Source organism: Aulostomus chinensis, chromosome 1, assembly GCF_037954235.1.
Source record: "Aulostomus chinensis isolate RoL2024-O1b breed Wild chromosome 1, RoL_Achi_v1.0, whole genome shotgun sequence".
Lineage (NCBI taxonomy): Eukaryota > Metazoa > Chordata > Actinopteri > Syngnathiformes > Aulostomidae > Aulostomus > Aulostomus chinensis.
This window is the reverse complement of record NC_141320.1, coordinates 25,863,313-25,935,401: the sequence shown is the minus strand read 5'-3', so window position 1 is coordinate 25,935,401 and position 72,089 is coordinate 25,863,313. Positions and strand designations below refer to the sequence as shown.

The following is a 72,089-nucleotide window of genomic DNA, read 5'->3' as shown; positions in this document are numbered from 1 at the left end:
CTCTCATATGTCCAGCCAGAGAAGAGCAAACAGACTCTCCCCTACGTCCAGCCAGAGGAGAGCAAGCAGACTCTCCCCTACGTCCAGCCAGAGAAGAGCAAACAGACTCTCCCCTACGTCCAGCCAGAGAAGAGCAAACAGACTCTCCCCTACGTCCAGCCAGAGAAGAGCAAACAGACTCTCCCATACGTCCAGCCAGACGAGAGCAAGCAGACTCTCCCCTACGTCCAGCCAGAGAAGAGCAAACAGACTCTCCCCTACGTCCAGCCAGAGAAGAGCAAGCAGACTTTCCCCTACGTCCAGCCAGAGGAGAGCAAGCAGACTCTTCCCTACGTCCAGCCAGAGAAGAGAAAACAGACTCTCCCCTACGTCCAGCCAGAGAAGAGCAAACAGACTCTCCCCTACGTCCAGCCAGAGAAGAGCAAACAGACTCTCCCATACGTCCAGCCAGACGAGAGCAAGCAGACTCTCCCCTACGTCCAGCCAGAGAAGAGCAAACAGACTCTCCCCTACGTCCAGCCAGAGAAGAGCAAGCAGACTCTCCCCTACGTCCAGCCAGAGGAGAGCAAGCAGACTCTCCCCTACGTCCAGCCAGAGAAGAGCAAACAGACTCTCCCCTACGTCCAGCCAGAGGAGAGCAAGCAGACTCTCCCCTACAGCACTGACAGCTTTCAAACTGTACAGCGAGTTAAGAAAAATACTCTCTTTCAACCTTTTTATTAACTGTCCTCATAAACTTGTCTTTTAATAAACTTTCTATTCTTCTGTTAACTTTAAGTTCACTGTTAAGTAACTGGATGGATGACAACAACAGAGATGCCTGTTTCTGAGTTGAGTCATTTGGAGGTTGATCTCATGGTAGATAAAACTGCAGGCTCACTGCTGCAGAAACTTGCTTTTTCCTTTGTTTGGTGACGCATTTCCTTTGTTTGGCAGGAGGCAGGGTGAAGGGAAGTAGACCCAAATGAAGAGGAGGGTAAGGAGGGTGAACAAAAGAGGTTTGTTAAAGAGACTGGAGACTGGAGACTTGGCTGAAGATGAGAGACTGGAGGTGAGAGACCAGGAAAACCTGGAGGCTAGAGACTAGCAGCTCGTGACTGGAGACTTGGAGCTCGTGACTGGCGGCTGTCACAATGCTTGACGTAGACTTCGACATCCCAACACAGCAGTACAATAAACACCACCACACTAACGACTCCATCGGTCCTTCAAAAAGATCATTCAACAACAGAGAACAACTTTGTGGTAGAATTCAACACTTGGCAACTAAAGAAAGAGGCAGAATCGTCTTAAAATGCATAAGAAGGTCCTCAGTAAAGCCAGAGCCGCTTCAGTAAACACAGAAACTGCTGCTAAACCAGATATTTCTTGAGACCACTTTCATCAAATTAACAGTCCAGAACTTCATTCAATGATGACCTCATCAAAACCTTCATCCTGTCTCTTAGATTGTTTCCTACTAGGCTGCCTAAGGAAGTCTTCCCTCAGTGAGCACCTCTTTATTCAATCTGATTCCTCTGTCTGTAGTAACACGATATGAACCACAGTCCTTGAAGGTAGCTGTCATTAAACCACTGCTTCAGAAGCCTCCTCTAGAACCTAGCACTCTCAGCACCGGGACTCCAGCCGCTGAGTCTCCTTCTCCCAGCTGCAGCAGGAAGTCTTCAGCGGCGGCGAGGATCCGCTCCTGGACCGACACCCGCAGCAGCTGTGCGGTGCACATGTTGAGGTTCTACCGGCGCCACTCAGCCTTCAGGAGACGAAGACCGAGGCCTTCCGCTTCTTTTCTTCTTCTTCTTCTTCAAAACGAGCAGAGTCCAAGCTCTGTTCTCTGTGCCACTCCAGACTCGCTAACCTGGTAGCAGCGGTAGTGATGAGTGGAGTGATCCAGGATTTCGTTTTGAAAAACGCGTATTGATGACGTATTTAGTGACGTCCAAAGCCTCGCCAACCGGCAGTGACCACGTGACTGATTCAAGACCTGGTTCTCCGGCTTGGCATGAGATTCTAAACCAGGAAAGCCTGATTTATGCTTCTGCGTCGCGTCGACGCAAACCCCAACAAAATCCTGCCTCCGTGTCGCGTCGACGTGTGGTGACGTTAACGTCGAGGACTGTAATTGGTCCGCTCAGAACGTCATTTCCGGTTCAGTCGCAGCACAACAACACCACCATTTTCAAAGTTTCTGTGGTGAAAGCTTCAAGAAAAAATGGACCAAGCTGAAGAAAGGATTATTGGCGGCACTACAAAGACTGACAAATGGCCAACAATTGTTGTCTGTGACCGGAAGAAAACCAAGGAATCCGACAAGAGCCCCGTAAACAACACAAAGACAAAGCCACACCCCCTAGCGGCTTGGCGGTGAATTGCAGAGCAACGCGTTCCCTCAACGCAGAATAAACCAGGCTTTCCAGTCGCACCTGTTTTACGCCCCCGTGCCAGATAAGGACCCCCATCGGGCTGTGCCACTCTGGAGGGAGCGCGTCTCACAGTCAGTCAGCGGAACCATGCGGATCCGGGCCGGAGCTGTGGGAAGGAGCGCCAATTGTATCGGGTTGTTGTTTTCTGGACTGCAGCAGAACAGGAGCAGCCGGGACTGGAATGTAGAAGTAGGTTATCTTGAAGTTGACTAAGTTATGGTGAACGATATTGTGGTTCAACACTTTAATGAGCTTTAAGGCAAACACATTTCATGAGGAAACAACGCCGGAATTGGACGGATTTCAGCGGCACACAACAACGTATCCGATACACCTCATTGGAAACCTGGTGGTCTAAGACTAAGAAACACCAGTCACCATGAAGAAAGGAACTTTTAGCTGAGTACTCATGTTCTTTTCTGCAGGTTGAATGTCGCATTTGTTGGACAGAAGCGTCTCATCTCAACAAAAGCACCTCTTCAGTGCTGAGGCATGATGGGGCCAGGCATGAGAATGAAGTCCCAGATCCACCAGGATGAACTCAGGTATACAGCCACTCTCCAACTGACTCACAGTTGCTTCATTGAGCATTAATTCCTCTTCATTTCTTCTCTCCTTCATCTTTAACCATCCAGCTTCCAGGAAGCAGATGCTGGATGAGGCTCTGCTGAATTTCATCCTGAAGGACTGCCAGCCCCTCAGCACTGTTGAGAGGGAAGGGTTCAGGAAACTGGTTCAGGTCCTTGAGCCTCATATGTTTGCCAACCAGAAAGGTTTGTGTGGAAATGATCTAAAGCAGTAGTTGATATCTCCAGTTTATTTCATCTCTAATTTCAATGTATTGATTTACTCTGGGTGTCATTTTCAGACCATCAAACAAACGGTGACCAAAAAGTACCAGGAGGAACGGGAAGGAGTGAAAAAGGAAGTCCAGCTGCCATGTGGACATCTGTGGACAGGGAGGCTCCCTTGGCTCTGACCTGTCTCTACATTCGTGAGAATGAATGTGTTGGGAGTGCAAGACTTTCCACAAAGTCACCCTGCTGACAGTTTGGCCCCAGTCCAAAGAGGCATGATGGAGGACTGGGCCATCACCAACAAAGTGAAGTGTCTTGTGAGTGACGCAGCACCAAACATGACAGCATCCACTAGACAGCTCCAAATTCACCACTCAGTCTGCACTGCACATCGTCTGAATCTAGGAGTCAGAAAATCCTGTGATCAGATCCCCACTTCCATCATCAGACACAAAGCCAGGAACACTGTCACATCCTTCAGATCAGCACTACAGCCAAGGAGAAGCTGGCTCAGGTGCAGCAACAGATGGGAGGGCCAACCCTGAAACTCATCAGTGAGGTGCCAACACGCTGGAACAGCACACACAGCTGTCAGGGCTGCATGATGAGAGGGAACCAGTGTGGGAACCTCTGGCCTCTCTAAGACAGATTTGACTCCACTGACAGCTGAGGAGTTCACCACCATAGGAGAAGCACTTCTAGTAAACAGAGGTCATTCTAGTAGCCTGGTCCCTCTGTGGTTGAGCTATAATTTTAGGAAATATGGTCATTATTCAATAGTGACATCTCTCTGCTGAATAATGTAGAACTGAACGGATCCACTGGACCTTCTTTTTACAAACAGCAGCATGCAGCAGCTGTCCTGAGTGGAAAACTGCACATTTCTGTTGGTGAGAGTTAATCAAGTGATGGACTTTGTCTCTCAACAGAAGCTGTGTGGAAAAACCCTGCAGCTACGAGCGCTTCAGATTCTGAGAGTGATTCTTACGCCATTGGCTGGTTTAACCTGGCGTCTGACCGTGGAGGTGGCCGAGAGGACCGTGACATGGCTGCACAGGTAAATCAACTAAAGCAGTGTTAGTCTTTGGCAGCAGGCCAGGCCGACAAATGCTAATGTCTCTGACTGACTGACTGACTGATGAAGTTGGACCATTGGTCAGCAACAATGATGCATGACCACAAATAGTGGCCTGGGTCTTGATGAAGCTCACAAGACTGTTAGCATCATTTTGAGGTTTTTTTTTATTTTTTTTAAACTTTATTTTTCATTTTGCATATAACAGTAGAAAAAACATTCAGAAGAACAAAACAAAAAAAAGAAAGGGGAACAACAAAAGGGGGAGGTGGGGGGGGACACTACTTTTTCTTAACTAAATACCATTTTTTAAATCGTTGTTGATGGATCCCTTCTTTAGTCCTCAGACAATATGTCAGTCTTTCCATGGAACATAATTGATACACAATATCCATCCATAGTGACTGCCCAGGAGGGTCACTTTTCAGCCAGTTCTTTGTGATGGCTTTTTTAGCCGCAAGTGTCAGAATTTTCAACAAGTAAATGTCCTCTTTTCCTACCATACCCTCTGGTATCAGTCCCAGATAAACAACTCGGGGGTCACAAGGAATTCCATAGCCCAAGATTTCCTCCACGTTTTGAAGGACCATTTCCAAAAATGTTTTTATTATCACACATGACCAAAAGATGTGTAGATGACTGGCACTCTGATGTCCGCATTGTCTCCACCAGTTTTGCTATTTGCCCACTTGTTTAGATTTGATGTGAGGTGTAATAAAGAAGCGAATTAAATTTTTCCATCCGAATTCCCTCCATCGTTTAGAGCTGGTTGAAGTGTGTTGGGTCCTGCACATAGACTGCCAGTCACTCACAGACAATTCAGAATACAATTCTAACTCCCACTTCATTTTTATATGTAGTGTGTTATTTCCATTTAGTTCCTGCAGACCTTGGTACAATTTAGAGACAATTCTTGAAGGTAATTGTTTATATGCACCTGTAAAAACCCCTATAAACTTGTTTCCTTCTATTGAAATTCCTTTCTTAATCTCTGAGTCAAAAAAATTTCTTAATTGTAAATATCGGAAAAGGTCTCCGTTATCTAGATCAAACTCCTTCTGAAGTTTTCCAAAGGGTTTGAGATGTTGTCCCTCTACAATGGTACACATAGCTGTCATTCCTTTGTTTTCCCACCTTCCAAAGGTCCTATCAAGTTCTGCAGGTTTAAATGTATGACTTTGAAATGGCCATATTAGAAGTTTACTATCGTCTGTCAGGTTGTATTTTCTAACCACCTCATACCATATTCTAAATGTTTCTTTCAGTATTGAATTTTCTTCTCTGAAATGTATGTGTTCTTTTCCACCTAGCCTGGCTTGGGGAGGGGCTTGACCCAGTTTCATCTCAATGTCCTTCCATCTAGCTTGATAATGAGGGGAGCACCAATGAACAATATACCTCAATTGGGCCGCGTAATAATACTCTTTTAATTTCGGCAGCGCTAGTCCCCCATTTTCCTTGTCTATTTGGAGGGTCCTCAGTTTTATCCTCGGCCTAGCTCCTGCCCAAATAAACCTGGATATCAGTTTATCCCAAACTTCGAATTGTGAATGTGGTACTCGAACTGGGAGAGATGGGAAAAGATACAGCAACCTTGGTAATACGTTCATTTTTACCACTTCAATCCTTGAACTGAAATCCAGTATTAATGGAGACCATTTTGTCATGTCCCTCTGTATTTTATCATTCATTACCTTGTAGTTAGTATTATAAATAGTATCGACTTCCTGAGTAATGATTACTCCCAGATATTTTATTGATTTTGCGTCCCATCCTAATTTATACTGCTTTCTTATGGCTTTATTTGGTTTGTAATTTAAAGAGAGGACCTGTGTCTTGGTGATATTCAGTTTATACCCTGACATTAGCCCATAGTCCTCCATGATTTTTAGAAGTTTGGGAAATGTTGTATTTGGGTTTTGGAGGTATGCGATAATGTCATCCGCAAAAAGCCCTATCCTGTGTTCGTCTCCTGATATGGAGATTCCTGTGAGCTCTTCGTCCTGTCTAATGGTTTGGGCAAGCGGCTCTATGAAAATTGCGAAGAGGGCGGGGCTAGCGCAACATTCTTGGCGGGTGCCTCTAAACAGCTTAAAGCTGTCTGTCAGGTGGCCATTAATCTTTATTCTGGCAGACGGGTTGCAATACAGGGACTGTAAACACCTAATAAATTGTACATGAAACCCCATTCTCTCTAGCACTTTATATAGAAAAAGCCAATTGACCCGGTCAAATGCTTTCTCCGCGTCAAGACTGATAAGAGCAGCATTCAAATTATGTTTGTTGGCATGTTCTATGATATGAAGCGTTCGTCTGATATTATCATGTGTTTGTCGACCCCTTATAAATCCTGTCTGATCCTCGTGTATCAAGTCAGGTCGGAAACATTCCAGTCTTTTGGTTAAGATAGATGTGAACAGTTTATAGTCCACATTCAAAATAGAGATCGGACGAAAGGATTCGCAATGTTCTTTATTTTTACCTTCTTTAGGAATAACTGATATAAGGGCATCCCTCCATGATGGTGGAGCCACTGCTTTTTCAAGTGTCCAATTAAATGATTCTAACATTACTGGGGCTAGTTCTTCTTTAAGCATCTTATACCACTCACTCGGAAAGCCGTCACTCCCCGGACTCTTTTTAGCCTTCAACCTACCTATGGCTTTATCTAAATCATCTTTTGTGATTGGTGCAATTAAGTTCTCATTCTGAACCCTCCCTATAGAGGGGAGGTCCAGTGATGCTAAGAATTGTCCTATAGTGTCTTCATTGGTCATCTCAGGTTGTGAGTAGAGAGTCTCATAGTAACCTTTGAAGATCTTATCAATTTCTTCTGGTTCATATGTTATATTGTTTGTTAAGGGGTCTCTGATCTTGTGTATTGAAATTGTAATTTGTTGTATCCTGAGACGCCTTGCCAACAATCTTGTCGCCCTTGGGCCTGATTCATAGAAAGTTTGTTTAGTAAATCTCAATTTCTTTTCTAGTTCGTCGGTGACAATACCTTCTATTTGTTTTTTAATCTCTTTGATTTGAGATGTTGAGTCCTTGTTCTTGTCTCTATGTTGTTGTTTCTCCAGTTTCCTCAGTTCTTTCTCTAGTTCGTCATATTTTGCCCTCTGTTTTTTTAAAAATGCTGTTCTTGAGATTAGCTTCCCTCTCATTATCGCTTTGACCGTGTCCCATAAGATAGTTGGATCAACCTGGCCATTCTTTTTATCAGTTATACATTGACCAATTTCTTTCTTGATTTCATCTACCACGTTTTTATTATTTAAAATTCATGTATTTAGTCTCCAAAGTGTGTTTTTTGGCCTGTTACTTAATTGAATGTTTAAGTAAACTATATGATGATCCGATACATCGGCTGTTCCTGTTGAGCACTCTTTTACTCTATGCCTATCTATGATATTCATTAGAAAAAAGTCCAATCTGGAGTGCACTTGATGAGTAGCTGAATAATGAGTGTACTCTTTATTTTGGGCATGTAAATTTCTCCAGACATCAAATAAGCCTGACTCTTTTATCAGGATTCTCAGGTCTTTTGATCTTTGAGTTCTACACCTGTTTGTGCTAGTTGTGTCTAAATAGTAATTCTGAATTGTGTTCCAATCACCGGCACAAACTAGGATTCCCTCGCTTTCTGAGATTATAGTCTCAATCAGTAATTTAAAGAATTTTCTATCGCTCTCCGGTGGGGCGTACACATTTACAAATGTGACCAAAATATTATCTATCCTGCCTTTAACTATTATGTATCTACCTTCTCTATCTCTTTTTTCGTTGATCGGGTTGAAATTAAGTGAGTTAGAAATTAATATGGCCACCCCTCTCTTTCAACTATTTCTACATGAACTAAAATGCGAATTTAGATAGCCAAATTTTTTAAATTTTTCGTGTTCTTGTTGTGTCATATGTGTCTCCTGTAGAAATGCGACTTGTGTCTTATCTCTTCTTATTTTCGCAAGCACCCGACTCCTCTTGACCGGATTACTCAAACCATTCACATTTAAAGAAGCAAATTTTAAGTCATATGACATTGTCATACATGTTCCAAGCACAGAGTTTGTTAGTAGTGTCAACCTCCCAAAACAAAACTTTAACATGAACAGTAACAGTTGAACAAAAATATGAACAGACCTCCAGGCTACGAGGAGGATGTCTTACCTCCTCATCTCTGACTCCGTTGGCGAGTCGAGGGTAAAGCCTCTCACTAAAAGAGGGCCCTAAGGATAGGGTGGCTGGACAGTCTAAATTAACTAACCTCACCATCCTAAAAGTCCAACGTATCCTCTCTTATATGGAGCCGCTACTCACAGACATTCAGTAATGAACGTTATGAGGCAAAGATGCAAATCTATCAGTCATTCTGAACACTGTCATCCTAACAGTCTATATTGTATCTTTATATTTTCCTTTTCCATGAGGCTTCTCCTCCTCTAGTTACCTCCTCTCTGACCGGTGCGCTCACTTTGGAAACTCTGTAGTTTGTCTCGCGCTCTTTGGGCCACATCTGATCCTCCCTTGCGCTGGTCCACCGCCTTTTGCCAGGATCCCAACTTCTCGCGCAACCGTGCTCCCAGTCGGCTGTCTCCCTCGGTCGGCTCCGGCAGCCCTGCTGCTAGTCTGCGTCTCTTCAACTCCAGCCAAGCCTCCTGTGCGCTGCTATAGGTCCGGACTCCCGTATCCCCGTGGATCTTCATACTTGTGTATGGAGTTTGAAAACGGATCCCTCCCGCTTTTAGTGCCTTCTTTATCCCGTTATATTCTTTGCGCCTCTTGACGATCTCTGCCGCGTAGTCGTGGTCGAAGTAAAGGATCCTGTTGTTCAGCTCTATTTTTCCCGTCTTACTGTTCTTCCATGCTTCTTTCAGCACCAACTCCTTAGTTGTGAATTCCTGGAAGTTGATGATAATAGGTCTCGGGAGTTTATCGGGAGGGGGCTTCTGCGCCAGGGACCGGTGCGCGCGTTGTATTTTCAGGTTCAGCTCCTCCGGTATAGGCAGCTTGCTTCTCAGGAGTGACTCAATAAACTCTGGTACTGAGTTTTCTCCCTCTTCTCCTTCCGCCACACCAAAGATACGTATGTTGTTTCGTCTGGATCGAGACTCAAGATCAGTTAGTTTAGACTGCAAAGCCCTTTGCTGGTTCAGGCAGGAGCACAGCGCCGCTGTCGCCTCCTCCGCCCATCCCTCCACCTGCTCAATACGGGACTCCGCTTCTCCGACTCGGTGAGACACAGTCTGAATTTCGGCCACAAGGTTGTCGAGTTTGCCGTTGATTTCCTGACCCCAGTGATTGAATTCTTGTCTCAGGCAGTCGTTGTCCCCCTTGAGTTTAGTTTTTAACTCGTTAATGGCCTTGACGATTTCTGCGGACTCCGTGCTCGTCCCAGGGCTGCCGTCAGGGCTAGCTTGATCTGCTATATTGTTGTTAGCTTTAGTCGTCTCGTCACATCCAGCCGGTCTTTCGAGTTTATTTTCGTTGGTTTTTTGGCCTCTAGTTTTCCTTCTCCCGCTCATCTATCTTTTCCTCCAGCTTGTGTTAAGTTTTCGAGTTAGTTTGCGGGTAATTTGCGAAAAGTCTGGGAGAGTGACTCCTCGTGCGTCTCACCTCTCCATCAGCTAAACCGGAACTCCCCTCATTACATTACTTTCTGCATCATTTTAAGGTTAGTAGCAAGTCTCACTCCATCACTGCAGCATCATTTCTTAGGTTAGTAGCGACATACATTACATTACTTCAGCATCATTTTGAAAGTAGTAGAAACTCTCACGACATCGCTGTAGCATCATTTCTTAGGTTAGTAGCAACTCTCAGCACATCACTGTCAGCATCATTTTGATGTTTTTAGCAACTTCTCTCTCTCTCTCTCTCTCTCTCTCTCTCTTCTCTCTTTAGCAACTTCTCTCTCATTTCATCTCATTTTTCTTTCTCATTTTTAGCAACTCTCACTACATGACTATAGCATTATTTTTAGGTTTTAAGCAACTCTCTCTACATCACTGGAGAATCATTTCTGAGGTTCGTAGCAACTCTAACTACATGACTGCAGTATCATTTTTAGGTTTTAATAACTCTCACTACATTGCCGTCAGCATCATTTTAGCATAGTAGCAACTCTTACCACATCATGGTAGCTTCATTTTAAGGTAAGCAGAAACTGTCACTATATTACTGTCAGCATCATTTTGAGGTTAGTAGCAACTCTCACCACATCACTGTAGCATCTTTTTGAGGTCCGTAGCAAGTCTCACGACATCATTGTAAGCATCATTTTGAGGTTTGTCGCAACTCTCACAACATCACTGGAGCATAATTTCTTAGGTTAGTAGCAGCTCTCATTTCATAACTTTACCATCATTTTGAGGTTCGTAGAAACTCTCACGGCATCACTGTAAGCATCATTTTGAGGTTAGTAGCAACTCTCACTACATTACCGTCAGCATCATTTTAGCATAGTAGCAACTCTTACCACATCACTGTAGCATCATTTGTTAGGTGAGAAGAAACTTTCATTACATCACTTTAACATCATTTTGAGATTAGTAGCAACTCTCACTACATCACTGTAGCATCATTTCTTAGGTTAGTGGCGACATTCATGACATCACTAAGCATCATTTTTAAATTAGTAGCAACTCTCATTACATCACTTTAACATCATTTTGAGATGAGTAGCAACTCTCAGTACATCACTGTAGCATCATTTTTAGGTTAGTAGCAACTCTTACAACATCACTGTAGCTTCTTTTTAAGTTAAGCAGAAACTCTCACTACATTACTGTCAGCATCATTTTGAGGTTCGTAGCAACTCCCACCACATCACTGTAGCATCATTTTTTAGGTTTTAATAACTCTCACTACATTACTGTAGCATCATTTCTTAGGTTAGTAGCGACATTCATTACATCACTTTGGCATCATTTTGAAATTAGTAGCAACTCTCATTACATCACTTTAGCATCATTTTGAAATTAGTAGCAATTCTCACTACATGACTGTAGCATCATTTTTAGGTTTTAATAACTCTCACTACATGACCGTCAGCATCATTTTAGCATAGTAGCAACTCTTACCACATCACTGTACCATCATTTCTTAGGTTAGTAGCAACTCTCATTACATCACTTTAGCATCATTTTGAGGTTCGTAGCAACTCTCACGACATCACTGTAAGCATCATTTCTTAGGTTAGTAGCGACATTCATTATATCACTTTAGCATCATTTTGAAATTAGTAGCAACTCTCATTACATCACTTTCGCATCATTTTGAGATGAGTAGCAATTCTCACTACATCACTGTAGCCTTATTTTGAGGTAAGCAGAAACTCTCAGTACATTACTGTCAGCATCATTTTGAGGTTAGTAGCAACTCTCACTCCATGACTGTAGCATCATTTTTAGGTTAGTAGCAACTCTCATTACATCACTTTAGCATCATTTTGATGTTCTTAGCAACTCTCACGACATCATTGTAAGCATCATTTTTAGGTTAGTCGCAACTCTCACTACATTACTGTAGCATCATTTCTTAGGTTAGTAGCAAGTCTCACTACATCACTGTAGCATCATTTTGAGGTACGTAGCAACTCTCACTACATGACTGTAGCATCATTTCTTAGGTTAGTAGCAACTCTCATTACATCACTTTAGCATCATTTTGATGTTCTTAGCAACTCTCACGACATCATTGTAAGCATCATTTTTAGGTTAGTCGCAACTCTCACTACATTACTTTCATCATCATTTTGAGGTTTTTAGCAACTCTCACAACATCACTGGAGCATCATTTTGAGGGTCGTAGCAACTCTCATTACATCACTGAAGCATCATTTTGAGGTTTTTAGCAACTCTCACAACATCAATGTCAGCATCATTTTGAGGTTAGTAGTAACTCTTACTACATTACTTTCATCATCATTTTGAGGTTTTTAGCAACTCTCACAACATCACTGGAGCATCATTTTGAGGGTCGTAGCAACTCTCATTACATCACTTTAGCATCATTTTGAGATGAGTAGCAACTCTCACTACATCTCTGTAGCCTTATTTTGAGTTAAGCAGAAACTCTCAGTTCATTCCTGTCAGCATCATTTTGAGGTTAGTAGCAACTCTCACTACATGACTAGCATCATTTTGAGGTTAGTAGCAACTCTCATTCCATCACTTTAGCATAATTTTGAGATGAGTAGCAACTCTCATTACATCAATTTAGCATCATTTTGATTTGAGTAGCAACTCTCACTACATCTCTGTAGCCTTATTTTGAGGTGAGCAGAAACTCTCAGTACATTCCTGTCAGCATCATTTTGAGGTTAGTAGCAACTCTCACTACATGACTAGCATCATTTTGAGGTTCGTAGCAACTCTCACTACATCACTGTAGCATCGTTTTGGGGATAGTAGCAACTCTCACTTACATCACTGTCAGCATCATTTTGAGATTAGTAGAAACTATCACTACATTACTGTAGCATCAGTTTGAGGTTTTAAGCAACTCACTACATCACTTTCGCATCATTTTGAGGTTTTTAGCAACTCTCATTACATTACTGTAGCATCATTTCTTCGGTTAGTTGCAACTCTCACTCCATCACTGTAGCATCATTTTGAGGATAGTAGAAACTATCACTACATTACTGTAGCATCAGTTTGAGGTTTAAAGCAACTCTCATTACATCACTTTAGCATCATTTTGAGGTTCGTAGCAACTCTCACGACATCACTGTAAGCATCATTTCTTAGGTTAGTAGCGACATTCATTATATCACTTTAGCATCATTTTGAAATTAGTAGCAACTCTCATTACATCACTTTAGCATCATTTTGAGCCTTATCTGTAGCCTTATTTTGAGTTAAGCAGAAACTCTCAGTTCATTCCTGTCAGCATCATTTTGAGGTTTTTAGCAACTCTCATTACATTACTGTAGCATCATTTCTTAGGTTAGTCGCAACTCTCGCTACATCACTGTAGCATCATTTCTTAGGTTAGTCGCAACTCTCGCTACATCACTGTAGCATCATTTTGAGGATAGTAGCAACCCTCACTATGTGACTGTAGCATCATTTTGAGGTTTTTAGCAACTCTCACAACATCACTGTCAGCATCATTTCTTTGTTTAGTAGTGACTCTTACTACATTACTTTCATCATCATTTTGAGGTTTTTAGCAACTCTCACAACATCACAGTAGCATCATTTCTTAGATAAGTAGCAACTGTCATTACATCACTGGAGCATCATTTTGAGATTAGTAGAAACTCTCACTCCATCAGTGTAGCATCATTTTGAGATTAGAAGCAACTCTCACTACATCACTGTCAGAATCATTTTTAGGTGCGTAGCAACTCTCACTACGTGACTGAAGCATCATTTTGAGGTTTTTAGCAACTCTCACCACATCACTGTAGCATCATTTCTTAGGTTAGTAGCAACTCTCATTACATCACTTTAGCATCATTTTGAGATTCGGAGAAACTTTCTCTACATTACTGTGGCATCAGTTTTAGGTTTTTAGCAACTCTCACCACATCACTAGAGCATCAGTTTGAGGTATTAAGCAACTCTCACTACATTACTGAAGCATCGTTTCTTGCGTTAGTCGCAACTCTCATGACATCACTTTAGCATCATTTTGACATCAGTAGCACCTCTCACTACATCACTGTAGCATCATTTTGAGGTTAGTAGCAACTCTCACAACATTACTGTCAGCATTATTTTGAGGTTAATAGCAACTCTCACGACATCACTGTAGCATCATTTTGAGATTAGTAGTAACTCTCACTACATTACTGTTCGCATCATTTTGACGTTTTTAGCAACTCTCACTTCATTATTGTAGCATCATTTTGAGGTTCGTAGCATCTCTCACCACATCACTGTAGCATCATTTCTTAGGTTTGAAGCAACTCTCATTACATCACTTTAGCATATTTTGAAATTCTTAACAACTCTCATTACATCACTTTAGCATATTTTGAAATTCTTAACAACTCTCATTACATCACTGTAGCATCATTTTGAGATGATTAGCAACTCTCATCACATCACTGAAGCATCATTTCTTACGTTAGTCGCAACTCTCATGACATCACTTTAGCATCATTTTGAGGTTTTTAGCAACTCTTACCACATCACTGTAGCATCATTACTTAGGTTAGTAGCAACTCTCATGACATCACTTTAGCATCATTTTGAGATTAGTAGCAACTCTCATGACATCACTGTAGCATCATTTCTTAGGTTAGTAGCAACTCTTACTACATTACTTTCATCATCATTTTGAGGTTTTTAGCAACTCTCACTCCATTTTTGTCAGCATCATTTTGAGATTAGTAGAAACTCACTACATTACTATTGCATCAGTTTGAGGTTTGTAGCAACTCTCACCACATCACTTCAGCATCATTTTGAGGTTTTTAGCAACTCTCACTACATCACTGTAGCATCATTTTGAGATTCGGAGAAACTTTCACTACATCACTGTAGCATCATTTTGAGCAAAGTTGCAACTCTCACCACATCACTAGAGCATCATTTCTTAGGTTAGTACCAATTCTTATGACATCACTGTTGCATCATTTTGAGGATAGCAGCAACTCTCATGACATCACTTTAGCATCAGTTTGAAGTTTTAAGCAACTCTCACTACATTATTTTAGCATCATTTTTAGGTAAGTAGCAACTTTCAACAAATTAGTGTCAGCATCATTTGCCTGTCAAAATGCTATTGGCTGAGAGCCAGTACCATCCCACGGGAAGTGACATCATCTGTCTCACACATAAAAATTTCAGTGCGGAGAAGATTCCTTCTCTTTGGTGGTTTTCTTCTCTTTGGTGGTTTTCTTCTCTTTGGTGGTTTCCAGCATCTTCAGAAGGTTCAACCTCTCCAGTGGTCTTCAACCTCTCCGGTTCTCCACTTGGACCTCAAGTGGGCAGTGCAGTGATGACAGAGCCCCCAGAAGGACACCTCTCTCCCTCCTGTCACAGCGTCCAGAGAAGCCACCGTCGAGCCACGCAATCCGCGTGAACTGGTCCCTGGTGAAAGAAAGCTCATCCCAGCTTCTTCACCTTCCCACCAGTAACTCCAGCAGACCCTGCAGGCTGCCCCGCCACCGCTCTGCTGCCCTCCAAATCGAGCCGAACCGCGCTCCGAAACATGGAAACTGAATACCTTACCGCTCCACCGGGTCAAGTAAGGATTCCTTTCACTCGGCAGAGGAATAGCTTAGTGTGTTGTATAATGTCTATGAATGCTCTGTTTATGTGACGAAGTCCTGTAATTAGCAGAAATTACATAGCATTATATATTATTTATTGATGTTAGTTATTAATAACTGTGACATCTCAAGAAGGTGTTACCTGTTATTAATACTGCACAAGTGTGTTAACACACACATTTTTGGGTTTACCTTTGTCCTCTCTCTCTCTCTCGCTCTCTCTCGCTAAGCACTCCGCTTAGTTATTAACATTCCGTAAGTTCTACCTCCACTGTGCTAACTAGCGGCTAGCTAGCCTCAGCTAACTAGCCTAGCTGTTAGCCTAGCTGTTAGCCCTGCTGCGACGCTCAGTGGTTGCTAGGCAACCAGACTCCCCCCTCCCCTTCCTTACTCCCTCACTCACACGTTTACACACACACACACACAAACACACACACACACACACACACACACACACACACATATTATCACTTGTATCTTTAGTTTAGATAACAGTTGTACCAACGTGTTGCTGATTGATTGGTACACGGTGATAATAAATATATTTTTATTACATGAGAGGAGTCGTAGTGTCTTTTGTCTACGAACTTGTGGTCACGTGTCTCAGCAATAGCCAGTGCTCCAACATCAGAGCTGTCCCTTGGTAGTTAATGTTACAGAATATTGACTGATTAGTAGATAAACTCTGTTAGAGACTGATAACTGTTACAACTTCGGTCATATTTTAGTTTCCCTGAACTCATCAGGGTGGTGCCCCGAATAATTAATATTTAATATTAATTAGTAATTTATTTAATAATCGATAATTATATTCATAATTATCGATTATCATTGTTTTTGACCAATTCGCTCTTCAGCGCACAACATATGGTTCATATTAACATGCAATGCAGTGCAAATACATTGTTTCACAATGTAGATTTATAAAGCAGCAACTTCAAACACACAGACTGTATCCATTCCAACACTGTGGTACACGATGGTGTACAACATGGACATACAGAATGACCACGAAAGCCAACATGTTATGTTTCTCTCAATAACAGTTCTAACAGTTAACCACATTTAGTGCAAACAGTAATCACACTGATATATTTCTCTAGTGTTGGGAGGACCAACATAAATAAACATTGAACAAAAACAAACAAACACCTGAGCAGTGCAGTGGTCTGGTCTCTCTAAACTCACCAGAGCTTGCTATCTAATAGCATTTTACAACACTGGTACTTTTTTTTTTCCTTCATCAAACCATTAACATGAGCCTGAGCAGTGCACTGGTCTCTACAACTGTGTTAATAACATCATCGTTTTCCAGGGACATGTGTGGAACTGGACAACGATGATGTGGAACTGGGTCTTCGTAATCTTTACTGGCACTGCTGGCCTGCTGAGAGGCTGCAGCCATCTGCGGTGAAGCTAAGACAAAAGTTTCTCACATGAGTGCCAAACTTTTAAGAAGAGACAACTTTTGACTGTCAGTGAGTGGCTGACGTTTGCCAAAAAAATGATATAATAACAGTGCAGCGTAACATTAGCGTTAGCACTTAACAGCTACTGGCTAGACTAGCCAGTAGCCAAACACAGTCACAGATAGCCAAAGTTTGTCAGGCTGCACGGTTATAGCTGCTTGTACAGCCTGAGCTAACATTAACGTTAGCTTAGCTAAGTTAACGCAGGATAAGTTTACTATTTACCTGTCCCCTCTTGTTGGACACGCTTGGGGAAGAACGTGTCGAGTTTTGGAAATTTGGCTGCTTTTCTTTTCCGGAGTCTCTCTTTTTTGGCTCCTCCTTTCTCCTTCCTCTTACTGGGCAACATTCTTCATGGCTTCTGACTGCAAGGCGGCCGCTGAGTGGTGGTACTACAACTAGATGGGTCTGTTTCTCATTTTAACACAAAAACAAACAAACCGCTGTTTCTGTGTTTTTACCAGAAATATATATTTTTAAATGCCTGCTCACACCGGCCCATCCGGCCGCCGGGAGCACCGGCCGTTCAGGAAAACTCCCGGTCCTCCAGATGGCCACTCCGAGCCTGAGTGTCTCCCTCAGACGGCATGGGCCCGCTGACCAGCCACTGCCCTCCGTGATGATGGGTCACCTGTCAGGATGAGGCATTGTGCATCAGTGGAGTTCGCCGTCAAGACGCTGCCAAGTGGCCTGTCATCAACCTCCAGTTGTGGAGACTCCACAGGCTAAAGATGGGAGGGAGAAGAAGAAGTGAGAACCACCCCTCAGTGTAGCACAGCACAGAGGGATTGAAGCACAAGTAGCACTGAGACCACAGGTGGTGGAGAGTTTAAGAAAGAGAAACCAGAGCTGAGCAGCAGTAGAAATCAAGGTGGGTCCTTCCATCAAACTGATCCTGTGCAGCTGTCACCACTGCCTGTGGGAATGGATTTGTTCATGCTGACACTTAGCAGTTGTGTTTGATTGATGTGACTCTCTCACCACTGCTGCTGGTGCTACCACATTCTGTCCTGATGACTGTTGTTTCTGTCTGTTTAAAGCTCTGCTCACAGTTGAACCTGTTGACTCTCCAGTCCTTTTAGCATTGGGACAAGTTCAAAGATTGAAGTACACTGATAAACCTCAGTTAAAGTTCTTCAGTGCTGTTCACTTAAAATTCAAAAGTGCTCTCATGACTCAAAACATTGTGGTGCTATGAGGTTTTTACATTTCTGAGTTATCAGAGCTTCATATTTTAACTAGTTCTTGACTGCTTGGTCTTCCTGTAGGCGATAAGCAGGTTTGGTCCATTCTGTCACTGCAACATCAAAGACCAAATTCTGAGATCAAAAAGTTAAAAAAATCATCTGAATTCAAAGTATTTTGAAGTCAAGTTTTGGAAGTCGACCATGAACTGGGTTCTCCTTTCAGACAAGGATCAGGGTGAATATTTGTTGCCATGATGTCCTCCTTAAACAGTGGTGGTAAAAGTACTCAACTCCAGTGCTCGAGTCAAAGTATTGATACTCAGAGTCAAATCTTACTCAACGACAACAAAAAGTTGCTCGGCCAAAATTTTACTCCAGTTAAAGTAACCAGGAACTTTTTTTTCAAAAATACTTCAGTATTCAAAAGTACAAAGTACCGATGTCAGTACATTGCTGTAGTTTTTTTCAGTGCTTTTTCAGACTCTGAAACCATCCAATGATGAAGTCCGACATGTAGAACAACTCTAGTCCACTTTAGTCCTCTGGAGTCCTCCTCTAGTAGGACGCATCACCAACAAGGATGAGTCTGAATCCAGAGAGGAGGTGGAACACCTGGTGCAGTGGAGCAGAGCAGACAACCTCTGCATCAGCGTCCAGAAGACCAAGGAGATGGAGGTGGACTTTCAGAGGGTCAGGCACCCTCCCTCCCTGCACATCAGTGGCACAGCTGTGGAAGTGGTCTCCAGCTCCAGGTACCTGGGTGTGCACATATCCAGTGACCTCACCTGGAGTGCCAACACCTCCCATCTGGTCTGGAAGGCCCAGCAGCGTCTCTACTTCCTCAGGGAGCTGTGGAGAGCTGGACTGGAGAGCTCCGTCCTGAGGAACTTCTACCGCTGTGTGGTGGAGAGCGTCCTGTGCACCTGCATCACCGTGTGGCACGGAGCCACACGGCTGCTGAAAGATAGGCTCTGCAGAGGGGGGTCAAGGCTGCACAGAGAACTCTGGGGAGCAGTCCTCCCTCCATCTGGGACCTCTACACCTCACGATGCAAAGTGAGGGCCCTCCGCATCATGGAGGACTCCACCCATCCCGCCCACAGTCTGCTGCGTCCTCTCCCCTCTGGAAGGTGGTTGAGGAGCATCCAGAGCCGGACCACCAGGCTCAGGAACAGTTTCTTCCCTGCAGCTGTCAGACTGCTGAACTGGAGCCCTGCTCTGTAGTCTCCACCCTCTCCCATCCACAGAGCAACAACTGGTCCCTCATCCTCTAAGTGCAGTGTCCCTCAACTTGAGACTTGGACATAGACTCTCTTGCCTTCTCTTGCCTTGTACATATACATTCTTTATATATATATATTATATATATATATATAATATATATATATATTATATATATAATATATATATATATTATATATATATATATATAATATATATATATATTATATATATATTATATATATATATATATATATATATATATATATATGTAGATAGATAGATAGATAGATAGATAGATATAGATATATATATAGTATAAATCCTTCTTTAAATATCTTTTCTGTCTGTAAATCCTTATTTCTGTCCTCCACTCTTTATTATGCTATCTCTTGCTACCCCAGGACCAGAGTTCAATTTTCGTACCACCAACATGGAAATGTGAGTGGTTTGACAATCAAGATCCTTGAATCCTTGAATCCAAACGTCTACAGAAATATAAAAACTGCAGCATCAAAAACGATAAGGAGAGTGATTTTCATTTCAATGTTTTATTCAAAAGTCCCACAAAAGAAAGGAGTTTACTGTTCAGTCCACAAACAAACTCCAACTCTGCTTTCAAGAACTCATCAACCTGTTGAAGCTCTGGTCTCCATGGCAACAAAGCACACGCCTTCATAAAAGCTATGAACCACTCAGGAGCCAGCCTGCATTTGTGTGTGGAAAGAGATAGAAACCCCAAAAGATGGTGCAAATTAGTCTCTCTCCTCAGCTTCAGTGTTCAGACACAGCAGTGTGTGTGTGTGTGTGTGTGTGTGTGTGTATGAGCAACAGCTGAACACAGGAGAGGAAACCCTAACACTGATCATTGAATGTACAGCCACACTTCAACTCAATGAATGCTCTGCACAGAAGAATCCAGCTTCATTCCTGGATCAACAAGCCTTCTTCCAGCGAGTCAAACTCAATAAAAAAGCAAACAAATCCAAGCAAAGGACAAGGAACTCCAGCATTTTCCCTATAAAAATACTCTCCTTAAACCTTTTTATTAACTGTCCTCATAAACTTGTCTTTTAATAAACTTTCTATTCTTCTGTTAACTTTAAGTTCACTGTTAAGTAACTGGATGGATGACAGCAACAGAGATGCCTGTTTCTGAGTTGAGTCATTTGGAGGTTGATCTCATGGTGGATAAAACTGCAGGCTCACTGCTGCAGAAGCTTGCTTTTTCCTTTGTTTGGTGACGCATTTCCTTTGTTTGGGTGAAGGGAAGTAGACCCAAATGAAGAGGAGGGGAAGGAGGGTGCACAAAAGAGGTTTGTTAAAGAGACTGGAGACTGGAGACTTGGCTTAAGATGAGAGACTGGAGAGACTGGAGACTGGAGACTTGAGACCAGAAACTGGAGGCTTGAGACTTGAGACTGAAGATATTGGAGATACTGGAGACTGGAGACTTGGAGCTCGTGACTGGCGGCTGTCACAATGCTTGACGTAGACTTCGACATCACAACACAGCAGTACAATAAACACCACCACACTAACGACTCCATCGGTCCTTCAAAAAGAAGAACATTAACAACAGAGAACAGCTCTGTGGTAGAATTCAACACTTGGCAACTAAAGCCAGAGGAACAACAACCAGAAAGAATGTGGTGCTCCTCTCAGCAGGATGGATCACATTTAGCCTGGCAGAAAGAGCCTCCTATTATTCATCACTAACAGAGGAACAGAAAACAGTCCAGGTTTCTTTCCAGCACTGAGCTAAACTGACAGAGTCCTGACTCTTTAGACCTTGGACTCCTTCAGCTCTCAGCAGAGACGACTTTAGGAGCTTCTTTGATGACAACATAGGAACTATTAGGATCAAATTAATCAGCTCCTGTCCTCAAGAGATTCTAATTTACCTGTAAACTCAGTCAACACAGAAACTGCTGTTGAACCAGATGTTTCTTTAGACCACTTTTATCAAATTAACAGTCCAGAACTTCATTCAATGATGGCCTCATCAAAACCTTCACCCTGTCTCTTAGATTGTTTCCTACTAGGCTGCCTAAGGAAGTCTTCCCTCAGTGAGCACCTCTTTATTCAATCTGATTCCTCTGTCTGTAGTAACAGGACATGAACCACAGTCCTTGAAGGTAGCTGTCATTAAACCACAGCTTCAGAAGCCTCCTCTAGACCCTGAGGTTCCAGCCAACTATGGACTGATAGCTAACCTCCCCTCCTCTCTAAAATCCTGGAGAAAGCAGTTGTGTTGCAGCAGGTATCTGGAGGGTGGGGGGCTGTTCATTCAGCCCTACCTGCACCTCGCTCTTTTGTCATGCTTCACAGCCACAGCATGGCAAAGTGTTTTCTCCCCAGTATGGGTTCTCATGTGTCTTTCAAGACTTCCCTTAACTGAGAATTGTTTGCCACAAACTGAGCAGGAGAATGGATTCTCCCCAGTGTGTGTTCTCATGTGTCTTTTCAGACTTCCCTTTTCTGAAAACCTTCTGCCGCAAACTGAGCAAGGAAATGGTTTCTCCCCAGTGTGCGTTCTCATGTGTCTGTCCAGACAAACCTTAACTGAGAATTTTTTGACACAAACTGAGCAGGGGAATGGTTTTTCCCCAGTGTGTCTTCTCATGTGTGATTCTAGATTTGCCTTATTTGACAATCTTGTGTCACAAACTGAGCAGGGGAATGGTTTGTCCCCAGTGTGTGTTCTCATGTGTCTTTTCAGACTTCCCTTTTCTGAAAACCTTCTGCCACAAACTGAGCAGGGAAACGGTTTCTCCCCAGTGTGAGTTCTCATGTGTCTGTCCAGACAAACCTTAACAGAGAATTTTTTGCCACAAACTGAGCAGGGGAATGGTTTCTCCCCAGTGTGTCTTCTCATGTGTGATTCTAGATTTGCCTTATGTGAGAATCTTGTGCCACATACAAAGCAGGGGAATGGTTTCTCCCCAGTGTGTGTTCTCATGTGTTTCTTCAGACATCCCTTTTCTGAAAACCTTTTGCCACAAATGGAGCAGGGAAACGGTTTCTCCCCAGTGTGTGTTCTCATGTGTGTGTTCAGACAAACCTTCGCTGAGAATTTTTTGCCACAAACTGAGCAGGGGAATGGTTTCTCCCCAGTGTGTCTTCTCATGTGTGATTCTAGATTTGCCTTATTTGAGAATCTTGTGTCACAAACTGAGCAGGTGAATGGTTTGTCCCCAGTGTGTGTTCTCAAGTGTGTTTTCAGACTTCCCTTTACTGAAAAACTTTTGCCACAAACTGAGCATGGGAATGGTTTCTCCCCATTGTGTGTTCTCATGTGTGTATCCAAACCACTCCTGCATCTAAAACCTTTACTGCATGTTGAGCACCTAAAGGGACGCTCATCCTCACTGACTTCTGTCTGAGATTCAGAAGGACCAAAGGTCACGTTCCTGATGATCTCTGATTCTCTTTCAGTCTTTAGTTTTTGTTCTTTTGAACTGCAATGAGTCACTTCCTGTCCTGGGCTCAAATTCTGAAGCAAATTCCTCCTTGAGCCAAAGGGTTCCTTGTGCTTAGAGGTGGCCGTGTTATCAGGTCTGACCCAATCATCCTTACTCACTTCAGTCTCAGCTTCAGAAGAGTCTGACATCTGGTCTTCAGTCTGGGGTTGTACAAGTGGATCTGGATCTACCTTGCTGGCTGGTTCTGGTTCTGGTCCTCCACACTCTTCTCCATCAGCTTCTGTTTTCAGAGGATGAATTGGGCTGCTGCTCAGAGACTCTTCTTTCAAGTTCTCCTCAGTTAGACTCTGATGAAGCTGTGGGAACTGAGGTTTCTCTTCGTCCCCTTCACTCTTCACAGGGAACAGAGTGAAGGGGAACGTGGTGATATCAGCCTCCTCCTGTCCTTGAAGCTGCCCTCCCTCCTCACTGGTCCAGAGCTCCTCCCTCTCCTCTTTAATCTGGGGGGGCTCTGGGTCCTGCAGCTCAGGGGGAACCTCTTCTTTAATCACCAGCAGCTGCTCCACATCTGCAGGACACAAACAGCAACATCAGAAATCTCTTCATTTGACTCTGAAACAGCGGAGCAACAGACAGAAACAGAAATCAACTCAATGAAAAGAGACGTCCTGCTACTGAGGACCAGTCAGCAAACTGGGAATAGAAACGCTGGCTTCAGATGCTTGGATCAACGTTGTGTCACCCAGGTCAAAGGTCATAGGTCCCCTCTGCTGAATGGTTTTGTCCATTCATGATCACATCTGCTAGTCAGAATGTTCATTTCTAGAATGAGACCCTGTAGGAGAATGAGAGTTCAGTCCCTAGAACCAGAGGTAACCTGTACCGATGCTAAACATGTCAGCCCACCTACACTCACAGCCAGGGAGGTGCTGGCCACTGGGAGAAGTGGAATGATTCCCAAATGGCCGGTCCAGCCCAGGCCAACCGGGCAGTGGAGAAAAAAAGGTTGTTTTTAATGGGCTGATATAATTTCCAGTCTACAGGATCATCTTTTAACAAGGTAGCACCGTAGCAGCCTACAGAAGAACGACACAAGGACACCAACATGCACAGCATGCTGGGCCAGCCTGTCACACACGACTCAGTTAGCAGGAGTTAGCAACACAGTGTGAATGTCCCCTCAGCTTGGTCTTGTCTTGGTTCAGTTCAATGGTAACATGCTTCTGATGCCTGTCAATGGGAGTGTTCTTAACATTGACCATTGACAGTGACTCACACCTCAGGTTCCAGCCCTGGAGTGATGATTCCTGAGATCCACTGATGCGTCAGGTCTTTGTTTCTTTCACTTCATGATCCTCATGGCGCCATCAAAAAATAACAACAAAAAAACACCTACACAGGAAATACTTAGCTCTCTGGCACACATAACGTCTGGACCAATATTAATATTAATATTTATATATAAAAAAGAATAAATGGCACACAAACAAGCAACCGGCGGCGCTCCCACGCCCCGGGTGCCTCCCTGAATTTTAACTACATTCTAGTCATCCACACCATCACATCTACACTCCCACGCACAACACACACCCTGCGCCCATGTTGGGATGGGGGGGCAGCTGGGGCGGGGAGTGAGTCCATTGCTGCCCCTTTTGCTAACTGCACTGCTGGCCTGGGGGCCTGACTGGTGTTCTTGGGATGGGTGCCTCCCAGTATGGTGGTTGGGCTGGGGTTGGTCGCAGGCCTTGCTGTTGTGTGGTGGATCCCTTGCTGGCGGTTTTACAGGGTCTGAGGTGCCCTGGACTGCGTCTGCATCGATGGAGTGCTCAGCCCCTGTAGGAGGAAGATGAGGATAGGATTGTTTTTTGTCTGGGGGTGGCGGTCCCGGATGTGGGTGCCTTCGGCTCACCCTGGAAGGTGGCCATAGGCCTCTTGGGTGAGTGGGGGGTTCTTTTTTCCTTTTTTTTTGGGGGGGGGGGTTGCTGGCTGGTGTTGCCTTATAGCCTGAAGCTTGACCTGCTCCGGGGGAAAGGGGAGAACAGGGGACGGGTGGAGGGTATTGGGGTCAGAAGGTTGGGGGGTAGCTCTGTCTGGGGGCGGTGGGCCTGGTCGTTGTAGTGGGCTGTGGTTTGCCCCGTCTTGGCGTGGGGTGTGGGTGGGCCTCGATGCTGGCGGGGCTCCATCCCCCTGGGCTCAGCACCTGCTGTGGGGGGGGGGGGGGGTGCCTGGTGGGCCCAGGGTCATCTCTCTGCCCCATCTCTCTGTGGGCTGCCTCCGGGTGGGGGTTGCTGCTCCTATGCTTTCCTGCGGGTCCTGGCATGGGTTGGGCCTGTGGCCTGGGGGGTGGGGGGGGGGCTTCCTGGGGCTCCCTGTGTTCAGGGGGTTTCTGGGTGCCCTGGTGGCTTGGTCCTGACCTGCCTGCTGTCCTGGACTGGGGGTGTGATGTTCTGGTCCCCCACATCAGCTACAGTCAGCTACCCACCTCATCCAAGACAAACCGTAGCACGCACACACACACACGCGCACACACACACCTGGTCTCAAAATACACGCCTCTCTGGCTACAAAGACAGGTTGGTAAGATGTGAGGGGGGGCTTTTTCTCGACATCGCTAACTTCTGTTGTTCTGTGTTGTAGAACTGTAATACTCTGAGAATAAATACCTGTTGGCTCTACTCTCTCTCTCTCTGGTCTATTTTTATAGTTCGTCACTTGGTGACCAGTAGAATTTCAGATCGAACTCTCGATAAATCTCTGTTGTTATTGTTGCTACTGTTTTTGTTTGTTTGTTTTTCTCCTATTGTTGCCCCCCCCCCCCTTTGTCCTCCCTGTCCTGTCCCTGCTCTCTCTTCCTGTCCACTCCTGAGTCTCAGTCCGGTAGCTTCATCAATGAACCAACACATTCCTAATAAAGTTCAACACAGATGGTGATAGGAGGAGTTTATCAGGTTCCTCCTTAGCAGAGTAGAACTGCTTCAGTCCAACATGGCACCAGGAACATGGATGCTGCTGCTGAACAGGACAGGGTCAAAACTACAAAAGAAGGCTGGACAACAATCCACAGAAAAACTAGTTTACCCTTTGATTTTGACCTTTGAATTTTTACATTTTACCTTTCAGACGTTCACACACAACCCGGAAATGGCTTTTTACACCTAAAATCCCCTAAAATGCTCTCTGAGGGTCTCTGCAGCTCCACTTCCTGGCTGAATTCGGGGCCCAGCAGGTCCCTGCGGAGACTCACCTGCTCTGTCCAGCCTGACTCGGAGCTTCAGCACGGCATCGAGCAGCAACCTCTGCCGGCGGTTCTCCCGCTCGTACTCCGCCACGGTTTCCTCCAGCAGAGCCACGATCTGCTCCGCGGCCGCCGCCAGCCGCACGGTGAGCAGCGCTCTCAGCACCGGCACTCCAGCCGCTGAGTCTCCTTCTCCCAGCTGCAGCAGGAAGTCTTCAGCGGCGGCGAGGATCCGCTCCTGGACCGACACCCGCAGCAGCTGCGCGGCGCACATGTTGAGGTTCTACCGGCGCCACTCAGCCTTCAGGAGACAAAGACCGAGGCCGGGGGTTCACGGACTTCTCCTTCTTTCCTTGTTGTTTGAAACGTCCCGCGTCTTCGTCTCGTTCTGTGAAGCGCGTATTGATGACGTATGTGGTGACGTCCGAAGCCTCGCCAGCCGGCAGTGACCACGTGACTGATTCAAGACCTGTTTCTCCGGCTTGGCCTGAGATTCTAAATGTAAAGCAGTGAAACGCCGTGGTTTCCTCCCTCCTCGTCCAAAAGCGTTCGCTATTTGATCAAAGGAAGGAGAAACAAGTGACTCCATGTTGTGGAGGCTGAACTCAGAGTTGAGAGAACTTTCATTCTGATGTGAGAGCAGCAACAAAGCCACTGAGAAAAACTGAACCACTGTCAGAGTCGGCACAGCATCAGCAGTCAGGCTGTGTTCACACTGGGAGAAACCATCGGACAGAAACCTCCCTCAGTCACACTGAAGGAACCTGAACTGACTGCTGCAGCTGGGACACACACACACACACACACACACACACACACACACACACACACACACTCACACACACACACACACAGCAGGAAACATGAACAGAGAGATAAAAGCACAGGATGCCTCCTCCTCCTCCTTCCAGAGATCAACTGATCTCCAGATTGACTTCAGTTCTTTGATCAGAATTCTTCTTCCTCCTTGATAGATTTATTGATACTTTGTCATAGACGGTCCATTCCTATTGGAGGATGTTAAAGAGCAGAAGAACCAGGTTCCCATGTATGGAACTAGAATATTTATACACTGTATTGCAGTCATTTCCAAAATATTCCACTATTTACTTGTTTTATAGGAGAGGCTTTAATGTCTGTCTTTGATGTCTGAACTCTGACTCTGATGTCATTGGTGCTGACTGAATTCTACCCCCTGACAGACTGGGAAGGCTCCTATCGGTGATGTCATCATAAATATATGAAGGTCTTGTTTCAGTGTCAGGAACCAATCAGAGCAGCCTCCTCCTGACTAAACAGCTCTACTCATCAAGCCCCTGACCCCAGACTCTTCTTGGTGAACTGATCAGAGATCAGATTAGTAGAGAAGCAGTGACACAAAGGGAAACTTCCTCATTCCCTGAACGCAGCTTCATCAAACAGAGCAATGCTAACTGGTCACCTGCAGTAGTGATGTCATCAGGACAGGAAGTTGATCAGACATGGGAACTTTGACTCAGATCAACCAGGGAGGGAGGAGTTCTCAGAGTCTGATTGTGATGATGAATCATCAGAACTCTCCATCACGCCGTGGTCTCAGCGTTTGACCTGAAGTCCCAGGCTTCAAGGGTTCTCCCCAAACTCTCAGGGTGGGTCTGACCACATCTGAGCAGGACACCATGAACAGGCTACATGAGGACATCTCAGTGTCAAATCTGTCATTTCCTGTTGCCAGTAGGTGGTGCTGTGGTCACTACTGACCTGTAGATGTGTTCAGACTGGGATGTTAATCAAACCTGGAAGTTTCAAACAGATCTGACAGGTGAAGAGGATTCAGAAGAGTTGAAGCTTCATTTTAGTTGGAGCCTGAAAATGAGGTGAGACTGAGAGCTCCCAGGAGTTGCAGGTAGGTGCTGCCCCCTAGTGACCCAATGGAGAACAACATGTAATGACATGAACGTTCTACATTTTTCCATTTCTTGAGGCCGTTACATAAAAATATGAAGTTGATCCAAGTCAGAAACCTTCAAACTGGATGTGAGTCCAGTTGTTTAAAGTAGAGTCAATGGTGACACCCCAGTAGTTTGTAGTCTGCTGGGTGTCATAGAATGTTTGCTAGTGAATGAAACGTGGCAGCCCTGCACCAACTGCTCAGAGTCCATGTTGCCTGGGTGGACTGCATGTTTGTGTTCCGTCGTCTGTCTTGGAAGCCTCGTCTGCTTCTTCCTCCACAGAACTCTTTGCTCACAGGACATTCCAGTCTGTTCATGACAGATGTGGTTTTCCAGGTCATGGAATGATTCACAGGGAATTGTTTTTGGGAGGCAGCGTCCTGGAGGGTTTGGTTTGCTCTCCGTTTGCTCAGTGATTAAATAGAAACCAACCTTTGACATGACAGTGCAGTGTGGCTGATGTTTGTGTCAAGTAAGTTGCATGGAACAAACAGCACTGCAAACTGGGTTTCAGCTGGAGGTTCAGAGGAAAGTAGAGAAGTCTTCCGGGGGCCTGGAGCTCTGTGGTGGGTTGGAGCTGAACTAGAGAGGATTGATGGTGGAGGACCAGGAACACGTCACTGGAACCAGAACCACACTGCAAGCCAGTTTGCTCTCTTGCTTCCTTCCAAACGTTCAAATGTTCCATTAGAAGTGGAACCTTCCTGTCTCACTTTACTGAGTCCCAATGAGGGTGTGGCTAATCTGAACAGATCAGACCAGCGTTGACTGCACACTCCAAACATCTTATTAGGAAGGGGTGGTGAACACAAACATGCTAACTTCCTTAGCGCGAGCCAGAGACCAGTCAGTTTACAGTCCAGCCCTCATTTGGTCTTAAGCTTTTGGTTTGTGAGTGAAAGAAGAATGGAATCCAATGTTGTTGAGGAAGTCAAATCAGCTGAAACTCAAACATTTCTGTTTTAATGGAGAAACTCCTGGTAAAATCTGGTTTTACCATCAAAAATAATCTAAATGTTCTTTTCACCTTCAAACAAACTTTCCTTTCCCCGTGAACAATGAGCATAAATCAGCTGCAGCCATGTTTTAGGAATGTTCCTACTGTGTAGTGACCAGTGAGGAGAGGCTGTTACCATGGGGACAATGTTTACTTTGTCCTGTTACTAGGAGGAGGGATTTACCTGTGGCTGAGCATCGAAGGCAGCTTCAAGGAACCAGAAATGCCCTTATTTGGACATGACTTGGTTCAAGGATTCCCCTGAAATTCAAGGCCTTGAATGGGAAAGTTGTTACAAACCTGGTAACTTAAACAACAAACCAGTCAAACCACAGTTACCAGTTTAAACTTCAGACTTGGAGGTTCATGTTCATGATCGACTTCCAAAACTTGACTTCAGAATTCTTTGAACCCAGAATTTTTTTACTCTTTGATTTCAGAATTTTGTCTCTGATGTCATCGTGACACAATGGACCAAACCTCTAGATTTGATATTCTACTGCCCTCTGTTGGTGAGGCAGTGGGGATGCAGGTGATCTGCTGGTCTGGTTGAACGTGAGTGGACAGAAATCTTGTTGAGGTGACTGGGATTTCCTGACTGTGGTGAGCTGCCTTGCTTCTCCTCAGGTCTTCATGGTGGCTTTCTGCTGGACTGTTGTTGAAGGGAACATGGCATCGTATCATTTTCAGCTCTGACATCTGGACAGTGGACAGATGTGACATCATCAAGGTCTCACTGCCTGCTTTGTTCATGGATCAATGGAACGTTGTGTTGGAACCTTTATTGTAGAACTGCTATGAGCTGAGAGCTCAGTGTTGTTGGAACAACGCAGCTCCACATGGGACTGATGTGATGAAGAGGTTTTTATTGAGCTGAAGCTGGAGAGCAACAATCAAAATGGAGCAGCAAACATTCTGATGGCAACGTTTACAGAGGAAAACTGTTGCAGAGTTCAGAGTCCCAGTGAGTCAGGTCAGGACTGGGAACACTGGTCTCTCCTCAGCACCTCTGACACTGGAGTCTGGGAGCCCTGGGTGGCCTCACAGCTCACCGAGCCCACCTTCCTCCACTGGTCTGCAGGGAGCCTCAGGGTGCTGCTCCAGCTGTAGAGCCCGTCCTTCTCCAGCACCCCGGGGCTCCTGCTCTCCTCCCCGCCGCCGCTGCTGCCGTCCACCTTCCAGGCCAGACTCCAGTCTGAAGGGAAGCCCTTGTTGGCCAGACACACCAGCGTGACCCTCTCCTGCTGCAGCTCCTGGCTGGAGGGGGGCAGCACCGTCAGGGAGGGAGGGACATCACCTAGAAGACACCGCTCAGATTAGAGGACGGGGCAGCTGTCAATCAAACCCTGCTGCTTGGACACCAGGACTGTGAGAGCAGATTTCCTCTTGAAGGAGTTTCTGTCAGATGTTTCTCTGCTCCAGCAGTCACTCACTCACACATTGTTTCACTTCCCTTCAAGAAGCGGCTCAGAAAGAGTCCTCACCGCCCAAATAGAACCAGGACCCTGACAATGGAGGAAAGCCCCTTTGGCAGCAGCTCCACTTTGAAAACTGCCATCAACTGAAGCTTCTCTGTTCAGTCATGAAGATGAAGAACAAAGAAACCCCACACATTCCAATCTCCCTGATTCAGCTGCTGGTAGAATGGACTTGTAGCAGATTGAGTCCTTGAACAGATAGACAACATGGGTCCTCTGAGATGAAGCTGCTTGATGGTTGTGTGTGTGTCTCCTCAGAGTCCAGAGGTCAGGTCACTGTGACTCAGCCTGCAGCAGTGAGATCTGCTCCAGGAGCCTCCGTCTCCCTCCCATATTCAACCAGTCAGGATGTTTATAGTGGGAACCGTTTATCCTGGTACCAGCAGAGAGAAGGAGAACCTCCTAAACTTCTCATTTACTGGGCCACCTCGAGAGCATCAGGGATTCCAGCTCGTTTTTCAGGCAGTGGATCAAACTCTGGCTTCACTCTGACCATCAGTGGAGTTCAGGCTGAAGATGCAGCCGTTTATCACTGTCAGAGTCTTCACTACATCAACAGTCAGTGGGTGTTCACACTGTGAAAAACCATCGAACAAAAACCTCCCTCAGTCACACTGAAGTGAAACTGAACTGACTGCTGCAGCTGGGAGCTGCTGACACTCACACTCACACACACACACACACACACACACACACACACACACACACACACACACACACACAGGCTTGATGAGAAGAACTAGAACTAGAAGAACTAGGATTCAGATTTTCTGCTGATGACGTTGTGATCTTCATCCCCAATTCTTCATCCTGATTGTGGTCCTTCATCAGATTAGCAGCTTCTCTCTGATGATGTCACTCACATCAACTTTGCTTCTGCTTGGATTTTCAATGAACTTCAAGAAAAACCAGCAGCAGCAGCAGGGAGGGACGACTGGACCCTGCAGAGAGAGACTGATCAGCTCTAAAAGGGGACAGGAGGCTGAGACTTCTGCTGCTCGTCCTCACACGACTCTGCTGAGGAGACTTTTGGAGGAAACTCGTCTTCGGTCTCTCATTTCTCTCTGAGCTCAGTAACCATAGCAACCGAGAGGCATCGCTGCTGGACCGTGACAACAGACGGTTTCAGAACTAAAGATAAAAAGAAGAGAGAACTCTCCGTTCCTAAGTTTCAACAGCCAAAATAAAAGCAGCTTTGGAGAGTTTGAAAAACCACCAGAATGAACACTTGTTGGTTCATCTGGTTTGGTTTCACTGAAGCCAAACACAAGATCCAGATTCTCATGATCTTTGTGTCTGCCTTGACCAACGGTGTGAGAGAGAGAGAGATTTTTAATTTTTTAAAATCCGTTTTATTTGCTGCTCTTATATATTAAAGCATTTCACTGTGTACTTTGAATGATCACATTCTCAACAAAATCACCCTTCCTTTCAATCAAAAGATCAGTTTATAGACACTCATGCTGAACGATACACACATGGACCTACACAGACATGAACGTATGTACACACACACACACACACACACACACACACACACACACACACACACACACATTTATCTTCAGCAGGTTCACCAACAACAGCTTGTCGTCTTCCACAGGACTCAGGACTCTCTGGTGGCACCACACATTTCTAAATGAGTCCAAATCTCCTGATATTTGATGAAAGCTGAAGTCCAGCTGGATCCTGGATCCTGGAACTGATGAGTTCCACACACAGGAACAGAACCCACCCTCCTCCTTCAGCTCACATACACCACCATCTTGGCCTGGACCAGCACAAAGAATACTTTTTACTTTTGAGAGTGAGGTTCCCATACATGGAAATCTAATATTCACTATACTGCAGTATATTTTCCAATATACTTTGATGTCTGAACTCTGACTCTGATGTCATTGGTGCTGACTGAATTCTACCCCCTGACAGACTGAAGGCTCCTATTGGTGATGTCATCATAAATATATGAAGGCCTTGTTTCAGTGTCAGGAACCAATCAGAGCAGCCTCCTCCTGACTAAACAGCTCTACTCATCAAGCCCCTGACCCCAGACTCTTCTTGGTGAACTGATCAGAGATCAGATTAGTAGAGAAGCAGTGACACAAAGGGAAACTTCCTCATTCCCTGAACGCAGCTTCATCAAACAGAGCAATGCTAACTGGTCACCTGCAGTAGTGATGTCATCAGGACAGGAAGTTGATCAGACATGGGAACTTTGACTCAGATCAACCAGGGAGGGAGGAGTTCTCAGAGTCTGATTGTGCTGATGAATCATCAGAACTCTCCATCACGCCGTGGTCTCAGCGTTGGACCTGAAGTCCCAGGCTTCAAGGGTTCTCCCCAAACTCTCAGGGTGGGTCTGACCACATCTGAGCAGGACACCATGAACAGACTACATGAGGACATCTCAGTGTCAAATCTGTCATTTCCTGCTGCCAGTAGGTGGCGCTGTGGTCACTACTGACCTGTAGATGTGTTCAGACTGGGATGTTGATCAAACCTAGAAGTTTCAAACAGACCTGACAGGTGGAGAGGATTCAGAAGAGTTGAAGCTTCATTTTAGTTGGAGCCTGAAAATGAGGTGAGACTGAGGGCTCACAGGAGTTGCAGGTAGGTGCTGCCCCCTAGTGACCCAATGGAGAACGACATGTAATGACATGAAGATTCTACATTTTTCCACTTGTGAGATAAAAATACCTCACAGCAAGAAGGTTCCAGGTTCAAGTCCCGGCTCCAGCACAGGATCTTTCTGTGTGAGTCTCCATGTTCTCCTGTTCCTGTGTGGGTTCTCTCTGGTACTCCAGCTTCCTCCCACAGTCCAAAGACATCAAGAGAGGACGAGGCTGATTGATACTCTAAATTGACTGTAGGTGTGACTGTGAGAGTGAATGGTTGTCTGTCTCTATGTGTTGGTCCTGTGATGGACTGGTGACCTGTCCAGGGTGAACCCCGACTCTCACCTGCAGACGCTGGGATAGGCTCCACCCCCATGACCCTTAACAGGAATAAGAGGAAGACAATGGATGGATGGATGTTGGAAACAACTGCAATACCGTATATAAATATTCTAGTTCCATACATGGGAACCTGGTTCTTCTGCTCTTTAACATCCTCCAATAGGAATGGACCGTCTATGACAAAGCATCAATAAATCTATCAAGGAGGAAGAAGAATTCTGATCAAAGAATTGAAGTCAATCTGGAGATCAGTTGATCTCTGGAAGGAGGAGGAGGAGGCATCCTGTGCTTTTATCTCTCTGTTCATGTTTCCTGCTGAGTGAGTGTGTGTGTGTGTGTGTGTGTGTGTGTGTGTGTGTGTGTGTGTGTGTGTGTGTGTGTGTGTGTGTGTGTGTGTGTGTGTCCCAGCTGCAGCAGTCAGTTCAGGTTCCTTCAGTGTGACTGAGGGAGGTTTCTGTCCGATGGTGTCTCCCAGTGTGAACACAGCCTGACTGCTGATGCTGTGCCGACTCTGACAGTGGTTCAGTTTTTCTCAGTGGCTTTGTTGCTGCTCTCAGATCAGAATGAAAGTTCTCTCAACTCTGAGTTCAGCCTCCACAACATGGAGTCACTTGTTTCTCCTTCCTTTGATCAAATAGCGAACGCTTTTGGACGAGGAGGGAGGAAACCACGGCGTTTCACTGCTTGACATTTAGAATCTCACGCCAAGCCGGAGAAGCAGGTCCTGAATCAGTCACGTGGTCACTGCCGGCTGGCGAGGCTTCGAACGTCACCACATACGTCATCAATACGCGCTTCACAAAACGAGACGAAGACGCGGGAAGCTTTGAACACAACAAGGAAAGAAGGAGAAGTCCGTGAACCCCCGGCCTCGGTCTTTGTCTCCTGAAGGCTGAGTGGCGCCGGTAGAACCTCAACATGTGCGCCGCGCAGCTGCTGCGGGTGTCGGTCCAGGAGCGGATCCTCGCCGCCGCTGAAGACTTCCTGCTGCAGCTGGGAGAAGGAGACTCAGCGGGTGGAGTCCCGGTGCTGAGAGCGCTACTCACCGAGCGGCTGGCGGCGGCCGCGGAGCAGATCGTGGCTCTGCTGGAGGAAACCGTGGCGGAGTACGAGCGGGAGAACCGCCGGCAGAGGTTGCTGCTCGATGCCGTGCTGAAGCTCCGAGTCAGGCTGGACAGAGCAGGTGAGTCCCCGCAGGGACCTGCTGGGCCCCGAATTCAGCCAGGAAGTGGAGCTGCAGGGGCCCTCAGAGAGCATTTTAGGGGATTTTAGGTGTAAAAAGCCATTTCCGGGTTGTGTGTGAACGTCTGAAAGGTAAAATGTAAAAATTCAAAGGTCAAAATCAAAGGGTAAACTAGTTTTTCTGTGGATTGTTGTCCAGCCTTCTTTTGTAGTTTTTACTCTGTCCTGTTCAGCAGCAGCATCCATGTTCCTGGTGCCTTGTTGGACTGAAGCAGTTCTACTCTGCTCAGGAGGAACCTGATAAACTCCTCCTATCACCATCTGTGTTGAACTTTATTAGGAATGGTGTTGGTTCATTGATGAAGCTACCGGACTGAGACTCAGGAGAGGACAGGAAGAGAGACCAAGGACAGGACAGGAAGAGAGAGCAGGGACAGGACAGGGAGGACAAGGGGGGGGCAACAATAGGAGAAAAACAAACAAACAAAAACAGTAGCAACAATAACAACAGAGATTTATCGAGAGTTCGATCGGAAATTCTACTGGTCACCAAGAGACGAACTATAAAAATAGACCAGAGAGAGAGAGAGTAGAGCCAACAGGTATTTCTTCTCAGAGTATTACAGTTCTACAACACAGAACAACAGAAGTTAGCGATGTCGAGAAAAAGCCCTGTAATTTCCTGTGTAGGTGTTTTTTGTGTTGTGTTATTTTTTGATGGCGCCATGATGATCATGAAGTGAAAGAAACAAAGACCTGACGCATCAGTGGATCTCAGGAATCATCACTCCAGGGCTGGAACCTGAGGTGTGAGTCACTGTCAGTGGTCAATGTTAAGAACACTCCCATTGACAGGCATCAGAAGCATGTTACCATTGGACTGAACCAAGACAAGACCAAGCTGAGGGGACATTCACACTGTGTTGCTAACTCCTGCTAACTGAGTCGTGTGTGACAGGCTGGCCCAGCATGCTGTGCATGTTGGTGTCCTTGTGTCGTTCTTCTGTAGGCTGCTACGGTGCTACCTTGTTAAAAGATGATCCTGTAGACTGGAAATTATATCAGCCCATTAAAAACAACCTTTTTTTCTCCACTGCCCGGTTGGCCTGGGCTGGACCGGCCATTAGGGAATCATTCCACTTCTCCCAGTGGCCAGCACCTCCCTGGCTGTGAGTGGAGGTGGGCTGACATGTTTAGCATCGGTACAGGTTCCCTCTGGTTCTAGGGACTGAACTCTCATTCTCCTACAGGGTCTCATTCTAGAAATGAACATTCTGACTAGCAGATGTGATCATGTATGGACAAAACCATTCAGCAGAGGGGACCTTTGACCTTTGACCTGGGTGACACAACGTTGATCCAAGCATCTGAAGCCAGCGTTTCTGTTCCCAGTTTACTGACTGGTCGTCAGTAGCAGGACGTCTCTTTATTGAGTTGATTTCTGTTTCTGTCTGTTGCTCCGCTGTTTCAGAGTCAAATGAAGAGATTTCTGATGTTGCTGATTGTGTCCTGCAGATGTGGAGCAGCTGCTGGTGATTAAAGAAGAGGTTCCCCCTGAGCTGCAGGACCCAGAGCCCCCCCACATTAAAGAGGAGAGGGAGGAGCTCTGGACCAGTGAGGAGGGAGGGCAGCTTCAAGGGCAGGAGGAGGCTGATATCACCACGTTCCCCTTCACTCTGGTCCCTGTGAAGAGTGAAGGGGACGAAGAGAAACCTCAGTTCCCACAGCTTCATCAGAGTCTAACTGAGGAGAACTTGAAAGAAGAGTCTCTGAGCAGCAGCCCAGTTCATCATCTGAAAACAGAAGCTGATGGAGAAGAGAGTGGAGGACCAGAACCAGAACCAGCCAGCAAGGTAGATCCAGATCCACTTGTACAACCCCAGACTGAAGACCAGATGTCAGACTCTTCTGAAGCTGAGACTGAAGTGAGTAAGGATGATTGGGTCAGACCTGATAACACGGCCACCTCTAAGCACAAGGAACCCTTTGGCTCAAGGAGGAATTTGCTTCAGAAACTGAGCCCAGGACAGGAAGTGACTCATTGCAGTTCAAAAGAACAAAAACTAAAGACTGAAAGAGAATCAGAGATCATCAGGAACGTGACCTTTGGTCCTTCTGAATCTCAGACAGAAGTCAGTGAGGATGAGTGTCCCTTTAGGTGCTCAACATGCAGTAAAGGTTTTAGTTACAGAAGGAGTTTGGATGTACACATTAGAACACACACTGGGGAGAAACCATTCCCATGCTCAGTTTGTGGCAAAAGTTTTTCAGTAAAGGGAAGTCTGAAAACACACTTGAGAACACACACTGGGGACAAACCATTCACCTGCTCAGTTTGTGACACAAGATTCTCAAATAAGGCAAATCTAGAATCACACATGAGAAGACACACTGGGGAGAAACCATTCCCCTGCTCAGTTTGTGGCAAAAAATTCTCAGCGAAGGTTTGTCTGAACACACACATGAGAACACACACTGGGGAGAAACCGTTTCCCTGCTCCGTTTGTGGCAAAAGGTTTTCAGAAAAGGGATGTCTGAAGAAACACATGAGAACACACACTGGGGACAAACCATTCCCCTGCTTTGTTTGTGGCACAAGATTCTCACATAAGGCAAATCTAGAATCACACATGAGAAGACACACTGGGGAGAAACCATTCCCCTGCTCAGTTTGTGGCAAAAAATTCTCAGTTAAGGTTTGTCTGGACAGACACATGAGAACTCACACTGGGGAGAAACCGTTTCCCTGCTCAGTTTGTGGCAGAAGGTTTTCAGAAAAGGGAAGTCTGAAAAGACACATGAGAACACACACTGGGGACAAACCATTCCCCTGCTCAGTTTGTGACACAAGATTCTCAAATAAGGCAAATCTAGAATCACACATGAGAAGACACACTGGGGAGAAACCATTCCCCTGCTCAGTTTGTGGCAAAAAATTCTCAGTTAAGGTTTGTCTGGACAGACACATGAGAACGCACACTGGGGAGAAACCATTTCCTTGCTCAGTTTGCGGCAGAAGGTTTTCAGAAAAGGGAAGTCTGAAAAGACACATGAGAACACACACTGGGGAGAATCCATTCTCCTGCTCAGTTTGTGGCAAACAATTCTCAGTTAAGGGAAGTCTTGAAAGACACACGAGAACCCATACTGGGGAGAAAACACTTTGCCATGCTTTGGCTGTGAAGCATGACAAGAGAGCGAGGTGCAGGTAGGGCTGAATGAACAGCCCCCCACCCTCCAGATACCTGCTGCAACACAACTGCTTTCTCCAGGATTTTAGAGAGGAGGGGAGGTTAGCTATCAGTCCATAGTTGGCTGGAACCTCAGGGTCTAGAGGAGGCTTCTGAAGCAGTGGTTTAATGACAGCTACCTTCAAGGACTGTGGTTCATGTCCTGTTACTACAGACAGAGGAATCAGATTGAATAAAGCGGTGGTCACTGAGGGAAGACTTCCTGAAGCAGCCTAGTAGGAAACAGTCTAAGAGACAGGACGAAGGTTTTGATGAGGTCATCATTGAATGAAGTTCTGGACTGTTAATTTGATAAAAGTGGTCTAAAGAAACATCTGTTTCAACAGCAGTTTCTGTGTTGACTGAGTTTACAGGTCAATTAGAATCTCTTGAGGACAGGAGCTGATTAATTTGTTCCTAATAGTTCCTATGTTGTCCTCAAAGAAGCTACTAAAGTCGTCTCTGCTGAGAGCTGAAGGAGTCCAGGGTCTACAGAGTCAGGACTCTGTCAGTTTAGCTCAGGTGCTGGAAAGAAACCTGGACTGTTTTCTGTTCCTCTGTTAGTGAATAATAATAGGAGGCTCTTTCTGCCAGGCTAAATGTGATCCATCCTGCTGAGAGGAGCACCACATTCTTTCTGGTTGTTGTTCCTCTGGCTTTAGTTGCCAAGTGTTGAATTCTACCACAGAGCTGTTCTCTGTTGTTAATGTTCTTCTTTTTAAAGGACCGATGGAGTCGTTAGTGTGGTGGTGTTTATTGTACTGCTGTGTTGTGATGTCGAAGTCTACGTCAAGCATTGTGACAGCCGCCAGTCACGAGCTCCAAGTCTCCAGTCTCCAGTATCTCCAATATCTTCAGTCTCAAGTCTCAAGCCTCCAGTTTCTGGTCTCAAGTCTCCAGTCTCTTTAACAAACCTCTTTTGTGCACCCTCCTTACCCTCCTCTTCATTTGGGTCTACTTCCCTTCACCCTGCCTCCTGCCAAACAAAGGAAATGCGTCACCAAACAAAGGAAAAAGCAAGCTTCTGCAGCAGTGAGCCTGCAGTTTTATCCACCATGAGATCAACCTCCAAATGACTCAACTCAGAACAGGCATCTCTGTTGTTGTCATCCATCCAGTTACTGAACAGTGAACTTAAAGTTAACAGAAGAATTTAAAGTTTATTAAAAGACAAGATTATGAGGACAGTTAATAAAAAGGTTTAAAGAGAGTATTTTTATAGGGAAAATGCTGGAGTTCCTTGTCTTTTGCTTGGATTTGTTTGCTTTTTTATTGAGTTTGACTCGCTGGAAGAAGGCTTGTTGATCCAGGAATGAAGCTGGATTCTTCTGTGCAGAGCATTCATTGAGTTGAAGTGTGGCTGTACATTCAATGATCAGTGTTATGGTTTCCTCTCCTGTGTTCAGCTGTTGCTCATACACACACACACACACACACACACACACACACTGCTGTGTCTGAACACTGAAGCTGAGGAGAGAGACTAATGTGCACCATCTTTTGGGGTTTCTATCTCTTTCCACACACAAATGCAGGCTGGCTCCTGAGTGGTTTACAGCTTTTATGAAGGTGTGTGCTTTGTTGCCATGGAGACCAGAGCTTCAACAGGGGTGATGAGTTCTTGAGAGCAGAGTTGGAGTTTGTTTGTGGACTGAACAGTAAACTCCTTTCTTTTGTGGGACTTTTGAATAAAACATTGAAATGAAAATCACTCTCCTTATCGTTTTTGATGCTGCAGTTTTTATGTTTCTGTAGACGTTTGGATTCAAGGATTCAAGGATCTTGATTGTCAAACCACTCACATTTCCATGTTGGTGGTACGAAAATTGAACTCTGGTCCTGGGGTAGCAAGAGATAGCATAATAAAGAGTGGAGGACAGAAATAAGGATTTACAGACAGAAAAGATATTTAAAGAAGGATTTATACTATATCTATCTATCTATCTATCTATCTATCTATCTATCTATCTATCTATCTACATATATATATCTATATCTATCTATCTATCTACATATATATATCTATATCTATCTATCTATCTATCTATCTATCTATCTATCTATCTACATATATATATATCTATATAGATAGATAGATAGATAGATAGATAGATAGATAGATAGATAGATAGATGGATAGATAGAATGTATATGTACAAGGCAAGAGAGTCTATGTCCAAGTATCAAGTTGAGGGACACTGCACTTAGAGGACGGGGGACCAGTTGTTGCTCTGTGGATGGGAGAGGGTGGAGACTACAGAGCAGGGCTCCAGTTCAGCAGTCTGACAGCTGCAGGGAAGAAACTGTTCCTGAGCCTGGTGGTCCGGCTCTGGATGCTCCTCAACCACCTTCCAGAGGGGAGAGGACGCAGCAGACTGTGGGCGGGATGGGTGGAGTCCTCCATGATGCGGAGGGCCCTCCCTTTGCATCGTGAGGTATAGAGGTCCCAGATGGAGGGAGGACTGCTCCCCAGAGTTCTCTGTGCAGCCTTGCCCCCCTCTGCAGAGCCTATCTTTCAGCAGCCGTGTGGCTCCGTGCCACACGGTGATGCAGGTGCACAGGACGCTCTCCACCACACAGCGGTAGAAGTTCCTCACGACGGAGCTCTCCAGTCCCACTCTCCACAGCTCCCTGAGGAAGTAGAGACGCTGCTGGGCCTTCCTGACCAGATGGGAGGTGTTGGCACTCCAGGTGAGGTCACTGGATATGTGCACACCCAGGTACCTGGAGCTGGAGACCACCTCCACAGCTGTGCCACTGATGTGCAGGGGGGGAGGGTGCCTGACCCTCTGAAAGTCCACCTCCATCTCCTTAGTCTTCTGGACGCTGATGCAGAGGTTGTCTGCTCTGCTCCACTGCACCAGGTGTTCCACCTCCTCTCTGGATTCAGACTCATCCTTGTTGGTGATGCGTCCTACTAGAGGAGGACTCCAGTGGACTAAAGTGGACTAGAGTTGTTCTACATGTCGGACTTCATCATTGGATGGTTTCAGAGTCTGAAAAAGCACTGAAAAAACCACAGCAATGTACTGACATCGGTACTTTGTACTTTTGAATACTGAAGTATTTTTGAAAAAAAAGTTCCTGGTTACTTTAACTTGAGTAAAATTTTGGCCGGGCAACTTTTTGTTGTCGTTGAGTAAGATTTGACTCTGAGTATCAATACTTTGACTCAAGTACTGGAGTTGAGTACTTTTACCACCACTGTTTAAGGAGGACATCATGGCAACAAATATTCACCCTGATCCTTGTCTGAAAGGAGAACCCAGTTCATGGTCGACTTCCAAAACTTGACTTCAAAATACTTTGAATTCAGATGATTTTTTTTACTTTTTGATCTCAGAATTTGGTCTTTGATGTTGCAGTGACAGAATGGACCAAACCTGCCTATCACCTACAGGAAGACCAAGCAGTCAAGAACTAGTTAAAATATGAAGCTCTGATAACTCAGAAATGTAAAAACCTCAAAGCACCACAATGTTTTGAGTCATTAGAGCACTTTTGAATTTTAAGTGAGCAGCACTGAAGAACTTTAACTGAGGTTTATCAGTGTACTTCAATCTTTGAACTTGTCCCAATGCTAAAAGGACTGGAGAGTCAACAGGTTCAACTGTGAGCAGAGCTTTAAACAGACAGAAACAACAGTCATCAGGACAGAATGTGGTAGCACCAGCAGCAGTGGTGAGAGAGTCACATCAATCAAACACAACTGCTAAGTGTCAGCATGAACAAATCCATTCCCATAGGCAGTGGTGACAGCTGCACAGGATCAGTTTGATGGAAGGACCCACCTTGATTTCTGCTGCTGCTCAGCTCTGGTTTCTCTTTCTTAAACTCTCCACCACCTGTGGTCTCAGTGCTACTTGTGCTTCAATCCCTCTGTGCTGTGCTACACTGAGGGGTGGTTCTCACTTCTTCTTCTCCCTCCCATCATTAGCCTGTGGAGTCTCCACAACTGGAGGTTGATGACAGGCCACTTGGCAGCGTCTTGACAGCGAACTCCACTGATGCACAACGCCTCATCCTGACAGGTGACCCATCATCACGGGGGGCACTTGGCTGGTCAGCGGGCCCACGCCGTCTGAGGGAGACACTCAGGCTCGGAGTGGCCATCTGGAGGACCGGGAGTTTTCCTGAACGGCGGCCGGATGGGCCGGTGTGAGCAGGCATTTAAAAATATATATTTCTGGTAAAAACGCAGAAACAGCGGTTTGTTTGTTTTTGTGTTAAAATGAGAAACAGACCCATCTAGTTGTAGTACCACCACTCAGCGGCCGCCTTGCAGTCAGAAGCCATGAAGAATGTTGCCCAGTAAGAGGAAGGAGAAAGGAGGAGCCAAAAAAGAGAGACTCCGGAAAAGAAAAGCAGCCAAATTTCCAAAACTCGACACGTTCTTCCCCAAGCGTGTCCAACAAGAGGGGACAGGTAAATAGTAAACTTATCCTGCGTTAACTTAGCTAAGCTAACGTTAATGTTAGCTCAGGCTGTACAAGCAGCTATAACCGTGCAGCCTGACAAACTTTGGCTATCTGTGACTGTGTTTGGCTACTGGCTAGTCTAGCCAGTAGCTGTTAAGTGCTAACGCTAATGTTACGCTGCACTGTTATTATATCATTTTTTTTGGCAAACGTCAGCCACTCACTGACAGTCAAAAGTTGTCTCTTCTTAAAAGTTTGGCACTCATGTGAGAAACTTTTGTCTTAGCTTCACCGCAGATGGCTGCAGCCTCTCAGCAGGCCAGCAGTGCCAGTAAAGATTATGAAGACCCAGTTCCACATCATCGTTGTCCAGTTCCACACATGTCCCTGGAAAACGATGATGTTATTAACACAGTTGCAGAGACCAGTGCACTGCTCAGGCTCATGTTAATGGTCTGATGAAGGAAAAAAAAAAAAAGTACCAGGGTTGTAAAATGCTATTAGATAGCAAGCTCTGGTGAGTTTAGAGAGACCAGACCACCGCACTGCTCAGGTGTTTGTTTTTTTTTGTTCAATGTTTATTTATGTTGGTCCTCCCAACAGCAGAGAAATATATCAGTGTGATTACTGTTTGCACTAAATGTGGTTAACTGTTAGAACTGTTATTGAGAGAAACATAACATGTTGGCTGTCGTGGTCATTCTGCATGTCCATGTTGTACACCATCGTGTACCACAGTGTTGGAATGGATACAGTCTGTGTGTTTGAAGTTGCTGCTTTATAAATCTACATTGTGAAACAATGTATTTGCACTGCATTGCATGTTAATATGAACCATATGTTGTGTGCTGAAGAACGAATTGGTCAAAAACAATGATAATCGATAATTATGGATATAATTATCGATTATTAAATAAATTACTAATTAATATTAAATACTAATTATTCGGGGCACCACCCTGATGAGTTCAGGGAAACTAAAATACGACCGAAGTTGTAACAGTTACCAGTCTCTCACAGAGTTTATCTACTAATCAGTCAATATTCTGTAACATTAACTACCAAGGGACAGCTCTGATGTTGGAGCACTGGCTATTGCTGAGACACGTGACCACAAGTTCGTAGACAAAAGACACTACGACTCCTCTCATGTAATAAAAATATATTTATTATCACCGTGTACCAATCAATCAGCAACACGTTGGTACAACTGTTATCTAAACTAAAGATACAAGTGATAATATGTGTGTGTGTGTGTGTGTGTGTGTGTGTGTGTGTGTGTGTGTGTGTGTGTGTAAACGTGTGAGTGAGGGAGTAAGGAAGGGGAGGGGGGAGTCTGGTTGCCTAGCAACCACTGAGCGTCACAGCAGGGCTAACAGCTAGGCTAACAGCTAGGCTAGTTAGCTGAGGCTAGCTAGCCGCTAGTTAGCACAGTGGAGGTAGAACTTACGGAATGTTAATAACTAAGCGGAGCGCTTAGCGAGAGAGAGCGAGAGAGAGAGAGAGAGGACAAAGGTAAACCCAAAAATGTGTGTGTTAACACACTTGTGCAGTATTAATAACAGGTAACACCTTCTTGAGATGTCACAGTTATTAATAACTAACATCAATAAATAATATATAATGCTATGTAATTTCTGCTAATTACAGGACTTCGTCACATAAACAGAGCATTCATAGACATTATACAACACACTAAGCTATTCCTCTGCCGAGTGAAAGGAATCCTTACTTGACCCGGTGGAGCGGTAAGGTATTCAGTTTCCATGTTTCGGAGCGCGGTTCGGCTCGATTTGGAGGGCAGCAGAGCGGCAGCGGGGCAGCCTGCAGGGTCTGCTGGAGGTACTGGTGGGAAGGATGAAGAAGCTGGGATGAGCTTTCTTTCACCAGGGACCAGTTCATGTGGATTGCGTGGCTCGACGGTGGCTTCTCTGGACGCTGTGACAGGAGGCAGAGAGGTGTCCTTGTGGAGTCTCTGTCATCGCTGCACTGCCCACTTGAGGTCCAAGTGGAGAACCGGAGAGGTTGAAGACCACTGGAGAGGTTGAACCTTCTGAAGATGCTGGAAACCACCGAAGAGAAGAAAACCACCAAAGAGAAGAAAACCACCAAAGAGAAGGAATCTTCTCCGCACTGAAATTTTTATGTGTGAGACAGATGATGTCACTTCCCGTGGGATGGTACTGGCTCTCAGCCAATAGCATTTTGACAGGCAAATGATGCTGACACTAATTTGTTGAAAGTTGCTACTTACCTAAAAATGATGCTAAAATAATGTAGTGAGAGTTGCTTAAAACCTCAAACTGATGCTAAAGTGATGTCATGAGAGTTGCTGCTATCCTCAAAATGATGCAACAGTGATGTCATAAGAATTGGTACTAACCTAAGAAATGATGCTCTAGTGATGTGGTGAGAGTTGCAACTTTGCTCAAAATGATGCTACAGTAATGTAGTAAGAGTTGCTACAAACCTCAAACTGATGCAACAGTAATGTAGTTAGTTTCTACTAATCTCAAAATGATGCTGACAAAAATGGAGTGAGAGTTGCTAAAAACCTCAAAATGATGATGAAAGTAATGTAGTAAGAGTTGCTACTAACCTAAGAAATGATGCTAAAGTGATGTCATGAGAGTTGCTACTAACCTAAGTAATGATGCTACAGTGATGTGGTAAGAGTTGCTAAAAACCTCAAAATGATGCTTCAGTCACGGAGTGAGAGTTGCTACTAACGTAAGAAATGATGCTCCCGTGATGTAGTGAGAGTTGCTACGGACCTAAAAATGATGCTACAATAATGAAGTGAGAGTTGCTAAAAACGTCAAAATGATGCTACAGTGATGTAGTGAGAGGTGCTACTGATGTCAAAATGATGCTAAAGTGATGGAGTGAGAGGTGCTACTGATGTCAAAATGATGCTAAAGTGATGTCATGAGAGTTGCGACTAACGCAAGAAACGATGCTTCAGTAATGTAGTGAGAGTTGCAATTTTCCTCAAAATGATGCTGACAGTAATGTCCTGAGAGTTGCTACTCATCTCAAAATGATGCTACAGTAATGGAGTGTGAGTTGCGACTAACCTAAGAAATGATGCTACAGTGATGTGGTTAGAGTTGCTAAAAACCTAAAACTGATGCCACAGTAATGTAGAGAAAGTTTCTCCGAATCTCAAAATGATGCTAAAGTGATGTAATGAGAGTTGCTACTAACCTAAGAAATGATGCTACAGTGATGTGGTGAGAGTTGCTAAAAACCTCAAAATGATGCTTCAGTCATGTAGTGAGAGTTGCTACGCACCTAAAAATGATTCTGACAGTGATGTAGTGAGAGTTGCTTCTAATCTCAAAATGATGCTACACTGATGGAGTGAGAGTTTCTACTAATCTCAAAATGATGCTCCAGTGATGTAATGACAGTTGCTACTTATCTAAGAAATGATGCTACAGTGATGTAGTGAGAGTTGCTACTAATCTCAAAATGATGTTAAAGTGATGTAATGAAAGTTTCTTCTCACCTAAGAAACGATGCTACAGTGATGTGGTGAGAGTTGCTACTATGCTAAAATGATGCTGACGGCAATGTAGTGAGAGTTATTAAAACCTAAAAATGATACTGCAGTCATGTAGTTAGAGTTGCTACGAACCTCAAAATGATGCCACAGTGATGTGGTGAGAGTTTCTACTACTTTCAAAATGATGCTGAAGTGATGTAATGTATGTCGCTACTAACCTAAGAAATGATGCTGCAGTGATGGAGTGAGACTTGCTACTTACCTTAAAATGATGCTGAAAGTAATGTAATGAGGGGAGTTCCGGTTTAGCTGATGGAGAGGTGAGACGCACGAGGAGTCACTCTCCCAGACTTTTCGCAAATTACCCGCAAACTAACTCGAAAACTTAACACAAGCTGGAGGAAAAGATAGATGAGCGGGAGAAGGAAAACTAGAGGCCAACAAAAACAACGAAAATAAACTCGAAAGACCGGCTGGATGTGACGAGACGACTAAAGCTAACAACAATATAGCAGATCAAGCTAGCCCTGACGGCAGCCCTGGGACGAGCACGGAGTCCGCAGAAATCGTCAAGGCCATTAACGAGTTAAAAACTGAACTCAAGGGGGACAACGACTTCCTGAGACAAGAATTCAATCACTGGGGTCAGGAAATCAACGGCAAACTCGACAACCTTGTGGCCGAAATTCAGACTGTGTCTCACCGAGTAGGAGAAGCGGAGTCCCGTATAGAGCAGGTGGAGGGATGGGCGGAGGAGGCGACAGCGGCGCTGTGCTCCTGCCTGAACCAGCAAAGGGCTTTGCAGTCTAAACTAACTGATCTTGAGTCTCGATCCAGACGAAACAACATACGTATCTTTGGTGTGGCGGAAGGAGAAGAGGGAGAAAACTCAGTACCAGAGTTTATTGAGTCACTCCTGAGAAGCAAGCTGCCTATACCGGAGGAGCTGAACCTGAAAATACAACGCGCGCACCGGTCCCTGGCGCAGAAGCCCCCTCCCGATAAACTCCCGAGACCTATTATCATCAACTTCCAGGAATTCACAACTAAGGAGTTGGTGCTGAAAGAAGCATGGAAGAACAGTAAGACGGGAAAAATAGAGCTGAACAACAGGATCCTTTACTTCGACCACGACTACGCGGCAGAGATCGTCAAGAGGCGCAAAGAATATAACGGGATAAAGAAGGCACTAAAAGCGGGAGGGATCCGTTTTCAAACTCCATACACAAGTATGAAGATCCACGGGGATACGGGAGTCCGGACCTATAGCAGCGCACAGGAGGCTTGGCTGGAGTTGAAGAGACGCAGACTAGCAGCAGGGCTGCCGGAGCCGACCGAGGGAGACAGCCGACTGGGAGCACGGTTGCGCGAGAAGTTGGGATCCTGGCAAAAGGCGGTGGACCAGCGCAAGGGAGGATCAGATGTGGCCCAAAGAGCGCGAGACAAACTACAGAGTTTCCAAAGTGAGCGCACCGGTCAGAGAGGAGGTAACTAGAGGAGGAGAAGCCTCATGGAAAAGGAAAATATAAAGATACAATATAGACTGTTAGGATGACAGTGTTCAGAATGACTGATAGATTTGCATCTTTGCCTCATAACGTTCATTACTGAATGTCTGTGAGTAGCGGCTCCATATAAGAGAGGATACGTTGGACTTTTAGGATGGTGAGGTTAGTTAATTTAGACTGTCCAGCCACCCTATCCTTAGGGCCCTCTTTTAGTGAGAGGCTTTACCCTCGACTCGCCAACGGAGTCAGAGATGAGGAGGTAAGACATCCTCCTCGTAGCCTGGAGGTCTGTTCATATTTTTGTTCAACTGTTACTGTTCATGTTAAAGTTTTGTTTTGGGAGGTTGACACTACTAACAAACTCTGTGCTTGGAACATGTATGACAATGTCATATGACTTAAAATTTGCTTCTTTAAATGTGAATGGTTTGAGTAATCCGGTCAAGAGGAGTCGGGTGCTTGCGAAAATAAGAAGAGATAAGACACAAGTCGCATTTCTACAGGAGACACATATGACACAACAAGAACACGAAAAATTTAAAAAATTTGGCTATCTAAATTCGCATTTTAGTTCATGTAGAAATAGTTGAAAGAGAGGGGTGGCCATATTAATTTCTAACTCACTTAATTTCAACCCGATCAACGAAAAAAGAGATAGAGAAGGTAGATACATAATAGTTAAAGGCAGGATAGATAATATTTTGGTCACATTTGTAAATGTGTACGCCCCACCGGAGAGCGATAGAAAATTCTTTAAATTACTGATTGAGACTATAATCTCAGAAAGCGAGGGAATCCTAGTTTGTGCCGGTGATTGGAACACAATTCAGAATTACTATTTAGACACAACTAGCACAAACAGGTGTAGAACTCAAAGATCAAAAGACCTGAGAATCCTGATAAAAGAGTCAGGCTTATTTGATGTCTGGAGAAATTTACATGCCCAAAATAAAGAGTACACTCATTATTCAGCTACTCATCAAGTGCACTCCAGATTGGACTTTTTTCTAATGAATATCATAGATAGGCATAGAGTAAAAGAGTGCTCAACAGGAACAGCCGATGTATCGGATCATCATATAGTTTACTTAAACATTCAATTAAGTAACAGGCCAAAAAACACACTTTGGAGACTAAATACATGAATTTTAAATAATAAAAACGTGGTAGATGAAATCAAGAAAGAAATTGGTCAATGTATAACTGATAAAAAGAATGGCCAGGTTGATCCAACTATCTTATGGGACACGGTCAAAGCGATAATGAGAGGGAAGCTAATCTCAAGAACAGCATTTTTAAAAAAACAGAGGGCAAAATATGACGAACTAGAGAAAGAACTGAGGAAACTGGAGAAACAACAACATAGAGACAAGAACAAGGACTCAACATCTCAAATCAAAGAGATTAAAAAACAAATAGAAGGTATTGTCACCGACGAACTAGAAAAGAAATTGAGATTTACTAAACAAACTTTCTATGAATCAGGCCCAAGGGCGACAAGATTGTTGGCAAGGCGTCTCAGGATACAACAAATTACAATTTCAATACACAAGATCAGAGACCCCTTAACAAACAATATAACATATGAACCAGAAGAAATTGATAAGATCTTCAAAGGTTACTATGAGACTCTCTACTCACAACCTGAGATGACCAATGAAGACACTATAGGACAATTCTTAGCATCACTGGACCTCCCCTCTATAGGGAGGGTTCAGAATGAGAACTTAATTGCACCAATCACAAAAGATGATTTAGATAAAGCCATAGGTAGGTTGAAGGCTAAAAAGAGTCCGGGGAGTGACGGCTTTCCGAGTGAGTGGTATAAGATGCTTAAAGAAGAACTAGCCCCAGTAATGTTAGAATCATTTAATTGGACACTTGAAAAAGCAGTGGCTCCACCATCATGGAGGGATGCCCTTATATCAGTTATTCCTAAAGAAGGTAAAAATAAAGAACATTGCGAATCCTTTCGTCCGATCTCTATTTTGAATGTGGACTATAAACTGTTCACATCTATCTCAACCAAAAGACTGGAATGTTTCCTACCTGACTTGATACACGAGGATCAGACAGGATTTATAAGGGGTCGACAAACACATGATAAGATCAGACGAACGCTTCATATCATAGAACATGCCAACAAACATAATTTGAATGCTGCTCTTATCAGTCTTGACGCGGAGAAAGCATTTGACCGGGTCAATTGGCTTTTTCTATATAAAGTGCTAGAGAGAATGGGGTTTCATGTACAATTTATTAGGTGTTTACAGTCCCTGTATTGCAACCCGTCTGCCAGAATAAAGATTAATGGCCACCTGACAGACAGCTTTAAGCTGTTTAGAGGCACCCGCCAAGAATGTTGCGCTAGCCCCGCCCTCTTCGCAATTTTCATAGAGCCGCTTGCCCAAACCATTAGACAGGACGAAGAGCTCACAGGAATCTCCATATCAGGAGACGAACACAGGATAGGGCTTTTTGCGGATGACATTATCGCATACCTCCAAAACCCAAATACAACATTTCCCAAACTTCTAAAAATCATGGAGGACTATGGGCTAATGTCAGGGTATAAACTGAATATCACCAAGACACAGGTCCTCTCTTTAAATTACAAACCAAATAAAGCCATAAGAAAGCAGTATAAATTAGGATGGGACGCAAAATCAATAAAATATCTGGGAGTAATCATTACTCAGGAAGTCGATACTATTTATAATACTAACTACAAGGTAATGAATGATAAAATACAGAGGGACATGACAAAATGGTCTCCATTAATACTGGATTTCAGTTCAAGGATTGAAGTGGTAAAAATGAACGTATTACCAAGGTTGCTGTATCTTTTCCCATCTCTCCCAGTTCGAGTACCACATTCACAATTCGAAGTTTGGGATAAACTGATATCCAGGTTTATTTGGGCAGGAGCTAGGCCGAGGATAAAACTGAGGACCCTCCAAATAGACAAGGAAAATGGGGGACTAGCGCTGCCGAAATTAAAAGAGTATTATTACGCGGCCCAATTGAGGTATATTGTTCATTGGTGCTCCCCTCATTATCAAGCTAGATGGAAGGACATTGAGATGAAACTGGGTCAAGCCCCTCCCCAAGCCAGGCTAGGTGGAAAAGAACACATACATTTCAGAGAAGAAAATTCAATACTGAAAGAAACATTTAGAATATGGTATGAGGTGGTTAGAAAATACAACCTGACAGACGATAGTAAACTTCTAATATGGCCATTTCAAAGTCATACATTTAAACCTGCAGAACTTGATAGGACCTTTGGAAGGTGGGAAAACAAAGGAATGACAGCTATGTGTACCATTGTAGAGGGACAACATCTCAAACCCTTTGGAAAACTTCAGAAGGAGTTTGATCTAGATAACGGAGACCTTTTCCGATATTTACAATTAAGAAATTTTTTTGACTCAGAGATTAAGAAAGGAATTTCAATAGAAGGAAACAAGTTTATAGGGGTTTTTACAGGTGCATATAAACAATTACCTTCAAGAATTGTCTCTAAATTGTACCAAGGTCTGCAGGAACTAAATGGAAATAACACACTACATATAAAAATGAAGTGGGAGTTAGAATTGTATTCTGAATTGTCTGTGAGTGACTGGCAGTCTATGTGCAGGACCCAACACACTTCAACCAGCTCTAAACGATGGAGGGAATTCGGATGGAAAAATTTAATTCGCTTCTTTATTACACCTCACATCAAATCTAAACAAGTGGGCAAATAGCAAAACTGGTGGAGACAATGCGGACATCAGAGTGCCAGTCATCTACACATCTTTTGGTCATGTGTGATAATAAAAACATTTTTGGAAATGGTCCTTCAAAACGTGGAGGAAATCTTGGGCTATGGAATTCCTTGTGACCCCCGAGTTGTTTATCTGGGACTGATACCAGAGGGTATGGTAGGAAAAGAGGACATTTACTTGTTCAAAATTCTGACACTTGCGGCTAAAAAAGCCATCACAAAGAACTGGCTGAAAAGTGACCCTCCTGGGCAGTCACTATGGATGGATATTGTGTATCAATTATGTTCCATGGAAAGACTGACATATTGTCTGAGGACTAAAGAAGGGATCCATCAACAACGATTTAAAAAATGGTATTTAGTTAAGAAAAAGTAGTGTCCCCCCCACCTCCCCCTTTTGTTGTTCCCCTTTCTTTTTTTTGTTTTGTTCTTCTGAATGTTTTTTCTACTGTTATATGCAAAATGAAAAATAAAGTTTAAAAAAAATAAAAAAAACCTCAAAATGATGCTAACAGTCTTGTGAGCTTCATCAAGACACAGGCCACTATTTGTGGTCATGCATCATTGTGTCTGACCAATGGTCCAACTTCATCAGTCAGTCAGTCAGAGACATTAGCATTTGTCGGCCTGGCCTGCTGCCAAAGACTAACACTGCTTTAGTTGATTTACCTGTGCAGCCATGTCACGGTCCTCTCGGCCACCTCCACGGTCAGACGCCAGGTTAAACCAGCCAATGGCGTAAGAATCACTCTCAGAATCTGAAGCGCTCGTAGCTGCAGGGTTTTTCCACACAGCTTTTGTTGAGAGACAAAGTCCATCACTTGATTAACTCTCACCAACAGAAATGTGCAGTTTTCCACTCAGGACAGCTGCTGCATGCTGCTGTTTGTAAAAAGAAGGTCCAGTGGATCCGTTCAGTTCTACATTATTCAGCAGAGAGATGTCACCATTGAATAATGACCATATTTCCTACAATTATAGCTCAACCACAGAGGGACCAGGCTACTAGAATGACCTCTGTTTACTAGAAGTGCTTCTCCTATGGTGGTGAACTCCTCAGCTGTCAGTGGAGTCAAATCTGTCTTAGAGAGGCCAGAGGTTCCCACACTGGTTCCCTCTCATCATGCAGCCCTGACAGCTGTGTGTGCTGTTCCAGCGTGTTGGCACCTCACTGATGAGTTTCAGGGTTGGCCCTCCCATCTGTTGCTGCACCTGAGCCAGCTTCTCCTTGGCTGTAGTGCTGATCTGAAGGATGTGACAGTGTTCCTGGCTTTGTGTCTGATGATGGAAGTGGGGATCTGATCACAGGATTTTCTGACTCCTAGATTCAGACGATGTGCAGTGCAGACTGAGTGGTGAATTTGGAGCTGTCTAGTGGATGCTGTCATGTTTGGTGCTGCGTCGCTCACAAGACACTTCACTTTGTTGGTGATGGCCCAGTCCTCCATCATGCCTCTTTGGACTGGGGCCAAACTGTCAGCAGGGTGACTTTGTGGAAAGTCTTGCACTCCCAACACAATCATTCTCACGAATGCAGTGACAGGTCAGAGCCAAGGGAGCCTCCATGTCCACAGATGTCCACATGGCAGCTGGACTTCCTTTTTCACTCCTTCCCGTTCCTCCTGGTACTTTTTGGTCACCGTTTGTTTGATGGTCTGAAAATGACACCCAGAGTAAATCAATACATTGAAATTAGAGATGAAATAAACTGGAGATATCAACTACTGCTTTAGATCATTTCCACACAAACCTTTCTGGTTGGCAAACATATGAGGCTCAAGGACCTGAACCAGTTTCCTGAACCCTTCCCTCTCAACAGTGCTGAGGGGCTGGCAGTCCTTCAGGATGAAATTCAGCAGAGCCTCATCCAGCATCTGCTTCCTGGAAGCTGGATGGTTAAAGATGAAGGAGAGAAGAAATGAATAGGAATTAATGATCAATGAAGCAACTGTGAGTCAGTTGGAGAGTGGCTGTATACCTGAGTTCATCCTGGTGGATCTGGGACTTCATTCTCATGCCTGGCCCCATCATGCCTCAGCACTGAAGAGGTGCTTTTGTTGAGATGAGACGCTTCTGTCCAACAAATGCCACATTCAACCTGCAGAAAAGAACATGAGTACTCAGCTAAAAGTTCCTTTCTTCATGGTGACTGGTGTTTCTTAGTCTTAGACCACCAGGTTTCCAATGAGGTGTATCGGATACGTTGTTGTGTGCCGCTGAAATCCGTCCAATTCCGGCGTTGTTTCCTCATGAAATGTGTTTGCCTTAAAGCTCATTAAAGTGTTGAACCACAATATCGTTCACCATAACTTAGTCAACTTCAAGATAACCTACTTCTACATTCCAGTCCCGGCTGCTCCTGTTCTGCTGCAGTCCAGAAAACAACAACCCGATACAATTGGCGCTCCTTCCCACAGCTCCGGCCCGGATCCGCATGGTTCCGCTGACTGACTGTGAGACGCGCTCCCTCCAGAGTGGCACAGCCCGATGGGGGTCCTTATCTGGCACGGGGGCGTAAAACAGGTGCGACTGGAAAGCCTGGTTTATTCTGCGTTGAGGGAACGCGTTGCTCTGCAATTCACTGCCAAGCCGCTAGGGGGTGTGGCTTTGTCTTTGTGTTGTTTACGGGGCTCTTGTCGGATTCCTTGGTTTTCTTCCGGTCACAGACAACAATTGTTGGCCATTTGTCAGTCTTTGTAGTGCCGCGAATAATCCTTTCTTCAGCTTGGTCCATTTTTTCTTGAAGCTTTCACCACAGAAACTTTGAAAATGGCGGTGTTGTTGTGCTGCGACTGAACCGGAAATGACGTTTTGAGCGGACTAATCACAGTCCTCGACGTTAACGTCACCACACGTCGATGCGACACGGAGGCAGGATTTTGTTGGGGTTTGCGTCGACGCGACGCAGAAGCATAAATCAGGCTTTCGTGGTTTAGAATCTCACGCCAAGCCAGAGAACCAGGTCTTGAATCAGTCACGTGGTCACTGCCGGTTGGCGAGGCTTTGGACGTCACTAAATACGTCATCAATACGCGTTTTTCAAAACGAAATCCTGGATCACTCCACTCATCACTACCGCTGCTACCAGGTTAGCGAGTCTGGAGTGGCACAGAGAACAGAGCTTGGACTCTGCTCGTTTTGAAGAAGAAGAAGAAGAAAAGAAGCGGAAGGCCTCGGTCTTCGTCTCCTGAAGGCTGAGTGGCGCCGGTAGAACCTCAACATGTGCACCGCACAGCTGCTGCGGGTGTCGGTCCAGGAGCGGATCCTCGCCGCCGCTGAAGACTTCCTGCTGCAGCTGGGAGAAGGAGACTCAGCGGCTGGAGTCCCGGTGCTGAGAGCGCTAGGTTCTAGAGGAGGCTTCTGAAGCAGTGGTTTAATGACAGCTACCTTCAAGGACTGTGGTTCATATCCTGTTACTACAGACAGAGGAATCAGATTGAATAAAGAGGTGCTCACTGAGGGAAGACTTCCTTAGGCAGCCTAGTAGGAAACAATCTAAGAGACAGGATGAAGGTTTTGATGTGGTCATCATTGAATGAAGTTCTGGACTGTTAATTTGATGAAAGTGGTCTCAAGAAATATCTGGTTTAGCAGCAGTTTCTGTGTTTACTGAAGCGGCTCTGGCTTTACTGAGGACCTTCTTATGCATTTTAAGACGATTCTGCCTCTTTCTTTAGTTGCCAAGTGTTGAATTCTACCACAGAGTTGTTCTCTGTTGTTGAATGATCTTTTTGAAGGACCGATGGAGTCGTTAGTGTGGTGGTGTTTATTGTACTGCTGTGTTGGGATGTCGAAGTCTACGTCAAGCATTGTGACAGCCGCCAGTCACGAGCTCCAAGTCTCCAGTTACGAGCTGCTAGTCTCTAGCCTCCAGGTTTTCCTGGTCTCTCACCTCCAGTCTCTCATCTTCAGCCAAGTCTCCAGTCTCCAGTCTCTTTAACAAACCTCTTTTGTTCACCCTCCTTACCCTCCTCTTCATTTGGGTCTACTTCCCTTCACCCTGCCTCCTGCCAAACAAAGGAAATGCGTCACCAAACAAAGGAAAAAGCAAGTTTCTGCAGCAGTGAGCCTGCAGTTTTATCTACCATGAGATCAACCTCCAAATGACTCAACTCAGAAACAGGCATCTCTGTTGTTGTCATCCATCCAGTTACTTAACAGTGAACTTAAAGTTAACAGAAGAATAGAAAGTTTATTAAAAGACAAGTTTATGAGGACAGTTAATAAAAAGGTTGAAAGAGAGTATTTTTCTTAACTCGCTGTACAGTTTGAAAGCTGTCAGTGCTGTAGGGGAGAGTCTGCTTGCTCTTCTCTGGCTGGACGTAGGGGAGAGTCTGCATGCTCTCCTCTGGCTGGACGTAGGGGAGAGTCTGTTTGCTCTTCTCTGGCTGGACGTAGGGGAGAGTCTGCTTGCTCTCCTCTGGCTGGACGTAGGGGAGAGTCTGCTTGCTCTTCTCTGGCTGGACGTAGGGGGGAGTCTGTTTGCTCTTCTCTGGCTGGACGTAGGGGAGAGTCTGCTTGCTCTCGTCTGGCTGGACGTATGGGAGAGTCTGTTTGCTCTTCTCTGGCTGGACGTAGGGGAGAGTCTGTTTGCTCTTCTCTAGCTGGACGTAGGGGAGAGTCTGCTTGCTCTTCTCTAGCTGGACGTAGGGGAGAGTCTGTTTGCTCTTCTCTGGCTGGACGTAGGGGAGAGTCTGCTTGCTCTCCTCTGGCTGGACGTAGGGGAGAGTCTGTTTGCTCTTCTCTGGCTGGACGTAGGGGAGAGTCTGTTTGCTCTTCTCTGGCTGGACGTAGGGGAGAGTCTGTTTGCTCTTCTCTGGCTGGACGTAGGGGAGAGTCTGCTTGCTCTTCTCTGGCTGGACATAGGGGAGAGTCTGCTTGCTCTTCTCTGGCTGGACGTAGGGGAGGGTCTGCTTGCTTTTCAGAAGTTTGCTGGACTTTCACTTGAAGGTCATGATTTTCCTCTTTCAAACAGCTTTTTAAATCATGAAGATTTCCCAGGATTTCCCACTGAGCACTGCTCCTTTTCTTCTTTTGTGTTCTCACTGCACATAGAAGACTCTGAACTTCACCGTTCAGACTGCCAGTCTTTGTGGGGTCCTGGTCCTTCCTTGATTCGAGGTGGGCCAACTCTGCAGTGAAGGTCTCTGTCGCCTGAGATGCAGTAGAAACTCGTCTCCTCAAACATCCATTTTCTGCCTGTCTCTCCTCACTCTGGGATCTCAGCTGTTCAAGAGTCGTCTTCTTCTCAGTGAGTTCTTCTCTCATATTGTTCTTCTCTGCCTGGATGGAGTTGAGCTCACACTTGAGGTCACACTTCTCCTTGTAAACCATCTTCACCTCAAGCTGAAGATTGTGGACTTGTGTGTTCAGAGCTGGAACCTTCCTCTTGTGTCAGCTTCCTGTTCCCATCTCTATGGTAACGGTCGGTTTTGACCCACGTCTTCAATCAGCTGTCAAATAAACTAAAACAATTTTCTATCCTCCAAGTTGTTTCCATCTCTTGGTGAACTTGTTAGGCTTCCTTATCCATGGAAATATTGATTGATTGATTGATTGTGTGTGTTTAGATTCATGTGTGACACTTCTGTGTGTTCTCTGCAGAGATGTTTCCTGCAGTTGAAGCACAATCCATTTGTCCTGCTGTCCTGACTGCTTGGGCAGTCCTGACACCTTTTTCTTCTGGAACCAGATCCTGAGTGGGGTTGTGGCTGTGGCTGTTCTGGTTGGTGTTGAGGCAGGGCTGCTGAGGAGGACGCTGTTGCACTCTTGGTGGATGTGGGTCCACAACACAAATGCATTCTATGCAGACACATCAAGGATGGTCTTTGTTGTGTTGTTGTGCAGGTCGATGGGAGAACGAGGCTGATGAGAGTCCCTGAAGCTCCCATGACTGGGAGAGGAGCTGCTGGCAGTGTTGCTGACAGTGCACTTCTGACTTCAGGTTTGGCTCTGATTGTTGCTTTATCATCTTATTTTGATAACTGGGTCTAAACCAATCCTTATGATTTTATAATTCAGTGAAAAACATTTTTTCTTTTATTTTTTTGAACTAGAGGTTCCTGACAAAGTCAAAAATCCTTGATAATATAAACAAATTGATGTGGTTCTTTGATGCATTTAAATCCTAAAACAGGTCACACAGGAGGAAGGTTAAATCATGTGACCATCATCATAACAGCTGCTGACCTTGTTTTAACTATTTGATGGTGCTTAATATTGCCAGCTTGCTAACATTAACTAGCTAACGTTGCTAGCTAGCTAATATTATTTTCTAACTTCAGGCCTAAATTTGGGATTGACTGTTAAAATTGTTCACCTCACCTTTGTAACACCAGGTTTTTTCTTGATGATGTCATTGTAACTGCCTTTCTGATTCTAAAATATAAATGCATCCAAGAATAAAAATGTAAAACTGCCCCTCCATGGAAACAACAAATTTCATATATTGACTTTAATGTCTGTCTTTGATCTCTAAACTCTGACTCTGATGTCATTGGTGGTGACTGAATTCTACCACCTGACAGACTGGGAAGGCTCATATTGGTGATGTCATCATAAATATATGAAGGTCTTGTTTCAAAGTAACTTGTTATTTTGTTCTCGTTGTCATGGTGACTCGTGGTATCAGGGCTACATTGATGTCATTTTGTCATGGTTGTGCACTTGTGACACTCAAAGTGAACACACTCAGTTGATGGAAGCAACTCAGCTCAGCTGTTCTGAACCTGATGCTCAGAGTTTCCATCTCAGTGTCAACTCAGGAGTGACTGAGGAGAAGAGTTTCAGAACAGCCACAGTTGGGGGACTTCCGTCCAGCAGCCATTTTCTATCCCTGTAAGGGAGTGAAGGGATCTGGAGCTGCTGGGTTCAGGTGGATACAGAGCACAAGATGGAGGTCAGTCAGGACCCCAGAAGGAGACCAGCATCTGGAAGGTGGAGATGCTTTAATCTGACACCGTTGTGTCAACAGTTCTGAAATCAGAACAAAAATAAACAGTAGTATTTCCACCTGCTACTCCTGCATGTATTCAAGTGAACAGGAACACAGATTCATGCTCAACTTCTCCTGTGTGTTCATCCAAAGTCACCAAACAACAACCAGACTGAAGAACTCCTTCATCCCCCGAACCATTAAACTGTTAAACTCCTCACTGGAGGGGGGGAGGGCCAACAGAGGGACTGTAGGAGAGGGCTGAGCACCATTAGCTTGCCCCGATAACAACCGGACACTCGTGCAATATAAGAGACTGTACATTATTATTATGATGATGATGATTATTATTATTATATAATTATTGTTACTACTGCTATTATTATTATTATTATAACTATTATATTTTTTATTATATTATATCATCATCACCATTATTATATTATAACATCATCATTATTAGTGTGATAATTATTATTATTGTTATAATAACAATTAAGAACAATTAATATTATGATTATTCCTGTCACTATGCACATATACATAACCATCCAGGTACACACAGGCACACGCACATGTATATATGTATATATATATATATATATATATATATATATATATATATATATAGTCTTTGTTTTCTCTTCTTTGCTATTTTTAGTCTAATCTATGGTAACAGTGCTGTGAATGTATGTTGAGGAGAGTGCAATTTCCCTCGCAGAACGTCCAAAAGGGATTAATAAAGTAGTCTGTCTGTCTGTCTGTCTGTCCAAACCAGACAAAAGGGGGTTTGCTAGCATGGCTGCTGAGGTAGAAAGGCTCTGTTTAAATTGAGTCCTTTTTCCATTTCTTTCCCGGCTTCTTCAAGCGGTGCTGTCGTCACTTCCTGTGACCACGGGAGGGAAGGGGTCACCTTTCAGAATAAGTTTGAAATCATTGTTACTTCCTGTTAAACATGCCTTTAGGAGACCAACTCACTGACCTGTTCAGTGAGGTAGTGTGGCTGAGTGGTCTAAGGTGCTGGATTAAGGCTCCAGTCTCTGAGGAGGTGTGGGTTCAAATCCCACCACTGCCATCATGTCCCAGGTCTCTGGAGAGGTGTGGCAGGTCTCTCCTCTCTGTGCTGGAGGTGTTGGCTGCTTTTATCACTCTGGGAAGAAAATGTCCTGAACTTGAGGTGTTCTCCTCATCTTGAACTCTCCAAAACACCAATGTGCAGTAACGCTGAGCTGCCTTCAAGCCAACAACATGGGCACAGTGTACCCAGAGCCACAGGCTCCTCCCAGTATATGCAGCACTGCCAGTGACCTCTGCTCCAGTGTAACGGAGACTCTCCAAACGGAAGCTGATCCAGGACCAGCTCAGGAGGAGCCATGGAGCAGACAGGCTCTCTGATTTAATGCTGCTGTCTGTTGAGAGGAACATCCCAGTTGACTCCAAAAAGGCTGCTGATGTCTTCAAACCCAGGACCAGAAGAAGAACCCTCCTCTGAGTCCACAGACCTGAGCACCGCTGCTCTGACTACCAGGTTACCTCCTGGTTATCAGGGTGAAGTCATGGTGAGGTCGTCAGTTGTTCCTTTGTTTTTATTCCAGAGGCCTGGGAGTTAAACACTAAATTAAATAATTTTAATTCTTTACTTGAAGTTTCCTGCTGTTTAGCTGGAAATGTTTGACAACTTCCTCCATGCTGGTGCCCCATCACACACAACAGGTGCACTTGTCCTCTTTTCACCTCTGACCCTCAAACATTCCACCAGTGAACGTCCAGAAATTGAAGCATCAACAGTTCAGCAACAGTGAATTCTTCAAATCACCTCTGAAATAAGAGATGAATCTTTACCTGCTGAGGCTTCAGAGCCAAATTATGAACCTTCAACACTCACATTCGTGTTCTTGTCTCAGTCCTGCTCTCCTAAATCAAGACCTGTTCAATAAATGGTAGAGCAGAGTGGTGCAGAGGAAGAGAGCTGGGCCAGAACCCAGAGGTTGATGGATCAAAACCATCCTCTGCTAAAAGAAAGGAGCAAAATAAACCTGTTAGTTTAGAAATGTGGATCTGTTAAAAAGAGGTGGAAATCAGAATTCAAACCATTGAGAGAGTTAATAACATTCTACTTTACCACTGAAGCAAAAGTAGACTTCAGAAGGTTTTAGTGATTCAACATAGCAGCTAAGTTTCCATTTCTATACTGATTGTCTGCAATGGTTCGTGGGGGTGGAGCCTATCACAGCTGACATCAGGTGAGGAGGGGGTTCACCCTTGATGGGTCGCCAGTCCATCCCAGGACCAACACAGACAGACAGACAACCATTCACACTCACAGTCATTCAGAGTGTCCAGGTAACCACTACCCTCTTGATGTCTTTGGACTGTGGGAGGAAGCTGGAGAACCAGAGAGAACCCACACAGAGACAGGGAGAACCTGCAGGAGGGGTGGAGGTCGATGAGTCCTGGAGACGTTCAATAATGTCCACAACTTTGGCACCAGGAAGACAGCAGGTGATGGCACCTGGGAGTTCAACAGACCTGATGATTGAACCACCAATCACAAGGATTTCAGCCTCCATTGTAAACAGAGAGTTTAGATGAGAGAGAACCTGCTGTCAGCCTCACCAGTCAGGGCAGTGGCAGAGGCAGCAGAGTTGAATGAAGCAGGATCACCTGGCAGGTCTCAGCTGGAGGTGATGACATCACTGGCCTCAGTCCTCACCAGTGTTCTGCCTAGCAACAGGGACGATGGGGAGAAACCAGTAGAAGCACTCTGAGAGTTGGAGACAGCAGGAGAGAGACCACGACAGAGTCACCCATGGGAAACTGTTGGATCCACTCAGGACCGGCTGCTCCAGAGAGGTCCAGGCACCTGGAGCCACTGGATCAGTTTGATCTTTGAGCAGAGCAAAGTAGTTTGACACAGGAAGAAGGTCGTCTGGAGAGAAGAGAGGAAGAGAAATCTGTCTCCCTTCTCCTCAACGGACGAACACAGGAGAGGACTGACATCAGATGGACAGAGAGCAACACTGCTGGACTCTCAGAGCTGTTAAGGCGTCCAGCTGCAGCCAGGAGACAAACAGGGACGCTGTGAGGACATCATCCAGGAGGCTCTCCATGGTGTGGAGCTGGGGTCTCAGACTGGAAGCTCTGGCTGCTGAGTTGTCCAACCAGCCGTCACATCACCTCCTGAGCTCTCAGCCTCCTCTTGACCAGGTTCTGGATGCTGACTCAGCAGGAGACAGGAAAGTAATCAATGTTGAAGGAATTCTAAAGCGTCCATCAACCTGCAGGACAAACTCCTTCACTGTGTGGGAGGTTCAGAGTCCCTGGTTTGATTGCAGCTTTGACCTGAGCAGGTGTTCATCCTCATCTCAGTAACAGGGGACACTTTATCACAGCAGTGGACAAACATCAGCATTCATCACCCAGCAGCTCCTCTGATCAACAGAACAAGCTGAAGTATTCTGAGAAGGAGGGCATGGATCCCTCTACCTCTCACATGCTAAGCTAGCACTCTACCATTGGAGCTCAGTCCCCTTTTGAGCTTCCATTTGAGTTTTCTGTTCCCATCTCTATGGTAACGGTCAGTTTTGACCCACATCTTCAATCAGCTGTAAAATTCACTAAAAACAATTTTCTATCATCCAAGTTGTTTCCATCTCTTGGTTTCCTTGTTAGGCTTCCTTATCCATGGAAATATTGGTTTGAATATTTTGTTGTGGGCCTCTGGACCTTTTTTTAGTCAGTAAACCCTCGATTTCAATTAAAAAATGATAAAATGAACCTTTGGGTTTGGCATAAAAGTCTTTTTTTCAGCAACAGAACTTTAATATAAACACTAAATGAAAAGCAGAACAGGCCAGAACACAAACTCTGCTCTGCCGTCCTTCCTGGTTACTGGGCATGGACTGCTGGAAGGGGCATTTTCCTCAGAAAGTGACAAGACGTTCATCCACTCTCACCTCTGGCCCTGGGTTGAATGTTGGTGCAAGGAGCTGCACCCATCTTTCCCAGACATCCCCAATGGGGGCAAGCTTGTCAGTTCTTGCTCCGGTGTCTCTGTCGTCAAATCTGAGGACTCTTGATGTTTGTTGAAAGTTCTGAAGTGGCCTTGTGGCCCAGAAAATATTTCTGCCTGTCGATGCGTCCCAGAGACGATCAGTGGCCTCACTGCAGGATCTGAACACTCCAGGAAGAAGAAGAACACCAATAGAAGCATCCAGGTGTCCCTCATCAATGTCTTTCCACTTGTCACCATGGACTTTTTTTCCTTTGAGGTTTGTCACAGCAATGCTGACTCTTTTTAGTGACAGTGGCATGAACAGAACCATCAACCATAAACAGCTCCAAACATGTCTTGATGTCAGTGCCTCTCGTCACAGCAAACCTTGTGATTCCAGGGCTCATTTTGATGACATCAGCAGCAGCTGCCCTGCCATGTACATCAGGAGACACTGAGCTCCAGCCAATGTTCCCTCTAGTTTTTCATGTGTCTGGTTATCCTCACAAGCTCCCTGAGCTCACTGAGGACCACTGTGAGCACCGTCTGAGGTAGGACCTGCATGGAGGGCAGAGAGAGAGAAGAATCAGGGACAAGGATCTGTCGGTTTGCTGCTTTATGAAAATATTGTAAATGATTATTATTCTTCATAATATTGTTTTAGTAACCTGCTTAGGAGTTGTGAATGATGCAGAGTCCATGGGAAACAGCTAATGCTGTGGTACCCCCCCCCCCCAAGTTACTGTACAAACCTCAGAAACCTTTTGCCATAATAAGACAAGATGTTGTTATAGAGATGTAAAGATAAACCTATAGGGATGTACATGTATATAGATGTAGTCAAGTCAAGTCAGTTTTATTTGTATTGAACCAAATCACAACAAAAGTTCTCTCATGACTCTTTACTAGTAGAGCAGGTCTCGAACCAAACTCCTTCAATGAACCTCCACCCAACAGTTCTCCACCAGCAGCACATCCTTCAACAGTGGTGACAAAAACCTTCCTTTTAACAGGCAGGAACATCGAGCAGATCCAGGATCAGTGGGGATGGCCTTCTGCTTTGACCGGTTGGGGGGAAAGAGAGCAGGAGAGCGGGGCAGAGACAAAGACAGAGAATGGAGGAAGACCGATATACAGAAGGAAAGAGAGGGACAGAGATAAAGAGAGAGAGAAGGGAAGAGACTGATGGACAGACGATGAGCAGGTGGAGCTACGGGTGGCAGCTTGAGCCTCTTCAGGTCTGCAGCCTCCTCCAGCAGCACCGACATCTGGGATGAAGGGAGAGGGAGTTAGTGACACATCTGAGTATGATTTATAAATGACAAATAAAGGAGGACAGAGAGGAGTAGAGAGAAGCCCAGTGCACCATGGGAGATCCCCCAGCAGCCTAAGCCTATAGCAGCATATCTAAGGACCACCCTAAGCAGCCCAACTATAAGCCTGATCAAATAGGAAGGTCTTTAGTCCGCTCTTAAAGGTCGAGAGGGTGTCTGCATCCTGGACTGAAACTGGGAGACGGTTCCACTGGAGGGGAGCCTGATAGCTGAAGGCTCTGGCTCCCAGTCTACTTTTAGAACTCTAGGAACCACCAGTAACCCTGCATCTTGGGAGCGAAGGGTTCTAGCTGGATAATAGGGGACTAGGAGCTCTGTCAGGTAGGAAGGAGCCTGATTGTTGAGGACTTTGTATGTTAGAAGGAGAATTTAGAATTCTATTCTAAATTTGACAGGTAGCCATGCAGAGAAGCCAGTACAGGAGTACTGTCTACTAGTTCTAGTCAACACGCGGGCCGCAGCATTCTGGACCAGCTGGAGAGTTTTCAGGACCTACTTCTTCTTTTGGTCACAGGTTTGAAGATACCTGTGGAAGTGAAAGGAAAGGCTGTGAGAGCCACACCTCTCCAGTGACCTGGGACATGATGGCAGTGGTGGGATTTGAACCCACGCCTCCTTAGAGACTGGAGCCTTAATCCAGCGCCTTAGACCGCTCGGCCACACTACCTCACTGTGCTGCTCTCTGAGTTGGTCTGCTAAAGGCATGTTGAAGAGGAAGTAACAATGATATCAAACTTATTCTGAAGGGGGACCCCTTCCCTCCACGGTCACAGGAAGTGACGACAGCGCTGCTAGAAGCAGGAAAGAAATGGTAAAAGGACTCAGTTTGTACAGAGCCTTTCTACCTCAGCAGCACTCAAGGAGCTGAACAATGTCCTCTCATTCACACACTCACACACTGATGCTGAAGGCTGCCATGCAAGGAGCCAATCTACTCATCAGAAGTATTTAGGGGTTCAGTCTCTTACTCAAGGACACTTTGACATGGTCACTGGAGAAAGTGAGGATCAAACCAGCCACCCTTTGGTTGCCAGACGGCCACGCTACTCCTGAGTCATGTGACCTGGATAAGATGGTGAACTACAGCTGATCGCCACGCTAGCAAACCTCTTTTGTTTGGTTTGTTGTTGTTTAGTGACTGTGGATGAATACACAGGAGAAGTTGAGCATAAATTTGTGTTCCCTGTTCACTTGAATATATGTAGGAGTGTGAGGTGGAAATAATACTTGGAGGAGAATGAGAGTTCAGTCTCAGCGCTATGACCTGTGCTGACACTAAAACATGTCAGCCCACAGAACAAAGATGGCAGTCCTCTGGGAGAGCAGGTACACCACACATACATGAAGAAACCCTACAGGAAGCAAATATGTTGCCAGAGACTTTTACTCTGTTTTTGTTGTTTACCCAAGTACAGGATTGGAGGGAGACTGATGGTCACTGTTTGGGTTTTTGGAAAACAAGGAGGCTGTGGGTTCAAGCTGGATTCTCAGAGATTTCCCCAACCTCTACATTTGCATCTACACTGTCATCTAGTCATGTGACTGAAGTCATCCAGTCACGTGACTGAAGTCATCCAGTCATGTCAGTGATGTCACTTGGCAGGACTGTCATTGCCGTCTCATTCTAGAAAAGAATCCAGACTCCACCTGTGGCTCCATGATAACTGATGGACCTCTGGTTGGAGGCTGGACGATGATGTTTGGACTGGAAGGAAAACTCCTTGTCCAAATTCCATTGTGTTCAAGTTTAAAGTCCCACAATCAGAAGTAGCTGAAGCTGACAGGTGGAGGTTTGGAACTACAAGATGGTGATGTTTTCTTGACTTGATGCTCTGACTGTCAGGGTGGATGACAGCTTCTTCTGCTGCTGCATCTGAGTGGCTAGGATTGGAGGTTTTACCTCCCAAGGTTGTCTGGTTCCAGGGGAAATTTTAAAATTCCAGTCCCCAACCTTGGCTGTTCTGAAACTCTTCTCCTGAATCACTCCTGAGCTGCAGCAAGAACAAATACCAGTGCCAACCAGATCAACTTCATGGCTGCTAACAGCCTCAGACACTTGATTTCCATCAATCTGGAGCCAAGAAGGCACTCACCTGTGGTTCTCCTCCAGGAGGGTCCAGGTTCTGCCATTGGGGCTCCTGGTGCCACTGCCAGAGAGCCTCAGCTGCACACTGCAACATTTCAACAGGAGATTGACATTCCTTCAAATGTCCTGACATCTTATTCCAATGGTTCTGTTCCATATTTATATTTCAAAATAAATCATACAATGAGGGGTGCACGGTGGTGCAGTGGTGCAGTGGTCAGCACTGTGGCCTCACAGCAAAAAGGTTCCGGGTTTGAGTCCCAGCTCTGGCACAGTATCTTTCTGTGTGAGTCTCCATGTTCTCCCTGTTCCTGTGTGGGTTCTCTCTGGTACTCCAGCTTCCTCCACAGTCCAAAGACATCAAGAGAGGACGAGGCTGATTGATTCTCTAAATTGACTGTAGGTGTGACTGTGAGTGCGAATGGTTGTTTGTCTCTGTGTGTTGGCCCTGCGATGGACTGGCGACCTGTCCAGGGTGAACCCCGCCTCTTGCCCGTAGATGCTGGTATAGGCTCCACACCCCGCGACCCTTACTAGTAAGGAATAAGTGGAAGATGACGACAACGATCACACAATGAAAGCTGCCACAGCTGGTTTAAGAGAGCGAACAAGCTAAGAGATCTGAAACCAGTAAAATATGCTTTTCTGTGTGCAAACTAGTGAGGGGCATGGAAGGATATTTTACCACCAATACAGAACCCAGACTTTAGTCATGTGATGAGATGGAGACTCTGATTATGAAGTTCATGGACAAAATGTGAATTGAAAGAAAATACATTAAAAAATACGAACTAAACTAAATAAATAAATAAAGAAGCAGCACAAATAACGTTTTCTTCTGCACAAATTTACTGGAATTAGACTGTATTTTTGGTTAATGAGTAGATGAAAGAGTGTCACATATATATTATATACATGTGATACATGAACATGGCTTTGGACAAAAGCTCAATGAAACTGTAGGATTGTAGAATTATTTAAACGTACTAAGTGGACTGTTTCAGGTTTCTTGAAGACGCTTCAGCTCTCATCCAAGAGGTGTCTTCAGTTTTCTTCACTGATGGGAGGATTTTTGCTCTAAGGGGGCGGGACCTTCTCCAGAGGTGATTGACACATGCGAGCTCTGGATTTCAGAGTTGTTTTGGTCAGGTTATGTAAGGGAAGTTGACTCAACTGGTATCTGTGTCAGTTAAAAGCCTCACAGTAATTCCATAATCTAGGAGCAGAAACTAGAGACACTCGCGACGAGGATGGGATTCGAACCCACGCGTGCAGAGCACAATGGATTAGCAGTCCATCACCTTAACCACTCGGCCACCTCGTCTGCCGACAGCAACCCTGACCTCTGAAACAGCTGAACTCTTTGGAGCCCATTTGTCAGACATGGACCCAGCAGGAGCCACTGAACACAACTCTGACATCATCAGGCTTCTTCCCAGCAGCTTGGTGCTCCAGAAGGAAGAATCCAGACCATCGCTACATCATCAGAGTGAACACCAGCTGATGTTGACCAGTTTAACAAGCCTTTGACTGCTAAATGACATCCAAGCTCAGATTCTCTTGTCCTGGTAGAACAAGTCAATGTTGAAGAAGACGAGAGCACCAGTCTCTTTCATCCAATGCTGGAACAGCGTTAGACTGAAGGTCTGAAGGTCCCTGGTCTGGTCCAGGTTTCAACAGGGGACCAGCATCAGCCAGCATTTAAATGTGGACAACAGTGGAGGTGAAGCCCACATCAAGGAAACAAGCCTCCTATCACTGTCCTGTGCAGAGTTTCTTTAAAAAAAAAGTGAGACAACCTCAAGATTTTCTGTTTCCTCTTGTAGGATTTTGCCACAGAGAATCAGAGCCAATCAAAAGCTTGTTGGACTTTAACGTTGGAGGACTGAACAAGTCATGACATCATCAGTTTTACCTTCACAGGTGCTCAATTTACTTTACTTTCAATTTTACAGAGGTAGAAGCTGAAATCAAAGCTGTCTGTCCAAAGAAGTGAGAGCTTCCCAGGTTGTGATGTTCTTGTCTACAGACTCTGTCTTGTATGGAGCTTCAGTCTTTAATGAAAAGACTCCTCCATTAATAACATCACTGTGCCTCTGCAGTGAATCAGTCACTCCATCCATTTTCTGTACCACTGATTTGTTAAAGGTTATGGGGGGGGGGTGACATTTGGTGAGAGCAGGGTTCACCCTGAACAGGTCACCAGTCCTCAGGTCCACTGAACAGGTCCCCCATGTGAGATGATGGCGTTGAAGGCAGAGGAGAAGTCCAGGAAGAGAAGGCGGACATAGGAGTTCCTGCTCTCCAGATGGGTGAGGGCTCTGTGGACCACTGGTGAAATGGCGTCATCAGTGGAGCGGTGTTGCCTGTAGGCGTACTGGTGGGGGTCCACAGAGACATTGATGGAGACCTCTATGTGGGCCTTGACCAGCCTCTCAAAGTACTTCATGACTACTGGGGTGAGTGCAATGGGTCGGTAGTCATTTTGGCCTGTCACTGTGGAGCACTTGGGGACAGGGACAATAGTGGCAGTCTTTAGGCAGGTGGGGACAGATGACAGCGCCCGTAAGGTGTTGAAGATGTCCGCCAGCACCTTGGACAGCTGTTGTGCACAGTCCTTCAGTCCTCACCCTGGGATGTTGTCTGGGCCTGCAGCTTTGCGAGGGTTGATTCCCTGAAAGGTCTTCCTCACGTCTGCTGTGGTCACACTGAGGGGCGTGTCGTCAGGTGGTGGTGTGAGTCTGGTGCTGGGGGGGGGGTGTCAGGGTCCTCGAAGCGGAGAAGAAACTGATTGAAGGAGTGAGGCGCTGGACCTGCTCTACTTGTGAAGTGTCATGAGATAACATTTGTTGTGATTTGGCGCTGTACAAATAAAACTTACTACTTAAATGGAAACTGTCTGGGGGGGGGGGGGGTGTAGCCTCCATCAGGGATGTGTTTGATGTCTGAATTCTGTCTTTGATGTCTGAATTCTGTCTTTGATGTCTGAATTTTGTTCATTGATCTCCTGCTTCAGTCTTTGATCTCTGAGTGATCCTAAACTCATCAAAGTATCACATCACCTTCACAATCTGTAAAGAACCTGGGTGTCATTTTGGACTCTGAGCTGAATTTCATTCCACACGTCAAGAACATAACTAAGAGAGGTTTTTATCATCTTAAGAACAGAGCCAGAATCGCCCGTTCCTCTCAGGCCAACACGGAGGTGCTGATGCATGCTTTTATTTCCAGTCGTTCAGATTCTTGTGGTACCCTGCTGCTCTCTGGTCTCCCCAAAACAACCATCTACAATCTACAATGACTCCAGAATTCTGCAGGACGTGTGCTGACGAGGACCAGAGGGCGGGAGCTCATTACACCAGTTTTAAAGTCGCTGCATCGGCTCCCCGTGTGTTTCAGGATCAATTTTAAGGTTCTTTTAGTAGTTTTTAAGTGTCTTAATGGTCTTGGCCCACCTTATTTATCTGAACTGCTTTTGTCATATCAACCTTCGCGGACCCTGAGGTCCTCTGGCACCGGCCTTTTAGTCATTCCAAGAGTCAGAACTAAAACCCACGGGGAGGCTGCATCCAGCCATTATGGCCCAAAGTTCTGGAACAGCCAGCCAGAGAACATCAGGACAGCAGAGACTGTTGATGTTTTTAAAAGGAGGCTCAAGACTCCCCTTTTTAGCTTAGCTTTTAACTGACTTAGTCTCTCTTATCCTTTGGTAAGAGAGCTCTTAAAACTTTTAGATTTTATATATATTTTATGTCATTCTGATACTTTAATATGATTGTAATTTCTGTTCTTTCCTACTCTACCTTCTTTTAGTCTTTTAGTTTTTAGCTCCAGTGTTTCCTGGTGGGGGCCCTCCACACTGGGAGGTGTGTCTGGTCCGCCTGCGGGGGCGTCGTCCTTGGGATCGTCCAGGCCCGGAGAGCTGGGGGGCTCTGCATTATATGTGGAGTGTACCCGGTCTGTCCGGGTCGGGGGGTCTGGGTGGCGGCGCTCCCTGTGGTTGTGGGCTGTGGCACCTCCTGGTGAGGATGGCTCCCATAGGTGGTCTTTCCTCACTAGGATTTTCAGTGCCCTGCCATGTTCCTACTGACAGTCAGTGTGTGGTTGTGTGTATGCGTGTGTGTGTGTGGGGGGTAGTGTGTGCATGTATGTGGTCATGTGGGTTGGGAAGGCCGGGTTCTTAACATGTATTTATTGTATTGTTTTATATTTTATTGAACGTTGCCTGTTTTCTCTCAGTTCTGTGAAGCACTTTGTGTTGCAGTCTCTGGATGAAAAGTGCTGTACAAATATAAATAAACTAAACTAAAGCAGACGGACGACTCGAGAATGAGAGAGGAAAGAGTAAACAAAGCAGACTCTTTTGAGGTCTTCTCCTTGGTTCCTTCATTTTTTGAGAAGACACTGGACTCAACTGCTGTCCATGATTCTGGATTGTGTTGATTGCGTTGTGAACAAGGATTTGGCCAGGTTTTGTAGGCGGGATCACTGGTGTGCAAACACACCTGACGCTGTGGAGAAAAGATGGCGAGCCACCCACAGGAGAGAGACAGTCGGAGTGGAAAATGGCGCTGCAAACCTCACCCACCCAGGTGACACTGACCCTGACGGTGGGATTGTGGTAGGACAGAACTGACAGGTTTCACAGAGACACCTTGAATTTCTTTTGGACTGATAACGGACTGAACGAAAAGACTGGTGATGAACGGGAGAGACTCTGATCATTGATTTGTGAGATTGAGTTGTAAATTGAAATACTTTGGCCCTGAGTTTTATTTTTATAACTTTGTTTTGTTCACGTTTCCTGATTGTGTGCCAAATCGGTGTTACATGAGTGGGTTGTTGAAAGGGAGTTCAAGCTTGGATAGAGCCGGTGAAACAACCCAACAAGAAGAGGGAACGTAGAACTAAAACTCATAAAAAGGCTGAACCAAGATCAAATGAGAACCTAGACTGAGGAAACTCAAATAGACACCGTGAAGTAAACAAACAATCATAGAAATCCAGCCACCAAATTAAACCTCAACTCAAATAAGTTGGGTTAACTTCAAATAAGACTCAAAAGAGGTCAATAACCTGATTCTCCTGAGGTTTGGTTTCTGTCTGTTGGTTGGAGGGAGACTCCTTTATTGAATGTGTGTGGATGTAAAGGGTTTGGAACCAATAGTTTTTGTTTTTCTGACATTTTCTGTCTATAAAGAAGTCGGCAGTTTTATTCACTGACTAGTCTGTGGTCTGTTATTCTTACATTAGAATCAACCACTCACATGAGCCTAAAATCTCTGGTCCTCCACCTGAAGTGAGCCACATGGGAACTTTGACCCTCATCAACCATGCAGGGAGGAGTTCTCAGAGTCTGATTGTGCTGATGAATCATCAGAACTCTCCATCACGCCGTGACGAGGACATCTCAGTGTCAAATCTGTCATTTCCTGCTGCCAGTAGGTGGCGCTGTGGTCACTGCTGACCTGTAGATGTGTTCAGACTGGGATGTTGATCAAACCTGGAAGTTTCAAACAGATCTGACAGGTGGAGAGGATTCAGAAGAGTTGAAGCTTCATTTTAGTTGGAGCCTGAAAATGAGGTGAGACTGAGGGCTCACAGGAGTTGCAGGTAGGTGCTGCCCCCTAGTGACCCAGTGGAGAACAACATGTAATGACGTGAACGTTCTACATTTTTCCAGTTCTTGACTTCATTCATCCTCCAACTTCTTCAAGCTGGAAGAGAGTGAGATCATTTAAAGTAGAGAGTCAATAATCAGCATCTCATCACTCATTTGTTCTCTGGTGGTGACCTCACGACTCAGCAGTGTGACATCACACATTTCACTGATATCATCCTCAAGTGTGTCACTCAGTTCATGCAGCCTTCATTGTTTTATTTTATTATTTCCTTTCACTTTGATCTTCACAAAGACAAAGTGCGTCTGATGGAGTCACCGCTGATAGAGTGGAATGTTTCCATGTTGCCATGATAACGTGAGGCCCCTCACCTCCTCTGTTCCTTCTGAGTCGGCGTCAGAAGAGCAAGATGGCTGCTTCTCCATCTGGGTGGATGAGCAGCTCCTCCCATCTCAGGCAGACGCTCCCTGGCTGCATGTCAGCAGCTCCTCAAAGCTCCTTCTGGTTTCTTTGCTCTCCTGATGCTGCGCTGGTGGATTTGTCCACCTCTCATTCTCCAGGGTTCTCAGCCTCATGTTCTCTCCCTCCTGTTCCAGCTCCTCCAAGTTTCCAGTGGAAGTTTGGCTTTTGTTTGCTACTTTGTCTTTTCTCCTCTGTTGGTGCTTTGAGTTCCTTTGTTGTTCTTTGTCTTTTCATCATTCAAGCCTCCTTTTGTTGAACGCTCCTCTCCCCCGTCTGTATTCGGGTCCTGTTCTCCTCCACTTTGGCCGAGAAGGCGGCCCAACAAGAGTCACCAGTGATGTCACAGCTCCTGGATGCCCCGCCCCTTCATCTGGTGCAGGTCGTGTGATGTCACTGAATCCCACTCAGACCAAACCAGTCAGAGATCAGTGTGTTTGTGTCAGTGATGTCATCGCTGCTGACATCACAGCCCTCCATCCACACACGCCAGACTGAGGTGGAGGAGGTGATGTTGGGGTTTTCAAGGTCTTCGTCATGAGTGGGAGGGGCTGAGCTGGTGAATGATCAGCTGACCAGGTCTGGGCTCAGTTCAGATGTTGAGCCACTGCTGACTGCCATTTGCCTG

General features: G+C 45.2%; 1 protein-coding gene and 2 non-coding genes across 3 annotated transcripts; all 3 read right to left on the bottom strand.

Moving 5' to 3' along the window:
- Positions 1–21,691: 21,691 nt before the first annotated feature.
- On the bottom strand, positions 21,692–23,006 carry LOC147270936 (uncharacterized). Its single transcript, XM_086205533.1, has one exon. The coding sequence runs from the start codon at positions 22,691–22,693 to the stop codon at positions 21,692–21,694; it is 1,002 nt and encodes a 333-aa protein (XP_086061659.1). The 5' UTR covers positions 22,694–23,006.
- Positions 23,007–63,880: 40,874 nt separating this feature from the next.
- trnal-aag (transfer RNA leucine (anticodon AAG)) lies at positions 63,881–63,962 on the bottom strand. Its single transcript has one exon. It is a non-coding gene; the product is annotated as a tRNA-Leu (tRNA).
- A 2,661-nt stretch (positions 63,963–66,623) lies between these two features.
- Positions 66,624–66,705, bottom strand: trnas-gcu (transfer RNA serine (anticodon GCU)). The gene has a single exon. It is a non-coding gene; the product is annotated as a tRNA-Ser (tRNA).
- Between the last annotated feature and the right edge of the window lie 5,384 nt (positions 66,706–72,089).

Coding starts and splice junctions, on each gene's coding strand:
- LOC147270936 (XM_086205533.1), bottom strand. CDS start 22,693: ATGAGAACACACAATGGGGAGAAACCATTCCCATGCTCAGTTTGTGGC.